The sequence below is a fragment of the Zea mays genome, chromosome 10 (genome assembly GCF_902167145.1).
Source record: "Zea mays cultivar B73 chromosome 10, Zm-B73-REFERENCE-NAM-5.0, whole genome shotgun sequence".
Taxonomy (NCBI): Eukaryota; Viridiplantae; Streptophyta; class Magnoliopsida; order Poales; family Poaceae; genus Zea; species Zea mays.
In genome coordinates, this window is record NC_050105.1 from 150,732,628 (window position 1) to 150,793,575 (window position 60,948).

The following is a 60,948-nucleotide window of genomic DNA, read 5'->3' on the forward strand; positions in this document are numbered from 1 at the left end:
CGACGACACCCCGCAGCTGCACCTCAAGATCATGGACAGCGACCTCACCAACGACGATTTCGTCGGCGAAGCAACGTAACTCATCACTACTCAACAACGACGATTAATTTAGTTGTGAAATGAAATGATCCATATTAATCTTCTTCCGAACTGCATGCGTGCGTTTTCAGCATCCCCCTGGAGGCCGTGTTTCAGGAAGGCAGCCTTCCCCCGGCGGTTCACCCGGTCGTCAAGGAGGAGAAGTACTGCGGAGAGGTCAAGCTCGCGCTCACCTTCACTCCAGCAGCGGTACGTACTCAACATTTCTTGCCAGCTGCAACAGCCAAGCAAGCGTTCCAGTATATGCCACAAATTGAATCTCAGTCACAGTGCATGCATGCGACTCTAATCGATCTGATCTTCTCCAGGAAACTCGCCGCCCTGATGACAACGAGGAGGGGCCGCCTTACAGCAGCTGGAGTTGATCTATCTGCCATGGGATGCATGCATCATATATATCCACCAAGAGAAGAGAGGATAATTAATTAATCTACTCAAGAGAAGAATCAGTGTTGCTGTTATGCGACCCTCTATCTATCTATATATATGTGCTTAATTTGTCATGAACGACTGCCAATATAAAATAAACTATTCAGAGTTGTTTGCACGTAACTCCGACTCGATGGATTTTGCACTAAATTCCTCAGATCAAGGATGCTTAACTCAACAAATAAGTACCAAGTATATATGGCCAACATTTCTCTCAAAGTAATAAGCCAGCAGGCGACGCATTCACGCACATCAACAGCTTACTAGTAACAACACATCTCAGATATACTAACATAATAACATTTACTCCTTTCATTTCGTTTTAGTTGTCACCGCTAGTGCAAAACAAAATGAGTCATAATAGTTGTCGCTCTAGTTGAAGGAAAAAATAAACTACCATTTTTGTCCCTTACGGTAGGTGTTTAATGTTGGATTAATGTGGGCTTGGCCCAAATTAATATTCAATAATAGTCAATGCTAATGGCCCACTTTAATGCTATGGTGTACTAATTATTTAGTACCATATTGGAAGTTCAAAGGACAAATCAATCAACTTAAATAGGTGGATCATTGGTGCATCTATTGAGAAGTTGAGAAAAGGATGAAGTACTGCCACACGCGCGCGCGCGCCGCCGCCGCCGCCGCCGGCCGGGCCCGTGGCCGTGGCTCGTGGTAGATCGGACCTTGGTCCGAATATTCCTTTCAAACGGTCGTCAGTTTCCAGCTCTAATGCGCGACCGTTTCTGTCCTTCTCCCTTCTTCTGACCGCCTATAAGAATGGAGAGGGAGACCGCCTATAAGAATGGAGAGGGAGGGCTCTTCCAGTAACGCGAATCATCTCACGCGAATTGCAAACAACACATTCCCGTCCCATCTTCTGCGAGCACAGAGAGTGGGAGAGTGATCTGTTTGTCCAGCTGCTTCGTTCGACGTCTTCCCGAGTTGACGCGTCCTGCTGCTCTTCTTCCCGGCGACCGGCGACCGTTCGAGGGACTGCACAGCGTACATCTTCCTGCACCGACTTCGTACGGCTACATCGAACAAACACACGAGATGTCTCGTGTGAATGGAGCCACTGGTGCCTTGAGCATCGGTCCCTCCGCTGGGTACACTCTGTTCTTCGTATTTGTGCATGTTTCATTGCTGTTTACTGCTTATGCGAGTAGTTATACACACATGCACATACATGTCATCACATATATCGCACTGATTTTCTGGATTAAATTAAAACTAAAAATGCCTGACTTTCTAACATTCCAAAAATCTGATATTAGGCATTTTTCTGTTAGTGGTTTTGCTGCTGCGTTAAAACCAAGTGAACCTTTTGATGGGACGTTTTACAAAAGATGGCGTAGTAAGATGATACTGTGGTTGACCGCAATGAACTGCTATCACGCCGCACAGGGGAAACCCGAACAGTTCACTCCTGAAGAGGAGAGAATGTTCGACGTTGCCGATAACCTGTTTCGAGGCGCCGTGATTGGCGCTCTTGCCAACAAGTATGTTGATTCTTATCTAACGTGCACATCTGCAAAAGAGTTATGGGATGCATTAGATGAGAAGTTTGGTGTTTCTGATGCTGGTAGCGAGCTGTACATCATGGAGCAGCTATTTGACTATAAGATGGTGGAAAACCGTCCTGTAGTTGAACAGGCTCATGAAATACAGGCACTGGCTAAAGAACTCGAACAATTCCCATGTGTCTTGCCTGACAAGTTCGTGGCCGGTGGTATTATCGCTAAACTGCCACCTTCTTGGACGGACTTTGCTACCACTCTAAAACATAAGAGACAAGAGTTTAGCGTGACTGAGCTTATTGGTTCTCTTGATGTTGAGGAGAGGGCGAGAGCAAAAGACACTCGTGGAAAAGGAGTTGAGACTTCTAGTGCCAATATGGTACAAAAGAAGAACTCCAATGCATCACATAATAATAAAAAGAAGAACAAGCAACAGAATGCCACGAAGCCCAAGCAGGCAGCCTCGTTCAAAAAGAAGAACAAAGGAGCTGGTTGCTTTGTTTGTGGGAGTACTGATCATTGGGCAAGCGCTTGTCCAGACCGCAAATTTAAGCAAGAGAAAAAACCAGCTCAAGAGAAGAAAACAGTAAACATGGTTGTTAGCGAGACTGCAGAAGGAACATCGGGGTATGGTAATCTTTTACCTACTGTTCTTTCAGTGTGTCAATCCCCTGAGTGGTGGGCTGATACCGGTGCTAATATTCATGTGTGTGCTGATATTTCTTTATTTTCTTCTTATCAGTGCAAAGGGACTGGAGCCTTGCTGATGGGGAACGGATCACATGCGCGTGTTCTTGGTGTTGGTACAGTCATTCTGAAGTTTACTTCGGGAAAGACGGTGCTATTGAAGAACGTGCAGCATGTCCCCTCCATCAAAAAGAATCTAGTTAGTGGCTCTCAATTGTGTCGAGATGGCTACAAAATTGTCTTTGAGTCTAATAAATGTATACTGTCTAAGTATGGAACGTTTGTTGGAAAAGGCTATGACAGCGGAGGCTTGTTCCGCTTATCTTTGCATGATGCGTGTAATAAGTCTGTGAACAATGTTGTTTCGAATGAGTCGTATATTTGGCATTCACGACTTTGTCATATCAATTTTGGTTGTGTCTCGCGGTTAGCAGATTTAAATTTAATCCCGAAATTTGATTTAGTCAAAGGTTCTAAGTGCCAGGTGTGCGTGCAATCTAAGCAACCTCGCAAGCCTCACAAGGCTGCAGAGGCGAGGAATTTGGCACCACTAGACTTAATACATTCCGATTTATGTGAGATGAACGGAATATTGACTAAAGGAGGCAAGCGATATTTTATTACTTTTATCGATGACTCTACTAGAATTTGTTATGTGTATCTCTTAAAATCAAAAGATGAAGCTTTGCATTATTTTAAGACCTACAAAGCTGAAGTTGAAAATCAACTCGAGAGGAAAATTAAACGGTTAAGGTCTGATCGTGGTGGAGAATATTTTTCGGGTGATTTTTCTGATTTTTGTGTGGAACATGGTATTATTCATGAGAGGACACCGCCATACTCACCACAATCCAATGGGGTTGCTGAAAGAAAGAACCGTACTCTAACTGATTTGGTTAACGCCATGTTAGAGACTTCAGGGCTATCTAAGGAATGGTGGGGTGAGGCGATCTTGACGGCGTGTCATGTCCTGAATAAAGTTCCCACAAAGAACAAAGAAATCACACCATTCGAGGAATGGGAAAAGAAGAAATTAAATATCTCCTATTTGCGCACCTGGGGTTGTTTGGCTAAAGTGAATGTGCCAATTAACAAGAAGCGCAAATTAGGACCGAAAACTGTTGATTGTGTTTTCCTTGGATATGCTTTCCACAGCATTGGATATAGGTTTTTAATTATAAACTCTGGAGTACCGGACATGTTGGTTGGTACAATTATGGAGTCCAGAGATGCTACGTTTTTTGAGGACGAATTTCCCATGAAAGCTACACATGATACGTCTAATGATGAACCAACGATACCCCATGAGCATTTTATTCCGGTAGAACACACTGAGGAATCCCATATACATAATCATGTGGAAAATGACAATGTATCAACTCGAAAGAGTAAGAGACCAAGGATTGCAAAGTCCTTTGGTGATGATTACATTGTATATCTTGTGGATGACACACCAAGTACCATTGAAGAGGCATATTCCTCTCCTGATGCTGACTTTTGGAAGGAAGCAATAAGGAGTGAGATGGATTCTATTATGTCTAATGCAACTTGGGAGGTAGTTGAGCGTCCTTATGGGTGTAAGCCCATTGGAAGTAAATGGGTGTTCAAGAAAAAACTTAGGCCTGATGGTACTATTGAAAGGTACAAGGCGAGGCTTGTAATTAAAGGCTATTCACAGAAGGAAGGTGAGGATTTCTTTGATACTTATTCACCTGTGGCTCGATTGACCACAATTCGTGTGCTACTTTCTTTGGCTGCCTCTCATGGTCTACTTGTCCATCAAATGGATGTTAAGACAGCATTCCTAAATGGAGAGCTAGATGAGGAAATTTACATGGAGCAGCCAGCTGGGTTTGTAGCAAACGGTCAAGAAGGCATGGTGTGTAAATTATTGAAATCTTTATATGGCCTAAAACAAGCACCTAAGCAATGGCATGAAAAGTTCGATAGAACTTTGACATCTGCCGGTTTTGTTGTGAACGAAGCAGACAAGTGTGTATACTATCGGTATGGTGGGGGCGAGGGAGTAATTTTATGCCTATATGTTGATGACATTATAATCTTGGGGACGAGTCTTGATGTGATTAAAGAGACAAAAGACTTTCTGTCTAATAATTTTGAAATGAAAGATTTGGGAGAAGCTGATGTTATTCTTAACATTAAGCTACTGAGAGAAGGCATTGGTGGGATCACACTTGTGCAATCCCACTATGTGGAAAAGGTTTTGAGTCGCTTTGGTTTTAGCGAATGTGAACCTGCTCCAACGCCTTATGATCCTAGTAAGCTATTAAAGAAAAATCGAAGGATAGCTAGGGATCAATTGAGATATTCCCAAATAATTGGTTCACTCATGTATTTAGCTAGCGCTACGAGGCCTGACATCTCATTTGCTGTGAGCAAACTTAGTCGATTTGTTTCAAATCCGGGATGATCACTGGCGTGCTCTTGAGAGAGTTTTGCGCTATCTAAAGGGTACTATGAGTTTAGGCATCCATTATACCGGGTACCCAACAGTGCTGGAGGGTTATTGTGATGCAAACTGGATATATGATGCTGATGAGATATATGCCACAAGTGGATATGTGTTTTCACTTGGAGGTGGTGCTGTTTCATGGAAGTCTTGCAAGCAGACCATCTTAACGAGGTCGACTATGGAAGCAGAACTCACAGCATTAGATACCGCTTCAGTTGAGGCTGAGTGGCTTCGTGAACTCCTTATGGATTTACCGGTGGTTGAAAAACCTGTGCCGGCTATTTCCATGAACTGTGATAATCAGACTGTGATAATTAAGATAAACAGTTCTAAGGATAATATGAAGTCGACAAGGCACATAAAGAGGCGTTTGAAATCTGTCAGGAAATTGAGAAACTCCGGAGTAATAGCGTTGGATTATGTCCATACGTCTAAAAATCTGGCAGATCAATTTACTAAGGGGCTATCACGTAGTGTGATAGATAGTGCATCAAGTGAGATGGGCATGAGACCCACCTAAAGTTTATCATAGTGGTAACCTGTTCTATGTGATCGGAGATCCCGTGAATTAGAATGGTGAAACAAGCTAGTGGTAGATTGAGAGGAAAGACCCTTAATAAGGCTCATTTCAGATGCATATCTTTCCTTACTGTAAGGTAGGTTGGTGTTTACACCTTAATATGTTCCAAGTGGCTTTGTGAAGCAAAGATGTTGTCCTACAGAACATCTTTAGAGGAACATACCTATATGGGTTAACTGCTAGTCACAGTTTATGAGATCTGGGTGGTTTCTAGATACCCATGAAAGGCTATGGAGTTTGACTTATATGCTCCAACCAGAGGGGATGCGTTCAGCAATCTAGTACTGGTAAAGAGTTTAGATGAAACTCATTCCACGCAAAACTGGCAATTCAAGGCCTAGTCCATTGTGCAGTTTATGGTCAAGTGTAGTCTAAGTTCTAGGTGGATGTTCAACTTAACAGTCTCCATCGAAACACCAGTATATCAAACGTTTGAGATGATGAGAGCTTTTTTGTGTGACTTAGCATTTGGTGGGGATTGTTGGATTAATGTGGGCTTGGCCCAAATTAATATTCAATAATAGTCAATGCTAATGGCCCACTTTAATGCTATAGTGTACTAATTATTTAGTACCATATTGGAAGTTCAAAGGACAAATCAATCAACTTAAATAGGTGGACCATTGGTGCATCTATTGAGAAGTTGAGAAAAGGATGAAGGACTGCCACACGCGCGCGCGCCGCCGCCGCCGCCGGCCGGGCCGTGGCTCGTGGCTCGTCGGACCTTGGTCCGAATATTCCTTTCAAACGGTTGCGCATTTTGCCTGGAGTGATGACCGTCATGATAACCGTCCGTTTCCTGTCTTATGGCTAGTTACTGTCGTCAGTTTCCAGCTCTAATGCGCGACCGTTTCTGTCCGTTGTCCTTCTCCCTTCTTCTGACCGCCTATAAGAATGGAGAGGGAGGGCTCTTCCAGTAACGCGAATCATCTCACGCGAATTGCAAACAACACATTCTCGTCCCATCTTCTGCGAGCACAGAGAGTGGGAGAGCAGGCCTCCGAAATCACCGACCGCAGAGATACACTTGCACGGGTGTGCGGGCGATCAGATTTTTGGGGAGCGTCTTCGCGACTGCTCGCGTGATCTGTTTGTCCAGCTGCTTCGTTCGACGTCTTCCCGAGTTGACGCGTCCTGCTGCTCTTCTTCCCGGCGACCGGCGACCGTTCGAGGGACTGCACAGCGTACATCTTCCTGCACCGACTTCGTACGGCTACATCGAACAAACACACGAGATGTCTCGTGTGAATGGAGCCACTGGTGCCTTGAGCATCGGTCCCTCCGCTGGGTACACTCCGTTCTTCGTATTTGTGCATGTTTCATTACTGTTTACTGCTTATGCGAGTAGTTATACACACATGCACATACATGTCATCACATATATCGCACTGATTTTCTGGATTAAATTAAAACTAAAAATGCCTAACTTTCTAACATTTAACAGCCGGAGCATTATATGCACAAGGTTGAACCAAATGCGGAGGCCTAAGCTGAGGCGTATAGGAGGGCAAAATCGCCTATGTGTCAATTCATAGGTTCCTTAATCTGTACGAAGCTATAAAAAACGTCTTGTAAAACGAAATGGAGGGAATACTTTATTATTAAAGCCGAACGAAAACGAGCCTATCCACGTCACCCTAAAAAATAAAAGTCGTCCCTGTTTCCTCTGTCCTGTTCCCCACACTCTTGTTCTAGAGAAAGGTTTGTTCTCTTTTTTCCCATGTTGCAAACAGATCCAGTTTCTTGTGATGGTCTTATCAGTTCGTCCTCACGAATCGCATGCGCTCATTTTTTTATTCCTTATTCGTGTTCTACAGTGGCGGATCTAGGATTTGACCACTGGGTATGCGATACAAAAAATGTCTTATGCAATTCGATAAAACTACGATAACAAATCTTAATACAAATTGTTCAAATGAAATACTATACCATGTGCATATATATATATACCATGTATATACTATATGTATATATACCATGTGCATGTGACACTGGTTTTGCAGGGTATGCCGATGCATACCTGGCATACCCTGTGGATCCGCCACTGGTGTTCTAGACTTCTTCACCATGTTGCAAAAAAAGTTTGTTCTCTTTCTTCCACTCCATATTTCTAACAGATCCAGTTGTTGCCGCCAATCCGGACGCCAATCACTGCTTTGAGAACCGGTGGCGCTGCTCTCTGTACAGGCGCGGATGTTTCACGGCCAGGGGCCGGACGATCCGCGACCTGACACATGACTCGGGTTTCCTGCCTGACGGGTCGGACGGTCCGCGGTCCACGTATGCGCAGGGGCGACGGAGTTCGCCGACGGCGCCTGAATCTCGCTCCTGGGAGGGACCCCGTCGGGGAAGAGAGATCCTAGGTGTTGTCTAGAGTCGGCAGGTCACTTTAGACACCTCTAATCGATGTAGAGTCGAAGAGAAGCGAAGAATTTGGAGATTGGGAGGCTAAACTAGAACTAAACTAAAACTACTCATAATGCCTAAAATAGAAATGAGAGATAAATTGTTTATTGATTCGATTGATGATCATTAATCGGTCGTATTTCTCTATATTTATAGAGGAGGGGGCTGAATCTGTTACAAACAAATATCTCGGGTTAATTCCGTGAATTTAGCCAACAACTGTAGCAAGAAACTCGAAACCCTAACTGACTCTATGATGTTCCATGAGCCCTAAGAATATGTTTGGTTGGATATACAAGGAGAGATGGAAGGGGATGGCAGAACAATTTTTGGTGGCGATGTAGTCTCAAAAAATCGAGGAGTTTTCATCTCATGCAATTTTGACATCAAACGAAACACATCATGGTTCAAGACAGAATCTCAGTGCTAAAATTGAAAGCAGCCAATACAGGGTTCTAAAGTTGGAAAGAGTAGCTTTTGGTGTCTCATGTTTGTAAATAACTCCTTCCTCCCATCTGATCTGAAACAATGCGCATCCTTTGCCCCCCTTTTGATGAGAAAAATACGAACCCTAAAATCTCAGCTCCACAAGGGTCCCCGTCCACAATGGCCACCGGCGGCGGCGCGAACGAGACGGCCGTCGGCGCCGGGGAGGAGAACGCGAGCGCTTCCAGGATCCCCACCCGCAGGTTCTTCGTGGCGCTGCACGTGGGCGCCGGCTTCCACGCTCCGGCGAACGAGAAGGCGTACCGCAGGGCCATGAAGCGCGCCTGCCTAGCCGCTGCGGCCGTTCTCCGCGAGGTCCGTTCAGGCGGTCACTGAGCGTTTACCATTTTATGGCCCACTATCTCCCTCCTTGTCATGGCTTGGTAAGTTGGTATGGCGTGGCGCTTGGATTTTAGCCGCTGATCGGAATTGTCGAGTGCGTAGGGTACAATTGGGATCGGGAGATTGGGGTACACTGTCCATTTGCGTCAGTGAGACGTGGTGCATTATAAACTGAGCCGACCATGACCTACTTGTTTTCAGTCCTATAAATTTGGGGTTTCTGGGTGACTAATTTTATTACCGTAGCTTCAGGAGATTGTTGCTGTTCAAAGGATAACTTCAGGTTGTGCTGGACCATTCACGTTTGCACCATGAGCACTGGGACAGTACGATGTGTCGATGTGATATTTTGATCATGTGGAAATGCAATCTTCAGATCCGTCCTTGTAGATTCTGTTTTCAGTAGTTGGTTCCTGATGATGTTTTGTACATTTACAGGGCACTGGCACAAGCCTGGACGCCGTTGCTGCTGCCATTCAAGTTTTGGAGGTTAGTGCTATTGCTATATGACCTACTGTAGCTTTACTCTTGTAGTATCTATGTATAAATAATTTTGAAAAACATTGGTATGAAGATATATTTTGTGCAAATAAATGAAACAGGTATGTGATACGTGCTGTTTCATATTTCAAGATGTTTTTCCTAATCTCTGCACGCTATAGTTTAACTACAGTTAAGGTTTAGTGGTATATTATGAGAAAATGTTTGCTTGTTCAAAGCTAAAGGTATCTGAATCTGTGTGTTCTCGGATCTGACTAACTAGGATGATCCCGTCACAAATGCTGGTCGTGGTTCAAATTTGACTGAGAGTGGTCACGTGGAATGCGATGCAAGCATCATGGATGGAAGTACTGGTTCTTTTGGAGCTGTTGGAGCTATTAGAGGTACTTGTAATTTGGAGCATGGAAGTTGATAACTAAGCAGTATGAATGTAAATTAGTACTAAATGCTAATATGTTTGTCCTGTGAACTTTTACTCCTGTTCTGACCATATTTTCTGCTTCTTGTAGATCAGATGTAAAGAATCCAATCCAAGTCGCTTTGCACTTGGCAAAGGAACAAATGGCGGGACCGTCATTGCTTGGTCGGATACCCCCCATGTAATCATGAAAACCGAGCATCTTCTCCATTTTTTGCCTGCTCAAAAATGTTTTTCTCCATGTAAATTCTTGTCCACATAAAACTCTAGAGTGGCACAGGTGAACATTGTTCATCTGTGCCACTCAACTAATTGATAGTGCCATGTTATTCAGTGTTACATGAATTGCATCTCATCTTGTAATGCAAGCTGTTGCTTTTATCCATTGAACCAGTTACATACAAAGTTCCCTTTACAATGTCATCTCAGGCTGTAAACTGATCAATGTGCAATGTACCATTGCCACTCTTTCTCCATGTTCTATGTATGCCGATATAAGCAGCACTCATTTATGTTCATTCTATTAATTTGCTACTATCCTACTCACCATCTTGTCTCTATATCTGAATACCGAATTATTCCTTGTTATAGGTTTCTGGTTGGTGAGGGAGCATATCAATGGGCAAAATCTAAAGGAATGGACCTAGTTGAATCTACATCGGAGGCTAATAGTGTGAGTCCCTTCTTGTTTTTTTGTTCTCTAATGCAATCATTCATTCCTGATTGACTGGAACATTTATCTTCTCAAACAGTGGTTGGTGACTGAGAATGCAAGAGCGCAGTGGGTGAAATACACATCATTGCTTGTTAATACCAAAAAATCACTATATCATAGTACTGGTTCTGGTTCAGAACATCATTCAGTTCAATTGGAAGCACAAGGTTACCTCCATGTTTACTTGCTACTTATCTTATTCAATTCGAGTCACACTTTAAAGTTTTAGTAATCTGTATGGCACTTCCACCTTCTGTAAGTTGAAATATCATCTGGAACTTAACTGAACTTGAATATTTAACTTTATTTCCATAGCATGATGATATTGAATGACTGTTGTCTAGTTTGAGCACTTGGTCCTACACTGTGCTTCTATTTTATTAGTTGCCAGATTGTATTCTGCTAGGTATTTACTTTTGTTCATTATCTTGTAATTTCATTTTCTCTCCAGCAATATTCAAGCTGTTCTTCTTGAAATACAATTTTGATTGGTTTATTGTGAACTAGTCATGCAACATATTGGTTTCCCCCATATAATTCAAAGACTGTTTATGGATGAAGTGGAGTGTTGGAGTAGGGCTGGTGCAAAGCAACTTGAGAGCCTTGGTCTCCCGGCTGCCTTTAATAGGGTCAGGGCTATTTCTAGCGCCTAGTGCTGTGACAGCTGAGGTCGTCCTATTGCAGCATGAGATGAGGATAGAGTTCCCTGTCTGTATTGAGGTTCTGGTCTAGTGTGTTATTTTGCCTTGTTCGGGCATTGTATTGTGGTCCACTTTGGACCTTTCTCTCTCTTATTATAATGATGTGCAGCTCTCCTGCGCGTGCGAGAAAAAAACATATTGGTTTACTGCTTTTCACAAGGTCTCTCAGAAGATCATATATATACAATTGCCATCTTTTTCATGGACACAATCACACAATGTCCAACAGATATCAGCAGTGGTTGGTCTGAGTTCAGTTGGACATTTATTAATTATCCTAACACATTAATTTATTTCAGTACTCAAATTTTTAGTTATTCTGACCAGTCTTAGGAATGTGGTACTGATGTTACATTCTTGCACTTGTTTTGTGCTATGATAGTGATAGTGATTTTTGGACTGTCTTTTCAGCAACTAAAAGGATTCCTGCTCCACCTGTCCACCTAACCTGTGTCCATTTCATTGTAGGAACTGAATCTGAGAATATTGCTGATGCAAAGAACATATTTACAGAGTCATTCATGGGAGACAATACAGATCACATAACGGATACTGTTGGGGTTATTTGTGTAGATAGCTACGGAAATGTAGCATCAGGTGCATCTAGTGGTGGTATTGCCCTGAAGGTCTGTTGGCCACTGTTCTCATAAATTCGTGTTCAATGTCTCTTAGAAATGATTAGTTAATGTTATATTGTTTTGGATGGGTGTGTGTTTCTCATGAACTTTATGTTACTCTAGCAGTAGCATAGACATCCCATTGAACTGTTGGTGCTAAGAAAGCAGGCTGATGTCATAGCACTTGGCAGGTAGATGGCCGGGTTGGGTTAGCAGCTATGTTTGGCTCTGGGTGCTGGGCCTCGTCCAAAGGACCCTTTGGTACACCATTCGTAGTTGCTTGTTGTGCAACTGGAGCTGGAGAACACTTGATTAGAGGATTTGCTGCCCGTGAAAGTTGCATCTCATCGTCGTTGTATGGTCATTTCTTTTTTCCTTTTTCCTTTCCTTTCCTTTTTGGCCTTTTTAAATTTGATCAGTATGTGGGCAGTACTAAACAACTACATTGTTTTTCAGCAAATATCCCCTTATCTAAGTCTGGATATTTGTGTATATATTGTCAGGTCACAATCTGGTCCTGCTTCTGCGTGCACTAAAGTTCTCCGCTCTGTGGTTCAAAGCAGCAGCAAGATGTCTCATGATACAGGCGCTGGGTTGTTGCTAGTTCAGGCTGATGTTGTAAAGGTGGGTATTTGCAATCCCATCTGCTTAGATATTGGATAATAAGCCCCTCCGCTGTGAGCTGAACCATGCATCTTTTGGTAGGGAGGGGATTTGTCTGAACTGGAAGCCGCTGAGCTGGTTGCTGCCTATTCCTCCCCATCGTTTGGTGTTGGTTATTTCGGAAGCAATATGAATAATCCTAAGGTAGTACTAGGTGATTTACGCTCTTTATTGTGTGGAGATTGTTGTTATTTTGTCTATTTGAACCAATGATTCTATGCACCTTTGTGTTTTGCAGGTTGTGGTGCTTAAAGCACCGGAAGGGCCATGCAAAACGACGGTCAACCAGTTCGCTACCTGCGTGAAGTTTGATAGAGAATCATCTGAACAATGAAGACGACTCAGTTCATGCAAAAGCACATGTAATATTTTACATTATGATGAATCCTTGAAATGTTTTTTTGGATTGTTTGAACACATTTGAATTTGTAGAAAATTCGAGAAGAAACAATTATTTTTAGATGAAATCTATGAATTTTTATATAGGTAAAAGAAATAAACATAAATAGATAGAATGATGGAAAATCGATAGCATGCAAATCAGCTAGTAGCACACCTCTGACTATAGTCCAAGTTCAACGTTTTCCTTCTCAAGAGGTCTCGCTTGTTATTATGTTGAAAATACGTGAACGTTAAAATGTACATATATGAGTGTTTTATATGTACTATGATTTAATTCAAAACATAATAAGTAAACAACTGAATAGCTTGTCCGTTTTAGTTCAAAAAAACAAACCGACAAACACTTGATAAGGTATTTAAACCACAAAACTAGTATCTTCAAACTTTTGGAAGTTTTGTGAAAAAAATCTTATAGTAAATTAGGACACTAGAAAACCAACTAATTTTTGGAGCTCATGGAAAATATCTCTAGAAGTTATAAAAGTAGATTTAGTAGTTCTAGAAAAATGAAAAAGGATATAGAAAACTAGAGAAAGAAAATCACGGAACATACATACTAAAACAATTTAGGGTCTATTTGTTTCGAATTATAATCTGCACAGATTATATAATCCAACTTATTTTGAACTAGGTGTTAGTTCAAAATAAGTTGGTGTTAGAGTACCCGCCTAGGGTTTTAGGGTTAGCCCCTTGTAATCACTGTCACACTCTTATATAATGTGTCAGGCCTAATATATATATATATATATATATATATATATATATATATATATATATATATATATATATATATATATATATATATATATATGGCGATGGTAATGGAAGCCCTGGGCTTCCATTAGTACCAGGAAGCTCCATTAGTACCAGGAAGCTCCAGCCAGTTCGCTACCTGCGTGAAGTTTGATAGAGAATCATCTGAACAATGAAGACGACTCAGTTCATGCAAAAGCACATGTAATATTTTACATTATGATGAATCCTTGAAATGTTTTTTTGGATTGTTTGAACACATTTGAATTTGTAGAAAATTCGAGAAGAAACAATTATTTTTAGATGAAATCTATGAATTTTTATATAGGTAAAAGAAATAAACATAAATAGATAGAATGATGGAAAATCGATAGCATGCAAATCAGCTAGTAGCACACCTCTGACTATAGTCCAAGTTCAACGTTTTCCTTCTCAAGAGGTCTCGCTTGTTATTATGTTGAAAATACGTGAACGTTAAAATGTACATATATGAGTGTTTTATATGTACTATGATTTAATTCAAAACATAAGAAGTAAACAACTGAATAGCTTGTCCGTTTTAGTTCAAAAAAACAAACCGACAAACACTTGATAAGGTATTTAAACCACAAAACTAGTATCTTCAAACTTTTGGAAGTTTTGTGAAAAAAATCTTATAGTAAATTAGGACACTAGAAAACCAACTAATTTTTGGAGCTCATGGAAAATATCTCTAGAAGTTATAAAAGTAGATTTAGTAGTTCTAGAAAAATGAAAAAGGATATAGAAAACTAGAGAAAGAAAATCACGGAACATACATACCAAAACAATTTAGGGTCTATTTGTTTCGAATTATAATCTGCACAGATTATATAATCCAACTTATTTTGAACTGGGTGTTAGTTCAAAATAAGTTGGTGTTAGAGTACCCGCCTAGGGTTTTAGGGTTAGCCCCTTGTAATCACTGTCACACTCTTATATAATGTGTCAGGCCCAATATATATATATATATATATGGCGATGGTAATGGAAGCCCTGGGCTTCCATTAGTACCAGGAAGCTCCAGCTAGGTATAGCCACGTTTCGTACCAGCGTGCGTCCCATCGGGCACGGTTTCTAACTTGGACAGATTTTAGCGTAAAACGTGAACAAAAAGAGCGTAAATGATTACGAATTTTAGCGTAAAACGTAGATCTGTTTTGAAACGGCGAATGCGGCCCGAAAATTACGGCGTAAAAATCTCGTGCGTCCCACCATGATCGGGTTCTGACTCGGACATATTTTAGCGTAAAACATGAACCAAAATAGCGTAAATGAGTACGAAATTTAGCGTAAATCGTATATCTGTTTCGTAACCATAAATGGGTCCCGAAATTACGGCGTAATAATCGCGTGCGTCCAATCGTGCGCGGGTTTTGGCTCAAATATATTATAGCGTAAAACGTGAGCTAAAACAGCGTAAATGAGTACATAATTTAGCGTAAATCGTATACCTGTTTCGTAACAGCAAATGAGGCCTGAATTACGGCGTGAAAATCGCGTGCAGCCGATTGAGCGCGGGTTCTGGCTCGAATGGATTTCAGCGTAAATCGTGAACCAAAACAACGTAAATGAGTATAAATTTTAACGTAAACCGTCCATCTGTTTCATAATAACGAATGTAGACCGAATGTATCTCTCAGCGCATGAGGTTGTCATAAAACGCATCAACAAATTTCGTAAATTGGTGTAAGATACAACAAGTGATCTGAGGTAATTGTAGCGTAAAATGCAAGCTAACCATCTACAGGAGAACTGTTTCAGATTTTGCAATAAGATATAAGAGATAATTATTCCTGTACTCAACTATGATAATGTCGTGTTTACATTTTAGCTGTTGGTACATACACACAAAACTCTGTTTCACCATAACACCAAAACACATCAATTGCAGGAGTGTACTGCATGTGAATAAAAACGTGTCAGAATTCGGATAGCTGTAATATAAGGCTTTTGGAACATAATCTTGTCTATACACCTCAGTTTTCAGCACAGGTTACTACAAGAAAATAAAGAATACATAATTGCAGGAGTATACTACAAGAATATTCACTACAAGGGAAATATACAAAATGATGAGTATCAAGGAATGACTTGTTACAAAATACCTGTAGTGAAACAACCTATGACTAACTGAACAGTAGTGTATCCTATCGTTGAGAGCTGTTCGTCAGCAAATCAAATGGAATGGCCGCATGACATGCATCTACAAGTTTATAAAGCTAGGATCTTTCCCCTGGGCCATTACCGACCAACTAAAAATTGACTTTTCACCAAAGACGTAGTCAGCTAATTCAGTAGGAACACACGCGAGGACAAGACTTTTTCTCATTGAGCTAGTCGAATCCCTAACAGCAACAGGCAAAGGGAAACAGGAGGTACAGGTGCAGATCAAGTCTACCTCATTGAAGCCGAGCCGGTGCCCTGGTCAGCTGGTCAGATTATCAAAAACACAAGTGGGCAACTTAGAGAAGATTTCCCCACAGGATCAGTATAACGCGGACGATGCCAGCAAGACGAGAGCACCATACTACTACTACAGATCTGAGCACGAGAGTAAGTTAGGTATTCACAAGCGAATGCAAGCACAAATCAATGAGCATCGGTGAGAGCATTGGACACCAAACAGGTTGCAGGGTATAGAAACAGACGATGTGGACAACTACCAGCCACACCAAACCAACTTTTGAAAGGGAAATGTGCCCTTGGGCCATTTCTAAGTATTTTGGTGATTGAGTGTCAACACAAGTGCTTAAATGTGAATCTATGCTCATGGATGAACAAAGTGCAAATCAAGAGCAAAGGTATGTTTCTAAGTCTTAGTACATTGGTTTTGTGTACTAATATACCTGTCTAAGTATGAGAAACAGGAAGAAGAGGAAAAGAGAAGAGTTGGCTGTGTACAGCCAAGAGGCTGTTTCGGTCTGGGGCACCGGACTGTCCGGTGGTGCACCGGACAGTGTCCGGTGCGCCAGGCTGCCTCGGGCGAACTGGCCGCTCTCGGGAGTTGACTGGCGACGTACGGCTAAAATTCACCGGACTGTCCGGTGTGCATCGGACTGTCCGGTGAGCCAACGGTCGGCCGGGCCAACGGTCGGCCGCGCGATCTGCGCGGGACACGTGGCCGAGCCAACGGTCGGAAGGGGGCACCGGACTGTCCGGTGTGCACCGGACATGTCCGGTGCGCCAACGGCTCCCGCATCTGCAACGGTCGACTGCGCTGTTTAAGGAAGGAAATCGGGCACCGGACAGTGTCCGGTGTGCACCGGACTGTGTCCGGTGTGCACCGGACTGTCCGGTGTGCACCGGACTGTCCGGTGCGCCCGACGACAGAAGGCAAGATCAGCCTTCCATAATTGCTCTCAACGGCTCCTAGCTGCCTTGGGGCTATAAAAGGGATCCCTAGGCGCATGGAGGAGGAAACCAAGCATTCCTACAACATTCCTAAGCACCAAGACATCGATCTCACGCATTCGTTTCATTGTGATAGCATCTAGAGCTCTTGTTGAGTTGCGAACTCTTTGAGTTGTGTTGCGAGCTCTTGTTGCGCCTTGTGTGCGTGTTGTTGCTCTGATCTTTTGAAGTCTTGTGTGCGTTGCTCATTCCCCCTTGCTCTGTGCTTCTTTGTGAACTTCAATTGTAAGGGCGAGAGGCTCCAAGTTGTGGAGATTCCTCGCAAACGGGATTGAGAAAAAGCAAGCAAAACACCGTGGTATTCAAGTGGGTCTTTGGACCGCTTGAGAGGGGTTGATTGCAACCCTCGTCCGTTGGGACGCCACAACGTGGAGTAGGCAAGCGTTGGTCTTGGCCGAACCGCGGGATAAACCACTGTGTCATCTCTGTGATTGATCTCTTGTGGTATTGTGTTTTGTTGAGACTCCTTTCTAGCCACTTGGCAATCATTGTGCTAACACTTAACAAGTTTTTGTGGCTATAAGTTTAAGTTTTTACAGGATCACCTATTCACCCCCCCCCCTCTAGGTGCTCTCAATTGGTATCAGAGCCGTTCTCTTCAAGAAAGGGACTAACCGCCCGAAGAGATGGATCCTAAGGGGAAGGGAATCGTGATCAACGACAAGGAAAAGGAGTCCTTCGTCAACGAGCCAAAAGATGACAAATCCAACGACTCTGGCTCGGGCCACAGACGTAAAGATGGGAAGAAGAAGAAGACAAGACGTATCAAGGAGATCGTCTACTACGACAGCGACGAGTCTACTTCTTCCCACAAGGACGACGACTGCGACAAACAAAAGACGGTTAACTCAAACTTTTCTTTTGATTATTCGCGCATTTCGCACAGCTCAAATGCTCATTTGCTCCCCATTCCACTTGGCAAGCCTCCTCACTTTGATGGAGAGGACTACGGATTTTGGAGTCACAAAATGCGTACACACCTATTTTCTCTCCATCCAAGCATTTGGGAGATTGTGGAAAGTGGAATGAAATTTGATAGCTCGGATAGTCCTTCGTTTATTAATGAACAGATCCATAAAAATGCACAAGCTACTACTGTGTTGCTAGCCTCTTTGTGCAGGGACGAGTATCACAAGGTGAGCGGCTTGGACAATGCCAAGCAGATTTGGGACACCCTCAAGATCTCTCATGAGGGGAATGATGTCACCTTACTCACCAAGATGGAGTTGGTGGAGGGCGAGCTCGGACGATTCGCGATGATAAGGGGCGAGGAGCCGACGCAAACATACAACCGGCTCAAGATCCTTATCAACAAAATAAGGAGCTACGGAAGCACGCGATGGACGGATCACGACGTCGTCCGCCTAATGCTAAGGTCATTTACCGTTCTTGATCCTCATCTCGTGAACAATATTCGTGAGAATCCCAGGTACACGAAGATGACGCCCGAGGAGGTACTCGGAAAATTCGTAGGCGGGAGGATGATGATCAAGGAGGCAAGATACGTGGACGACGCCTTGAATGGACCGATCAACGAGCCTCAACCCCTTGCTCTCAAGGCAACAAGAAGCAAGGAGGCGCTACCTAGTAGGGTGGCACAAATTGAGGCGGCCGGACTTAATGATGAAGAGATGGCCCTCATCATCAAAAGATTCAAGACGGCGCTTAAAGGTCGCAAGGGACAGCCAAGCAAGACCAAAGCCAAGGGGAAGCGTTCGTGCTTCAAATGCGGTAAGCTTGGTCATTTTATTGCTAACTGTCCCGACAATGATAGTGATCAGGACCAAGGGAACAAGAGGGAGAAGAAGAAGAATTATAAGAAGGCAAAGGGTGAGGCTCATCTTGGCAAGGAGTGGGATTCGGACTGCTCCTCGTCTGACTCCGACAATGAGGGACTCGCCGCCACTGCATTCAACAAGTCATCCCTCTTCCCCAACGAGCGTCACACTTGCCTCATGGCAAGAGAGAAGAAGGTAATCACTCGTAATGATACCACTTATGATTCTTCTAGTGACGATGAGTCTAGTGATGATGAAATAGATTACTCTAGTTTGTTCAAGGGATTGGATAGAAATAAAATTGATAAAATCAATGAATTGATTGATGCCTTGAATGAAAAGGATAGGCTTTTAGAAAAGCAAGAGGATTTGTTGTATGATGAACATGATAAGTTTGTAGAGGCACAAAAATCCTATGCTTTAGAAGTTAAAAGAAATGAAGTGCTTTCTAGTGAATTATCTTCTTGTCATGAAAACATTGCTACTTTAAAGAGTGTTAATGATGACTTAAATGCTAAACTAGAAGTAGCTAGTAAAACATCTTGTGTAGAAATTGTTGAAACGTGCACTAGGTGTAAAGATCTTAATGTTGATGCTTGTAGTAAACATCTAGTTTCAATTTCTAAATTGAATGATGAAGTGGCTAGTCTTAATGCTCAACTTAAGGCTAGCAAAAGCGAATTTGATAAGCTAAAATTTGCAAGGGATGCCTACACGATTGGTAGACACCCCTCAATTAAGGATGGACTTGGCTTCAAAAGGGAAGCCAAGAACTTAACAAGCCATAAGGCTCCCATTCCCGCTAAAGAGAAAGGGAAGGCCCCTATGGCTACTAATGCTAAAAAGAACCATGCCTTTTTGTATCATGATAGGAAAAATTCTAGAAATGCTTTTAGAAGTTATGATGCTTTTGATTCACATGCTTATGATTCTTGTGCTATGACTGCTTCTAGTTCTCATGTTATGCATGATAGAAAGGTTGGTAGGAGAAATGTTGTTAATGCTCATAGGAAAGTTCATGGACCTTCTACAATTTATCATGCCCTAAATGCTTCCTTTGCTATTTGTAGAAAGGATAGGAAGATAGTTGCTAGGAAGTTAGGGGCAAAATGCAAGGGAGACAAAACTTGCATTTGGGTCCCTAAGGATATTTGCACTAACCTTGTAGGACCCAACAAGAGTTGGGTACCTAAGTCCCAAGCCTAAATTTACCTTGCAGGTTTATGCATCCGGGGGTTCAAGCTGGATTATTGATAGCGGATGCACAAACCATATGACGGGGGAGAAGAAGATGTTCACCTCCTACGTCAAGAATAAGGATTCCCAAGATTCAATTATATTCGGTGATGGGAATCAAGGCAAGGTAAAAGGGTTAGGTAAAATTGCAATTTCTAATGAGCACTCCATATCTAATGTGTTTTTAGTAGAGTCTCTTGGATATAATTTGCTATCTGTTAGTCAATTATGCAACATGGGGTATAACTGTCTATTTACAAATGTAGATGTGTCTGTCTTTAGAAGTGATGGTTCACTAGCTTTTAAGGGTGTATTAGACGGCAAACTTTATTTAGTTGATTTTGCAAAAGAAGAGGCCGGTCTAGATGCATGCCTAATGGCTAAGACTTGCATGGGCTGGCTGTGGCATCGCCGCTTAGCACATGTGGGGATGAAGAACCTCCACAAGCTTCTAAAGGGAGAACACGTGATAGGTCTAACCAATGTTCATTTCGAAAAAGATAGACCTTGTGCAGCTTGTCAAGCAGGGAAACAGGTGGGAGGCTCTCATCACACCAAAAATGTGATGACAACATCAAGACCCCTGGAGCTGCTACATATGGACCTCTTCGGACCCGTCGCCTATCTGAGCATAGGAGGAAGTAAGTATGGTTTAGTTATTGTTGATGATTTTTCCTGCTTCACTTGGGTATTCTTTTTGCAGGATAAGTCTGAAACCCAAGGGACCCTCAAGCGCTTCCTCAGGAGAGCTCAAAATGAGTTTGAGCTCAAGGTGAAGAAGATAAGGAGCGACAACGGGTCGGAGTTCAAGAATTTTCAAGTGGAGGTGTTCCTTGAGGAGGAAGGGATCAAGCACGAGTTCTCCGCTCCCTACACACCACAGCAAAATGGTGTGGTAGAAAGGAAGAACAGGACGCTAATCGACATGGCGAGGACTATGCTTGGAGAATTCAAGACCCCCGAGCGTTTTTGGTCGGAAGCCGTGAACACGGCTTGCCACGCCATCAACAGGGTCTACCTTCACCGCCTCCTCAAGAAGACGTCATATGAGCTTCTAACCGGTAACAAACCCAATGTATCGTACTTTCGTGTATTTGGGAGCAAGTGCTACATTCTAGTGAAGAAGGGTAGAAATTCTAAATTTGCTCCCAAAGCTGTAGAAGGGTTTTTGTTAGGTTATGACTCAAATACAAAGGCGTATAGAGTCTTCAACAAATCATCGGGTTTGGTTGAAGTCTCTAGCGACGTTGTATTTGATGAGACTAATGGCTCTCCAAGAGAGCAAGTTGTTAATTGTGATGATGTAGATGAAGAAGATGTTCCGTCGGCCGCTATACGAACCATGGCGATCGGAGAAGTGCAGCCACAGGAACAAAATGAACGAGATCAACCTTCTTCCTCAACAATGGTGCATCCCCCAACTCAAGACGATGAACAGGTTCATCAACAGGAGGCGTGTGATCAAGGGGGAGCACAAGATGTTCATGCGATGGAGGAAGAAACGCAACCGGCACCTTCAACCCAAGTTCGAGCGATGATTCAAAGGGATCATCCCGTCGACCAAATTCTGGGTGACATTAGCAAGGGAGTAACTACTCGATCTCGATTAGTTAATTTTTGTGAGCATTACTCCTTTGTCTCTTCTATTGAGCCTTTCAGGGTAGAGGAGGCCCTGCTAGATCCGGACTGGGTGTTGGCCATGCAGGAGGAGCTCAACAACTTCAAGCGCAGTGAAGTTTGGACACTGGTGCCTCGTCCAAAGCAAAATGTTGTGGGAACCAAGTGGGTGTTCCGCAACAAACAGGACGAGCACGGGGTGGTGACGAGGAACAAGGCTCGACTTGTGGCAAAAGGTTATGCCCAAGTCGTAGGTTTGGACTTTGAAGAGACATTTGCTCCTGTGGCTAGGCTAGAATCAATTCGTATCTTGCTAGCATATGCCGCTCACCATTCTTTCAGGTTGTTCCAAATGGATGTGAAGAGCGCTTTCCTCAACGGGCCAATCAAGGAGGAGGTGTACGTGGAGCAACCCCCTGGCTTCGAGGATGAACGGTATCCCGACCACGTGTGTAAGCTCTCTAAGGCGCTCTATGGACTTAAGCAAGCCCCAAGAGCATGGTATGAATGCCTTAGAGACTTTTTACTTGCTAATTCCTTCAAGGTTGGGAAAGCCGATCCAACTCTTTTTACTAAGACATGTGATGGTGATTTGTTTGTGTGCCAAATTTATGTCGATGACATAATATTTGGTTCTACTAACCAAAAGTCTTGTGAAGAGTTTAGCAGGGTGATGACGCAGAAATTCGAAATGTCGATGATGGGCGAGTTGAACTACTTCCTTGGGTTTCAAGTGAAGCAACTCAAGGACGGCACCTTCATCTCCCAAACAAAGTACACGCAAGACTTGCTGAAGCGGTTTGGGATGAAGGACGCCAAGCCCGCAAAGACTCCGATGGGGACCGACGGACACACCGACCTCAACAAAGGAGGTAAGTCCGTTGATCAAAAAGCATACAGGTCAATGATAGGGTCTTTACTTTATTTATGTGCTAGTAGACCGGATATTATGCTTAGCGTATGCATGTGTGCTAGATTTCAATCCGATCCTAAGGAGTGTCACTTAGTGGCGGTGAAGCGAATTCTGAGATATTTAGTTGCTACGCCTTGTTTCGGGCTCTGGTATCCAAAGGGGTCTACCTTTGACTTGGTTGGATACTCAGACTCCGACTATGCTGGGTGTAAGGTCGATAGGAAGAGTACATCAGGGACGTGCCAATTCTTAGGAAGGTCTCTGGTGTCGTGGAACTCTAAGAAACAAACCTCCGTTGCCCTATCCACCGCTGAGGCCGAGTATGTTGCCGCAGGACAGTGTTGCACGCAACTACTTTGGATGAGGCAAACCCTCAGGGACTTTGGCTACAATCTGAGCAAAGTCCCACTCCTATGTGATAATGAGAGTGCTATCCGCATGGCGGAGAATCCTGTTGAGCACAGCCGCACAAAGCACATAGACATCCGGCATCACTTTTTGAGAGACCACCAGCAAAAGGGAGATATCGAAGTGTTTCATGTTAGCACCGAGAACCAGCTAGCCGATATCTTCACTAAGCCTCTAGATGAGAAGACCTTTTGCCGGTTGCGTAGTGAGCTAAATGTCTTAGATTCGCGGAACCTGGATTGATTTATAGCATACATGTGTTTATGCCTTTGATCATGTTCCTTTTTGCATTTTGTTGTTTATTATGGTGCTCAAGTTGTACAAACACTCCCTGGACCTCACAAGTCCGTTGCAAAGTGATGCACATGTTTAGGGGGAGATATGTTACAACTTGACCCTTTGAAGACTAACCATGTGCTTGAGTTTGATGATTTAGTCTCGAAGAGAGGATTGAAAGGGAAAAGGTGGACTTGGACCATGAAAGACTTCCACTGCACTCCGATGAGAGGGTAACTTATTCCAAGTTCATCTCATAAACTCTTATTGCCATTTGATCTTAATTGAAGACTTTGGTGAGGCAATGGGGTTAAAGGGCCAAGATTGATCCCGTTTTGGTGCTTGATGCCAAAGGGGGAGAAAATAAAGGCCAAAGCAATAAATGGATCAGCTACCACTTGAGAAACTTTGAAAACAGTAGGATAGAGTTTTTGGTTTGTCAAAACTCTTGCATTGTCTCTCTTGTCAAAAGTTGGCTTTTTGTGGGGAGAAGTGTTGATTATGGGAAAAAGGGGGAGCTTTTGGATTCTTGAATCAAATTTCTTTGGAAAACCTCTCTTTATATCTCTACAAGTGGAATTGACTTAGAGATAGAATTTTGAGTTTGATTTGCAAAAAAAAAAACAAACCAAGTGGTGGCAAAGGATGATCCATATATACCAAATTGAATCAAAATGAATTTAAGTTTTTATTTGAAGTGATATTGCACTTGTTCTAGTTGCTTTATGTCGTGTTGGCATAAATCACCAAAAAGGGGGAGATTGAAAGGGAAATGTGCCCTTGGGCCATTTCTAAGTATTTTGGTGATTGAGTGCCAACACAAGTGCTTAAATGTGAATCTATGCTCATGGATGAACAAAGTGCAAATCAAGAGCAAAGGTATGTTTCTAAGTCTTAGTACATTGGTTTTGTGTACTAATATACCTGTCTAAGTATGAGAAACAGGAAGAAGAGGAAAAGAGAAGAGTTGGCTGTGTACAGCCAAGAGGCTGTTTCGGTCTGGGGCACCGGACTGTCCGGTGGTGCACCGGACAGTGTCCGGTGCGCCAGGCTGCCTCGGGCGAACTGGCCGCTCTCGGGAGTTGACTGGCGACGTACGGCTAAAATTCACCGGACTGTCCGGTGTGCACCGGACTGTCCGGTGAGCCAACGGTCGGCCGGGCCAACGGTCGGCCGCGCGATCTGCGCGGGACACGTGGCCGAGCCAACGGTCGGAAGGGGGCACCGGACTGTCCGGTGTGCACCGGACATGTCCGGTGCGCCAACGGCTCCCACATCTGCAACGGTCGACTGCGCTGTTTAAGGAAGGAAATCGGGCACCGGACAGTGTCCGGTGTGCACCGGACTGTCCGGTGCGCCCGACGACAGAAGGCAAGATCAGCCTTCCATAATTGCTCTCAACGGCTCCTAGCTGCCTTGGGGCTATAAAAGGGACCCCTAGGCGCATGGAGGAGGAAACCAAGCATTCCTACAACATTCCTAAGCACCAAGACATCGATCTCACGCATTCGTTTCATTGTGATAGCATCTAGAGCTCTTGTTGAGTTGCGAACTCTTTGAGTTGTGTTGCGAGCTCTTGTTGCGCCTTGTGTGCGTGTTGTTGCTCTGATCTTTTGAAGTCTTGTGTGCGTTGCTCATTCCCCCTTGCTCTGTGCTTCTTTGTGAACTTCAATTGTAAGGGCGAGAGGCTCCAAGTTGTGGAGATTCCTCGCAAACGGGATTGAGAAAAAGCAAGCAAAACACCGTGGTATTCAAGTGGGTCTTTGGACCGCTTGAGAGGGGTTGATTGCAACCCTCGTCCGTTGGGACGCCACAACGTGGAGTAGGCAAGCGTTGGTCTTGGCCGAACCACGGGATAAACCATTGTGTCATCTCTGTGATTGATCTCTTGTGGTATTGTGTTTTGTTGAGACTCCTTTCTAGCCACTTGGCAATCATTGTGCTAACACTTAACAAGTTTTTGTGGCTATAAGTTTAAGTTTTTACAGGATCACCTATTCACCCCCCCTCTAGGTGCTCTCAACTTTATATTTGCTTGTGCTAGCTACAAAGACGTGGCTGGATTAGAGCATCACAAGTAATGATTAACCTAATCATCAACTAGTCCTGATAAAACATCCCAACTTTCTCAGTGATTAAAATAACAGTGGTTTGCCTATATTATAATACAATTGCCACGGGCACACGCATATGCGATTGGAAAAACCCTCCACAATATGAAGGAATGAAACAATGCAAATCGCCGCTCCTATTCGATTCAAGGAAGCATAAAAACAATACTGACGCAACGCTAACAGAAATAATTCATGCGCGACTGTGCGGGATGGCATCCAGAAACTCACATCGACAGCAGGAATGAAGGCCATCCTTGGTCGAACCCAATTGATAACAGATCCTTCGTCAGCACTGTATAATATCTAGTTAACAAAACTCACATCAATTAGGAGAATCCGCTACGCTAGCTTCAATGATCGGTAGATGGACCAGAAGTGGGCAGAACTGTTAGACTACCCGTCTAGGGTTTGTGCTATTCCCCGTGTAATGACCGTTATACCCCTATGTAATGGGCCTTGGCCCAGTTACTCTCTCTATTTAATACCACTCCCAACCCCTGATTAGGGTATGGGTTCCTATTCTAACATGGTATCTTCAGTCTAGGTTAGCTCCCTGTTTCCTGCCAGCCGCCAGGGGTCTCCTCTCCCCTGCGCAGCCGCCAGGGGGCCTCCTCCCCCTGCAGCCGCCGGTCTCCCAGGCGCCGGGCCTCCCCCAGCCACCGGCCTCCCCTCTCCCCTCTCCCCTCTCCCACTCCTCTCTCTCTCTCTCCCACCGGCGCCGTTCTCTGCCCCGACCAACCGCGCGGCCGCCGCTGGTAGCGACCCCGCCCTCTACGCCGCCAGGGAGCCGCGCCGCCCAGGCGCCGTCTCCGCCACCCCTGTGCCGCGCCGCCCAGGCGCTGTCCCCGCCGCCCCTCTGCGCCGCCAGGGAGCCGCGCCGCCCGCCGCCAGGGAGCCGCGCCGCCCAGGCGCCGTCCCCGCCGCCCCTCTGCTCCGACCACGCGCTCTGCTCTGCGCCTCCGTCCTCGCCAGGTGCCGCGACCCCGCGCCCGACGCCCGTTCCCCTGCTGCGTTCACGCCCGATGGACGCACCTACTGCCCCCTCGGCCGGACTCCACGTCGGGGACATCACCGTCCCTGGCAACCACCCCCCCATCGCCCCTGCTGCACCCAGCAGCGAGCTCACCCACGGGGCCCCCCCTACATCGCCGGCCTTGGGCTGATCCCCGCCGCCTCCCCGCTGCCCCTGCGTCGCAGCTCCCCACCGGGTTTTCCCGCCTTCGCTCCACCAACCTGGAGTCACCGAGTCGCGCCCTCCACCGACTCCCCGCTCGTCGGCACCCTCGCCACGATCCAGGCCGCTGTGACGGCCTCGCGGGAGCGCGCGCACGCTGCCTCCCTCGCCCTGGAGCGTGAGCGTGCCCTGGACGCCGCTCTGACCACCCAGATGGCCACCACGCAGCGCCTCCTCGGCCGTCCGACTCTCGCCGATGCGGAGCCCCCAGCGGACCCCCCCGCCTCCGACCTCGACGCCGACCTCATCGCCGCTCTCCACGCTCAAGCCGCTGGTCTTCACAACATCCAGGCCCTCGTGTCCGTGGTGTTGGATCCGGCGTCTTCCCACTACCCTCGCTGGCGTGGCCAGGTCCTCCTCACGCTGCGGCGGTTCGTCCTCGACGATCACGTCCTCGTCGACCACGACGCTCCACCACCTCGCTCCTGGTGCCTCATGGACAGCGTTGTCCTCTCGTGGCTCCACGGCACCATCACCGTTGAGCTGCAGGACATCATCTGCGATCAGGCGGACACTGCTCGCCAGGCGTGGCTCGCTCTCGAGGACCAGTTCCTCGGGAATCGGGATGCGCGGGCGCTCCACCTCGACGCCCAGTTCCACCTGTTCTCTCAGGGGGACCTCTCCGTGGGAGAATACTGCCGCCAGATGAAGGGCCTGGCTGACTCTCTCCGCGATCTCGGCGAGCCAGTTGCCGATCGTACCCTGGTGCTGAACCTCCTGCGTGGCCTCAGCCCCCGCTACGGCCACCTGAAGGCCCTCATCAAGAGGAGCGTGCCCTTCCCCACCTTCCACGCCGTGCGGAACGAGCTTCTCCTCGAGGAGCTCACCATGGCGAATGAGGCACCCGCTCCTGCCTCGGCCCTCTACAGCGCTCCTACCAGTGGCCAGCCGCCTTCAGGGGGCCAGGCCACCCGTCCTCCTTCGACTGGGGCTCCCACCCGCCCTCCTCCTGCCGTCCCGGCGGCCCCTCGTCCGACTTCCACGACCGACGGGGGTCGCCGCTCCCGCAAGGGCGGCCGTGGGAGCGGCGGCTCCTCTCGTGGTGGTCCCTCCGGCCGGGGTGGCGGCCATGCGTGGCCGTCATTCTACAACCCCTGGACCGGGACCATCGCCATGTGGCCAGGCCAGGCACCAAGCACCCCCCGTCCTCCGACGCCAGCCCTCCTGACTACACCTCACTACGGCGCACCTCCCTATGGTGCTCCCGTCGTGCCCCAGGCTCCGCCCGCGCTCCTGCCCCCGGGGACCCACACCTCGCCGCCTTGGTCCCCGCCGGCCGGTGGTTGGGACAGCGCCTCCCTCGCTGCTGCATTCAGCACCATGGCGATGACCCCGCCCCCCTCCGACTGGGTGATCGACTCCGGCGCCTCGTACCACACCACTCCCACGGCAGGCACGCTCTCTCGCTCTCATCCCCCCCTCCCCTCTCACCCATCCTCGATCGTCGTTGGAAACGGTTCCACTCTGCCAGTCACCTCAGTAGGTGCCTCGGTTCTCCCTGGGCCGTTTTACCTCAACGATGTTCTCGTAGCTCCCCACATCACTCACAACCTTCTTTCTGTTCGTCGATTCACCACTGACAACTCCTGTTCTATTGAGTTTGACCCCTCTGGTTTTTCTGTGAAGGATCTGGCTACCAGGACCCTTCTCGCCCGCTGTGACAGCTCGGGGCCTCTCTACACGCTCCAGCCCTCTACCGCCGGCGTGTCTCCACCTCCTGCCCTGGTCTCCACCACCTCCTCCACCACATGGCATCGACGTCTCGGCCATCCTGGATCCGACGTCATGACCAAGATTACCAGCAGTCTAGATCTTTCATGTAGTAGGGGACATTTTGAGGGTCTCTGTCATGCTTGTCAGTTAGGCCGACATACTCGTCTCCCATTTACTACCTCTTCTTCTCGGGCTGAGCAGGCTTTTGACCTAGTTCATTGTGATCTTTGGACCTCCCCTGTACTCAGTCTTTCTGGCTATAAATATTATTTGGTGATTTTGGATGATTTTTCCCATTTTCTCTGGACCTTCCCGCTTCGGTTGAAGTCGGACACCCTCACCACCCTCACACACTTCTTCACCTGGGTATCTGAAAGGGAATTAGGCTTACACCTAGTTCCTAAATAATTTTGGTGGTTGAATTGCCCAACACAAATATTGGACTGACTAGTTTGCTCTAGTGTATAAGTTATACAGGTGCAAAAGGTTCACATCTAGCCAATAAAAAGACCAAGTGTTGGATTCAATAAAGGAGCAAAGGGGCAACCGAGGGCACCCCTGGTCTGGCGCACCGGACTGTCCGGTGTGCCACCGGACAGTAAACAGTACCTGTCCGGTGCACCAGGGGACTCAGACTCCAACTCTTCACTCTCGGGAATTCTCGGAAGCCGGCGCGCTATAATTCACCGGACTGTCCGGTGTGCACCGGACATGTCCGGTGCTCCAAGGAAGCTCGGCCTCCTGAACTCGCCAGCCTCGGGTTGGCGCGGCAGCCGCTCCGCTAAAATTCACCGGACTGTCCGGTGTGCACCGGACTGTCCGGTGTGACAGCGGAGCAACGGCTCTCTGCGGCGCCAACGGCTCTCTGCGCAGCATTAAATGCGCGCGCAGCGCGCGCAGACGTCAGGGCTGCCCATACCGATGCACCGGACATCAAACAGTGCATGTCCGGTGCGCACCGGACACCCAGGCGGGCCCACAAGTCAGAAGCTCCAACGGCTAGAATCCAACGGCAGTGATGACGTGGCAGGGGCACCGGACTGTCCGGTGTGCACCGGACTGTCCGGTGCGCCATCGAACAGAAGCCTCCAGCCAACGGTCAAGTTTGGTGGTTGGGGCTATAAATACCCCAACCACCCCACATTCATTGCCATCCAAGTTTTCCACTTCTCAACCACTTACAAGAGCTAGGCATTCAATTCTAGACACACCCAAAGAGATCAAATCCTCTCCAATTCCGCACAAACCCTAAGTGACTAGTGAGAGTGATTTGCCGTGTTCATTTGAGCTCTTGCGCTTGGATCGCATTCTTTCTTTTCTCTTTTGCTCTTGTGATCAACACTCAATTGTAACCGAGGCAAGAGGCACCGATTGTGTGGTAGCCCTTGCGGGGAAGTTTTGTTCCCGGTTGATTGAGAAGAAGGAAAGCTCACTCGGTCCGAGGGACCGTTTGAGAGAGGGAAGGGTTGAAAGAGACCCGGCCTTTGTGGCCTCCTCAATGGGGAGTAGGTTTGCAAGAACCGAACCTCGGTAAAACAAATCCGCGTGTCACTCTCCTTATTTGCTTGCGATTTGTTTTGCCCCCTCTCTCGCGGACTCGTTTATATTTCTAACGCTAACCCGGCTTGTAGTTGTGTTTATATTTGTAAATTTCAGTTTCGCCCTATTCACCCCCCCTCTAGGCGACTATCAATTGGTATCAGAGCCCGGTGCTTCATTAGAGCCTAACCGCTCGAAGTGATGTCGGGAGATCACGCCAAGAAGGAGATGGAGACCGGCGAAAAGCCCACTACAAGCTACGGGAGCACTTCATCGGAAGAGTCCCGCACCAAAAGGAGGGAGAAGAAGAAGAGCTCCTCCAACAAAGGGAAGGAGAAGAAATCTTCTTCTCACCACAAAGAGAAGAAGGAAAAATCTTCTTCCCACAAGCCGCATCGGAAAGGTGACAAGCACAAGAGGATGAGGAAGGTGGTCTACTACGAGACCGACACTTCATCAACATCGACCTCCGACTCCGATGCGCCCTCCGTCACTTCTAAGCGCCAAGAGCGCAAGAAGTATAGTAAGATCCCCCTACGCTACCCTCGCATTTCCAAACATACACCTTTACTTTCCGTCCCATTAGGCAAACCACCAACTTTTGATGGTGAAGATTACGCTAGGTGGAGCGATTTAATGCGATTTCATCTAACCTCGCTCCACAAAAGCATATGGGATGTTGTTGAGTTTGGCGCGCAGGTACCATCCGTAGGGGATGAGGACTATGATGAGGATGAGGTGGCCCAAATCGAGCACTTCAACTCTCAAGCAACAACCATACTCCTCGCCTCTCTAAGTAAAGAGGAGTATAACAAAGTACAAGGGTTGAAGAACGCCAAGGAGATTTGGGATGTACTCAAAACCGCGCACGAGGGAGATGAGCTCACCAAGATCACCAAGCGGGAAACGATCGAGGGGGAGCTCGGTCGGTTCCGGCTCAACAAAGGGGAGGAGCCACAACACATGTACAACCGGCTCAAGACTTTGGTAAACCAAGTGCGCAACCTCAGGAGCAAGAAGTGGGACGACCACGAAGTGGTAAATGTTATTTTAAGATCTCTCATTTTTCTAAATCCCACTCAAGTTCAATTGATTCGTGGTAATCCTAGATATACTAAAATGACCCCCGAGGAAGTTATCGGGCATTTTGTAAGTTTTGAGTGCATGATAGAAGGCTCGAGGAAAATCAACGAGCTTGGCGAGCCATCCGAAGCTCAACCCGTTGCATTCAAGGCGACGGAAGAAAAGAAGGAGGAGTCTACACCAAGCCGACAACCAATAGACGCCTCCAAGCTTGACAATGAGGAGATGGCGCTCGTCATCAAGAGCTTCCGCCAAATCCTCAAACAAAGGAGGGGGAAAGACTACAAGTCCCGCTCCAAGAAGGTTTGCTACAAGTGTGGTAAGCCCGGTCATTTTATTGCTAAATGTCCTATATCTAGTGACAGTGACCGAGGTGACGACAAGAAGGGGAGACGAAAGGAAAAGAAGAGGTATTACAAGAAGAAGGGCGGCGATGCCCATATTTGTCGCGAGTGGGACTCCGACGAGAGCTCAAGCGACTCCTCCGACGACGAGGACGCCGCCAACATCGCCGTCACCAAGGGACTCCTCTTCCCCAACGTCGGCCACAAGTGCCTCATGGCAAAGGACGGCAAAAAGAAGGTTAAATCTAAATCCTCCACTAAATATGAATCCTCTAGTGATGACAATGCTAGTGATGAGGAAGATAACTTGCGTTCCCTTTTTGCCAACCTTAACATAGCTCAAAAAGAAAAATTAAATGAATTGGTTAATGCTATTCATGAAAAGGATGACCTTTTGGATTCCCAAGAGGATTATCTAATTAAAGAAAACAAAAAACATGTTAAGGTTAAAAAGGCTTATGCTCTAGAAGTAGAAAAATGTGAAAAATTATCTAGTGAGCTAAGCACTTGTCGTGAGATGATTGACAACCTTAGAAATGAAAATGCTATTTTAAATGCTAAGGTTGATTCACATGTTTGTAATGTTTCAATTCCCAATCTTAGAGATGATAACGTTGACTTGCTTGCTAAGATTGATGAATTAAATGCATCTCTTGCTAGCCTTAGATTAGAGAATGAAAATTTAATTGCTAAGGCTAAAAATTTTGATGTTTGCAATGCTACTATTTCCGACCTTAGAACTAAGAATGAAATGTTGCATGCTAAGGTTGTAGAACTTAAATCTTGCAAACCCTCTACATCTATTGTTGAGCATGTATCTATTTGTACTAGATGTAGAAATGTTGATATTGATGCTATTCATGATCACATGATTTTAATTAAGCAACAAAATGATCATATAGCTAAACTAGATGCTAAAATTGCCGAGCACAACTTAGAAAATGAAAAATTTAAATTTGCTCGTAGCATGCTTTATAATGGGAGACGCCCTGGCATCAAGGATGGCATTGGCTTTCAAAGGGGAGACAATGTCAAACTTAATGCTCCTCCTAAGAACTTGTCTAACTTTGTTAAGGGCAAAGCTCCCATGCCTCAGGATAACGAGGGTTACATTTTGTACCCTGCCGGCTATCCTGAGAGCAAAATTAGAAAGATTCATTCTAGGAAGTCTCACTCTGGCCCTAATCATGCTTATATGTATAAGGGTGAGACATCTAGCTCTAGGCAACCAACCCATGCTAAGTTGCCTAAGAAGAAAATTCCTAATGCATCAAATGATCATGCCATTTCATTTAAAACTTTTGATGCATCTTATGTGCTTACTAGCAAATCCGGCAAGGTAGTTGCCAAATTTGTTGGGGGCAAACACAAGGGTTCCAAGACTTGTGTTTGGGTACCCAAAGTTCTTGTTTCTAATGCCAAAGGACCCAAAACCGTTTGGGTACCTAAAGTCAAGAACTAAAATTGTTTTGTAGGTTTATGCATCCGGGGGCTCAAGTTGGATACTCGACAGCGGGTGCACAAACCACATGACCGGGGAGAAAAAGATGTTCTCCTCATATGAGAAAAACCAAGATCCCCAACGAGCTATCACATTCGGGGATGGAAATCAAGGGTTGGTCAAAGGTTTGGGTAAAATTGCTATTTCACCTGACCATTCCATTTCCAATGTTTTTCTTGTTGATTCATTAGATTACAACTTGCTTTCTGTTTCCCAATTATGTCAAATGGGCTACAACTGTCTTTTTACTGATATAGGTGTCACTGTCTTTAGAAGAAGTGATGATTCAATAGCATTTAAGGGTGTGTTAGAGGGTCAGCTATACTTAGTGGATTTTAATAGAGCTGAACTCGACACATGCTTAATTGCTAAGACTAACATGGGTTGGCTCTGGCATCGCCGACTAGCCCATGTTGGGATGAAGAATCTTCACAAGCTTCTAAAGGGAGAGCACATTTTAGGATTAACAAATGTTCATTTTGAGAAAGACAGGATTTGTAGCGCATGCCAGGCGGGGAAGCAAGTTGGAGTCCATCACCCACACAAGAACATCATGACGACCGACAGGCCGCTTGAGCTACTCCACATGGATCTATTCGGCCCGATTGCTTACATAAGCATCGGCGGGAGTAAGTATTGTCTTGTTATTGTGGATGATTATTCTCGCTTCACTTGGGTATTCTTTTTACAGGAAAAATCTCAAACCCAAGAGACCTTAAAGGGATTCTTGAGACGAGCTCAAAACGAGTTCGGCTTAAGGATCAAGAAAATAAGAAGCGACAACGGGACGGAGTTCAAGAACTCTCAAATTGAAGGCTTCCTTGAGGAGGAGGGCATCAAGCATGAGTTCTCCTCTCCCTACACGCCACAACAAAATGGTGTAGTGGAGAGGAAGAATCGAACTCTATTGGACATGGCAAGAACCATGCTTGATGAGTACAAGACACCGGACCGGTTTTGGGCCGAAGCGGTCAACACCGCCTGCTACGCCATCAACCGGTTATATCTTCACCGAATCCTCAAGAAGACATCATATGAACTCCTAACCGGTAAAAAGCCCAACATTTCATATTTTAGAGTTTTTGGTAGCAAATGCTTCATTCTTATTAAAAGAGGTAGAAAATCTAAATTTGCTCCTAAAACTGTAGAAGGCTTTTTACTTGGTTATGACTCAAACACAAGGGCATATAGGGTCTTTAACAAGTCCACTGGACTAGTTGAAGTCTCTTGTGACGTTGTGTTTGATGAAACTAACGGCTCTCAAGTAGAGCAAATTGATCTTGATGAGATAGGTGAAGAACAGGCTCCATGCATAGCGCTTAGGAACATGTCCATTGGGGATGTGTGTCCTAAGGAATCCGAAGAGCCTCCAAGTACACAAGATCAACCATCCTCCCCCATGCAAGCATCTCCACCAACTCAAAATGAGGATGAGGCTCAAAATGATGAAGAGCAAAATCAAGAAGACGAGCCACCTCAAGATGATAGCAATGATCAAGGGGGAGATACAAATGATCAAGAAAAGGAGGATGAGGAAGAACCAAGACCGCCACACCCAAGAGTCCACCAAGCAATCCAACGAGATCACCCCGTCGACACCATCCTCGGCGACATTCATAAGGGGGTAACTACTCGATCTCGGGTTGCTCATTTTTGTGAACATTACTCTTTTGTTTCCTCTATTGAGCCACACAGGGTAGAGGAAGCTCTCCAAGATTCGGATTGGGTGGTGGCGATGCAAGAGGAGCTCAACAATTTCACGAGGAATGAGGTCTGGCATTTAGTTCCACGTCCTAACCAAAATGTTGTAGGAACCAAATGGGTCTTCCGCAACAAGCAAGATGAGCATGGTGTGGTGACAAGGAACAAAGCTCGACTCGTGGCCAAAGGGTATTCACAAGTCGAAGGTTTGGATTTTGGTGAAACCTATGCACCCGTAGCTAGGCTTGAGTCAATTCGCATATTATTGGCCTATGCTACTTACCATGGCTTTAAGCTCTATCAAATGGACGTGAAAAGTGCCTTCCTCAATGGACCGATCAAGGAAGAGGTCTATGTTGAGCAACCTCCCGGCTTTGAAGACAGTGAGTATCCTAATCATGTCTATAGGCTCTCTAAGGCGCTTTATGGGCTCAAGCAAGCCCCAAGAGCATGGTATGAATGCCTTAGAGATTTCCTTATTGCTAATGGCTTCAAAGTCGGCAAGGCCGATCCTACACTCTTTACTAAAACTCTTGAAAATGACTTGTTTGTATGCCAAATTTATGTTGATGATATTATATTTGGGTCTACTAACGAGTCTACATGTGAAGAGTTTAGTAGGATCATGACACAGAAATTCGAGATGTCGATGATGGGGGAGTTGAAGTATTTTCTAGGATTCCAAGTCAAGCAACTCCAAGAGGGCACCTTCATTAGCCAAACGAAGTACACTCAAGACATTCTTGCTAAGTTTGGGATGAAGGATGCCAAACCCATCAAGACACCCATGGGAACTAATGGGCATCTCGACCTCGACACGGGAGGTAAGTCCGTGGATCAAAAGGTATACCGGTCGATGATTGGTTCATTGCTTTATTTATGTGCATCTCGACCGGACATTATGCTTTCCGTTTGCATGTGTGCAAGATTCCAATCCGACCCTAAGGAATCCCACCTTACGGCCGTAAAACGAATCTTGAGATATTTGGCTTATACTCCTAAGTTTGGGCTTTGGTACCCTCGGGGATCCACTTTTGATTTGATTGGTTATTCGGATGCCGATTGGGCGGGGTGTAAGATCAATAGGAAGAGCACATCGGGGACTTGCCAGTTCTTGGGAAGATCCTTGGTGTCATGGGCTTCAAAGAAGCAAAATTCGGTCGCTCTTTCCACCGCCGAAGCCGAGTACATTGCCGCAGGACATTGTTGCGCGCAATTGCTTTGGATGAGGCAAACCCTGCGGGACTACGGTTACAAATTAACCAAAGTCCCTTTGCTATGTGATAATGAAAGTGCAATTAAAATGGCCGACAATCCCGTCGAGCATAGCCGCACTAAGCACATAGCCATTCGGTATCATTTTCTTAGGGATCACCAACAAAAGGGGGATATCGAGATTTCTTACATTAACACTAAAGATCAATTAGCCGATATCTTTACCAAGCCACTTGATGAACAATCTTTTACCAGACTTAGGCATGAGCTCAATATTCTTGATTCTAGAAATTTCTTTTGCTAGCTTGCACACATAGCTCATTTAAATACCTTTGATCATATCTCTTCTATATGCTATGACTAATGTGTTTTCAAGTCTATTTCAAACCAAGTCATAGGTATATGGAAAGGGAATTGGAGTCTTCGGCGAAGACAAAGGCTTCCACTCCGTAACTCATACTTCGCCATCACTCCGAGCAACTCTCTATTCTTTGGGGGAGAAATGAGCATCAAAGAAAAGAACTTCATCCCTGGGGAAGAGAGTAAAAGCTCAAAAGCTTCGCTTTTTGGTATAATCTTAACTCATTTATTTTATGACCAAAGGGGAAGATAGCACTTAGAGGGCTCTAATGATTCCGTTTTTGGCGATTCATGCCAAAAAGGGGGAGAAATGAGCCCAAAGCAAAAGGACCGCACCACCACCAATTTCAAAAACTTAGTGTTTTCAAAGAAGTATTTATCAATTGGTATCCTATTGTGTTCAAAAGGGGGAGAAAGTAGTATTTCAAAAATGGTATATCAAAACCCTCTTGAACACTAAGAGGTGGATCTCTTTTAGGGGGAGTTTTGTTTAGTCAAAGGAAAAGCATTTGAAATAGGGGAGACAATTTCAAATCTTGAAAATGCTTTGCAAACTCTTATTCATGTACCTTTGACTATTTGCTAAAGATCTTTGAAATGGATTTACAAAAAGAATTTGCAAAAACAAAAACATGTGGTGCAAACGTGGTCCAAAATGTTATATAAGAAAGAAACATTCCTTGCATATCTTGTAAGTAGTTATATTGGCTCAACTCCAAGTAACCTTTGCACTTACATTATGTAAACTAGTTCAATTATGCACTTTTATATTTGCTTTGGTTTGTGTTGGCATCAATCACCAAAAAGGGGGAGATTGAAAGGGAATTAGGCTTACACCTAGTTCCTAAATAATTTTGGTGGTTGAATTGCCCAACACAAATATTGGACTGACTAGTTTGCTCTAGTGTATAAGTTATACAGGTGCAAAAGGTTCACATCTAGCCAATAAAAAGACCAAGTGTTGGATTCAATAAAGGAGCAAAGGGGCAACCGAGGGCACCCCTGGTCTGGCGCACCGGACTGTCCGGTGTGCCACCGGACAGTAAACAGTACCTGTCCGGTGCACCAGGGGACTCAGACTCCAACTCTTCACTCTCGGGAATTCTCGGAAGCCGGCGCGCTATAATTCACCGGACTGTCCGGTGTGCACCGGACATGTCCGGTGCTCCAAGGAAGCTCGGCCTCCTGAACTCGCCAGCCTCGGGTTGGCGCGGCAGCCGCTCCGCTAAAATTCACCGGACTGTCCGGTGTGCACCGGACTGTCCGGTGTGACAGCGGAGCAACGGCTCTCTGCGGCGCCAACGGCTCTCTGCGCAGCATTAAATGCGCGCGCAGCGCGCGCAGACGTCAGGGCTGCCCATACCGATGCACCGGACATCAAACAGTGCATGTCCGGTGCGCACCGGACACCCAGGCGGGCCCACAAGTCAGAAGCTCCAACGGCTAGAATCCAACGGCAGTGATGACGTGGCAGGGGCACCGGACTGTCCGGTGTGCACCGGACTGTCCGGTGCGCCATCGAACAGAAGCCTCCAGCCAACGGTCAAGTTTGGTGGTTGGGGCTATAAATACCCCAACCACCCCACATTCATTGCCATCCAAGTTTTCCACTTCTCAACCACTTACAAGAGCTAGGCATTCAATTCTAGACACACCCAAAGAGATCAAATCCTCTCCAATTCCGCACAAACCCTAAGTGACTAGTGAGAGTGATTTGCCGTGTTCATTTGAGCTCTTGCGCTTGGATCGCATTCTTTCTTTTCTCTTTTGCTCTTGTGATCAACACTCAATTGTAACCGAGGCAAGAGGCACCGATTGTGTGGTAGCCCTTGCGGGGAAGTTTTGTTCCCGGTTGATTGAGAAGAAGGAAAGCTCACTCGGTCCGAGGGACCGTTTGAGAGAGGGAAGGGTTGAAAGAGACCCGGCCTTTGTGGCCTCCTCAACGGGGAGTAGGTTTGCAAGAACCGAACCTCGGTAAAACAAATCCGCGTGTCACTCTCCTTATTTGCTTGCGATTTGTTTTGCCCCCTCTCTCGCGGACTCGTTTATATTTCTAACGCTAACCCGGCTTGTAGTTGTGTTTATATTTGTAAATTTCAGTTTCGCCCTATTCACCCCCCCTCTAGGCGACTATCAGTATCCACTCACTTTCGCCGCCCGGTCCGTGCTCTGCAGTGTGACAATGGCCGCGAGTTTGATAACCACGCCTCTCGCTCCTTCTTTCTCACTCATGGCGTCCAGTTGCGTCTCTCGTGCCCCTACACTTCTGCTCAGAACGGCCGAGCCGAACGCATGATCCGCACCACCACTAATATGCTCCGCTGCCTCCTCTTCCAGGCGTCTCTCCCTGCCAGCTATTGGGCAGAGGCCCTGCACACTGCCACCCACCTCCTCAACCGTCTTCCCTCGAAGGCGGTTCGCCACCCTACCCCCCACTTCGCCCTATACGGTACAGCCCCTTCCTATGACCACCTTCGCGTGTTCGGCTGTGCCTGCTACCCTAACACTTCCGCTACCGCTCCACATAAGCTTTCTCCTCGCTCCACCCGCTGTCTGTTCCTTGGCTACTCCCCTGACCACAAGGGATACCGGTGTCTGGACCTCACCTCCCACCGCATCATCATCTCTCGTCATGTCATCTTTGACGAAGATGTGTTTCCCCTTGCTGGCTCCACCCCACCCACCGATCTTGACTCCCTCCTCGAGTCCGATCCGATTCCTCCCCCACCTTCAGCTCCCCGTCTTGCGCCGTTACCTGCTCCTCATGCGGCCCCCACGACCTCTTCCGCGCCACGCGCGGCCCCGTCGATCCCGCCTGCGCCACGCGCGGCCCCGTCGACCACGCCTGCGCCATGCGCGGCCCCGTCGGTCCTGCCTGCGCCACGCGCGGCCCCGTCGACCCCGCCTGCGCCACGCGCGGCCCCGTCGACCCCACCTGCGCCACGCGCGGCCCCGTCGACTCCGGCTCACTTCGCCAACCCCGCCCTCGTCTACCATCGCCGCGGCCACGCCACTACCGCGGCGCCCCCCGACTCGGGCCCGTCGACGAGCGCGACCCGATTCGCCGACCCCGCCGTCGTCTATCACCGCCGTGAGCCGGCCCCACCAGCCGCTCCCGACATTCCGGCGGCTCACTCCGAGTCGTCCGTATACCACCCGGTCGCCATCCACCGCGACCCCGGGCACGTCCACCCGATGGTGACTCGGCGCGCTGCTGGCGTTCTCCGCCCCGTTGACCGGCTCATCCTGGCAGCCGCTACGACCAGCGCTCCACCCGACGCTTCCCCGGTACCCTCCTCCGTTCGCACTGCCCTCGCCGACCCACATTGGCGTCGCGCTACGGAGGAGGAGTACGCGGCCCTCTTGGCCAACCACACCTGGGACCTGGTGCCGCGTCCACCAGGCACCAACGTGGTCACCGGCAAGTGGCTATTTCGCCACAAGCTGACCTCGGACGGCTCCCTCGACCGCTACAAGGCCCGTTGGGTCCTTCGGGGCTTCACCCAGCGCCCCGGAGTGGACTACGACGAGACCTTCAGCCCGGTCGTCAAGTTCGCCACTGTTCGCACCGTCCTCTCCCTCGCCCTCTCCCGTGACTGGGCGATCCATCAGCTCGATGTCAAGAATGCCTTCCTCCATGGCACTCTGACGGAGACTGTCTACTGCAGCCAGCCCACCGGCTTCGTCGACACTGACCGTCCGGACCTGGTTTGCCGACTGAACCGGTCCCTGTACGGCCTCAAGCAGGCGCCACGGGCTTGGTACAGTCGCTTCGCTTCCTACCTGGCCTCCGTCGGCTTCGTCGAGGCCAAGTCGGACACGTCCCTATTCATCTACCGGCGCGGCGACGACACCGTCTACCTCCTGCTCTACGTCGACGACATTGTGCTCACGGCATCCACCGCCGACCTCCTTCAGCGCACGATCGTCGCCCTTCAGCGAGAGTTCGCGATGAAGGACCTGGGGCCCCTCCACCACTTCCTCGGCATCACCGCCGAACGTCGGCCCCAGGGTCTCTTCCTCCACCAGCGCCAGTACGCCATCGACATCCTGGAGCGGGCTGGCATGTCTGACTGCAAGCCCTGCTCCACGCCTGTCGACACTCAGGCGAAGCTCTCTGAGGACGACGGGCCTCCGGTCGCCGACGCAACGTCCTACCGGAGCCTCACCGGCGCGCTCCAGTACCTCACGTTCTCCAGGCCCGACATCGCTTACGCCGTCCAGCAGGTGTGCCTGCATATGCACACTCCGCGGGAGCCCCATCTCACTGCGCTCAAGAGGATTCTACGCTACCTCCGCGGCTCCCTCGACTACGGCCTCCTACTCCGCCCATCCCCGACGTCGGAGCTCGTGGTCTACACCGACGCTGATTGGGCCGGCTGTCCCGACACGCGCCGGTCCACCTCCGGCTACGCCGTCTTCCTGGGCGCCAACCTCGTCTCTTGGGCCGCCAAGAGGCAGCCCGTCGTCTCTCGCTCCAGCGCTGAGGCCGAGTACCGTGCCGTGGCCAATGGCGTGGCCGAGGCCTCCTGGCTGCGCCAGCTCCTCCACGAGCTCCACAGTCCCCTCCAGCGCGCCACCCTCGTCTACTGCGACAACGTCAGCGCGGTCTACCTCTCCACCAACCCTGTGCAGCATCAGCGCACGAAGCATGTGGAGATCGACCTGCACTTCGTCCGCGAGCGTGTCGCTGCCGGTGACGTCCGCGTTCTCAGCGTCCCCACCACGCTTCAGTTCGCCGACATCTTCACCAAGGGGTTACCGTCGAGTGTCTTTTTAGACTTCCGATCCAGTCTCAACATCTGTACAGGATAGAGTTGTGACTGCGGGGGGGTGTTAGACTACCCGTCTAGGGTTTGTGCTATTCCCCGTGTAATGACCGTTATACCCCTGTGTAATGGGCCTTGGCCCAGTTACTCTCTCTATTTAATACCACTCCCAACCCCTGATTAGGGTATGGGTTCCTATTCTAACAAGAACTATACCTACAAACAACAATAGAAGCAAGGGGAGACGGTGGAGCCGCTGGAACTTTGTCATTGCTGGTACATGACCTCTTTCTCTTGGAGTCTGCCTCGTCGGTGTTTCTTTCACCAGATCCACAGCCACACACCTCTGTGCAATGATTCGATGGTCAAGCCGCCAAGCCGCCATGGACCCTGTCGCCATCGCCATTGCTAGGAGCTGCGCCAACGCGTGGAAGCGGTTGAGGAGAGCGAGCGTCCGAAGAGCGACACGAGCAGCGGTGCGCGCGAGCCGCAGTGCGCGGCATGGAGGAGACGCTCTTCCGGCGCTGCGCCATGGATCTCGTCTATGGGGACGCTTGTCCGCCGCGGTTGTGCTGGCTTCGCCGCGCTCGCTCATGTCGTGCAACCGCCGCCACTGAAACCCTAGTATCAGCCATCGTGGAAGGCCAGATAGAGCGATTGTTTTTATACGATGGTACATGAGCGTAAACTTGTGTATAACTAAGCGTAAACATTATAGTGGGTGGACCGGATGGTGCGCCTGGTCAACCGGACGGATGGTCGGGGCTTTCTGTAGTTAAATAGAGCCCAGGGCTCTAAATACATATATATATATATATATATATATATATATATATATATATATATATATATATATATATATATATATATATATCAGTCCCTACCCTAGTTAGGGTGAAAGGTTTTCCATTTCAATTTGGTACCAGAGCCAATCTTCTCTTCTCTCCCTCCCTCCCTTCGTCCGGATTTTTTTTTTGCATTTTGGCCCTTTTCGGGAAAAAAATCACGTTTAGACCCTAGAAAATTTTAATCGCATTTTTAGACCCTTTGCTCGATGCCATAGCCTATGGCGCCGAGGTACGTGCTGCGCTGGCACACCCGGACGTCGTGGCGTCGACGTGGCACTGAGCTCGGCGCCATAAATCTTGGCGCCGAGCTCAGTTGTGTTTCAATAGTTTTGTTGGAAAGCTGTAAGCACAAAAATTGTCTAGCTCAGTTGGTAGAGCACAGGCTCTTTACCTTGTGGTTGCGGGTTTGACCCCCACAGTTTGTGTTCAATATTTTTTGTCTTTATCATTGATTTATTTTTTTGTTTATGTCGCTGATGTGTCCATCCAGATTTATTTCTCATCTAGATTTTTTTGTCTTTGTCATCTAGATTTTTTTGTTTATCATTGATTTTTTTTGTCCTTGCTATACGTGAGTAGGGGTGGATATCGAGCCAGCTCGGCTCATTATGACTTGGCTCGTTACTGTAACGAGCCAGCTCGGCTCGGCTCATTATACTAACGAGCTCAACAGCTGGCTCGGCTCGGCTCGTCAGGAAGCTCGAGCCAGCTCGTTAGGCTCGCGAGCCACACAATCAAATACAAAGATCTATATACATAAATATATATATAACCAAAAAATCATATTTTAAGTGTTTAACACTACAAACCTAAAACCTTTATAATAATACTATCATATCATCGTCCTAGCACTTTTAACTTTTAATATTAAATTAAATAACCAGATATGTATTAACCTACGGATTTATAAACCCTTATTATAACAAGATAGCATTATTATAATATTAAATAACCAAATAAGCATCATTATAAAGCAATTCATCATCCATTTCACAAACATGTAATATTATTGCACAACACTAACATCATATGCTGCTAGAAACAAAGTTCACAAAACCATAACCAATAATCAAATATTAAATATGCAATGTAGGTATGTAGCCATGCAATAATGCAAATATTAAGCACATGACACACCCACACATGTCCATATCACAGATCATAACTACGAGAAAACAAGACTATTAGAGATGAGATGACACCAACGACTAGATAAACTTGTGTTGCGGCTTAGCTCGTTTGGCTCGTGAGCTAGCTCACGAGCTAACCCGAGCTGGCTCATTAGAGAACCGAGCTAGAATGCTAGCTTGGCTCGCTACAAAATTAGAACGAGCCAAGTCAAGCCGAGCTACTAACGAGCCGAGTCGAGCGAGTTATCGAGCCACGAGTATTTCGTCCAGCCCTATACGTGAGGTCCGAGTTCGGTGAATTGGTTTCGGGATTGGCTGACAGTGTTAATTAGAATGGTATAGCAAGTTATATTTTTTTCTGATTATAATTATACATATTTACAATATTTGTGGTGCAATGGTTAGAGGAGATGTTTAACAAATATCATGAAACATATTTATTTATTTTAAAAAGATGACTTTTGGTAGTTTAATTATACGACGATCTTATTCCCTGGCAAACCGCTTTGCATCTGTACAAATTGGTTCCCTGTATTTATTGTTGTATGTTCTGAAAAAAAAGATAATGAGCATCGACCATCGTTGCATGCGGCCAGAAGCAAGACGAACATGATTAGCAAAATTTGCATGTGTCATCATAGCAAAATTTACATGTGTTTTAACAGTTTTGTTGGAAAGACTTAAGCTTGTGACAAAGACAAAAAAATCTGGACGGACACAAAAAGTATTGATACGCAAACTGTGGGGCTCAAATCCAGGACAACAAGGTGAAGAGCCTTGTGTTCTACCAACTGAGCTAGACTGATTACAGCTTTCCAACAAAACCGTTGAAACACAACCGAGCTCGGCGCCAAGATCTGTGGCGCCGAGCTCGGTGCCACGTCGGCGCCATGGCGTTCGGGTGTGCCAGCGCAGCACGTACCTCGGCGCCATAGCCGATGTCATTAAAATTTTCTAGGGTCTAAACGTGATTTGTTTCCCGAAAAACGGCTAAAATGCAAAAATTGGGCCCTTTGTCCCACCACTCAGCCGCCCGACCTCCTCTCTCTGTCCGGCCACCGTCGTCCTGTTGGTGGGCTGCACGTGCTCAGTTGTGCGAGCCAGAGCCCTACAACCGCCTCCGGCCGCACCTCCATCGACGGCTGCGGATCCACGCCCACGACGAGGCCGCCGCCGGATATGCCCCACCACCATCGTCGGGTGCTTCCCCGACTGCCTTCCTCGCCGCTTGCTCTCAGGCCACCAACCCTTCTCCCCTGCTCAGCAGGCGCCGGTGCCGCAGTGTGCGAGCCTGCGCCCGGCCGCCCCCTTCCCCTCCACCTCCGGCTAGTACGGCCAGTTTGGCCCGCCTCCTGTGTGTCGCTGCCAATTCGGCTCGGCCTAAGGCGCGTCTTCCCGGTCGGATTTGCCATAGCTGCGGCGGCACCCCTCGCCCGCACGCGCTGCGGCTTGTGGCGGCGGCAGCCACAACCCTTCACCACGCCCCTCGACGCCCCCTCCTCTGCGTCGTTCGGTATCCTCCCTACCCCAGCCATGTTCGACCTCACCACCCCTACCCTGACCCCCTATCCCGCTGCTCTTAACCCTATGTAGTTGCTCCTGGCACTTCCTACGGTATTCCACCACCCTTGGTGCCTCCGGCTCTGCCCAGTTCCGGCGCTGTCGTTGTGCGCGTCCTCCTCCACGATGGCCAGCTTATCCGGGGCACCTTCGTGGCCTTCGATCGCGCCATGAGCTCTGTCCTTCGTGACTACGTCGAGCTCCACCCCTAGACCGCCGGTCGTCACATGGATGGACCCCTTGTCTTCCCTCGTGCAGTGATCGTCTCCTTGGCAATCGAGCCCTCATTGTCCCCCTCCCCTCCTAGTAGCCATGTCGGAGCACCTCCTCTGGCTCTTTCCACGCACCCTGCGACTTTCCTAAGATCTCCCTTCCCATTGATTGGGTGGTCGATTCTGGAGCCTCCTTCCACACTACTTCCACCACTAGCTCATTATTCCACTCTCATCCACCACACCCCTCACATCCTCTCTCGATCGTTGTGGATAACGGTTCCACCCTCTCGGTCACCTCAGTAGGTGTGTCTTTCTACCTCAACGACGTCCTTGTTGCTCCCGGTTTAACTCATCCCCTTCTCTCGGTTCGTCGCTTCACTAGTGACAACCATTGTTCTACGGATCCCTGGGGGCTCACCATACGCCACCTTCCCACTCGTGTCGTGCTTGCTCGCTGTGACAGCTCCGGTCCCCTCTACTCTCTTCACTTGCCATCCACTTCCCCCACCACCATAGCCCCCTTGCTCTTGCTACTACCACCACCTCCGTCGTTTGGCATCGTCGTCTCGAACACCCTAGACCTGACGTGATGTCCCAGCTTTCCAGCCGCTCAGATATCGCCTATACCCGAGGCCCATCTTAGCGCTTCTGTCATGCTTCTCAGCTCGGGCGTCACACTCGTCTTCCTGTTTCCACTTCCACGTCCCAGGCTGCTCACACCTTGTGTAATGAGGCAGGCCCAACATCTATCAATAAATTTATATCAGTCTCTACCCTAGTTAGGGTGACGGGTTTCTCATTCCAACTGTTGGATTATCTGATCTGAATAGACTGTAATTTAAAACAAATAGGCAGTTCCACACCAAACAAGTCCTTACCCGTCTGTAAATATTGTGACCTTATTCTCACTCATTTTCAATTTCGGTGAAGCTTCGGGCCCAGCAATGCGCATGGTGCCCCCATCTAGCCTCATGCAGTCGTACCACGGAGAGGCAGCCTTGCTGATTGCTGCCTCATAGGGGGCTCTTTTGATAAATATTTTTTCTGAGTTTTTTAATTGTGGATTTTTGTATAATCTAGCCGTCACATGAATTTAGATATTATGAAACATACGTGCGGAGAAAGATAGTGTATGTAGTCACAGGAATCTAGATATAGTGAAACTTAGGTGTGGAAAAAAAATGAAGAGGTATGTAGAGTTTATAAAGCGTAGATGCCTCCAATGGCAACAATTCGATAGTTTTTTTTTTATATAAATTTACGTTAATTTAGACAATTTTTATAAAACAATTCTTAAAAAAAGACTAAAAAACAAAATATTTAGTAGCCAGAAGCTGATTTTGATGGCCAAAATTTAGATAGAAGCCAAAACAAACATGCCATAGTAACGAGCTCGGTACCGCCATATTTGTTTGGGCTTTTTTCGGTTTCTGGCCATCAAAAACTGCTGTGGACTGACAAACACCTCATCTTTTCAGTCTGTTTTTATAAAAAACGCTTTAATAAAAACTGTCCAAAATCAACATGAACACATAATCGATAAATCATCACGATAGTAAGAATTCATCGCTTTCTAGATCTTGAACCCTTTTGAACCACTTCATCCTCCTGCGTACGTTCAATATGATACTTAGATTCTTTTCATAGACGTGTGGTGAGGGCAGTAGCCCACGCTTCTATCCCACCATGAATTAAACTAGCCTTATGTTGATTTTTCCAATCATACATGAAGACACAATAAAAGGTTGGACACAGAGAAAGAACCACGATGAATTTCAACTCGGACTCCTTGACATATTAAAGGACGACTGTTTAGTTTTATACCTAAGACGTCACAATATGTCTAACCATAATCACTGAATTGAACTAATCTTAGACAAAAAAAGCTAGTCATCCTATAACACCTTACACAACAAACCAAACAGTCTAGCCCCTAAAGGCTCGTTTGGGACCAAATGTAACGGAGGTTTTTAGAATCGATTAGGAGTAGATTGAGAAGAATTAGAGAGAAATTCACCTAAAACCGAACAAGCCCCAGTCTATAAGGATTGAAAGAGTTTCAATCTCTAGTGCATCAAATCTCCCCAATCTATACCAATCTCTTCCAATACATATGAATTGAAAATAACAGAACAAGCCCTAAAGGCCCGTTTGTTTCGTTGGAATTGAATTCCATTTTAATAATTATAATTTAGACAAAACTAATTAAGTTCATATATTTATATATGTAATATATTTGTATATTATCTTAAATCATATAAAAGAGATAATTATATACTACATTCATGTTATAACAAAGCAAGTAGAAGAGTGTGTTATAATTTGTACATCGGAAAAATAGCATGTAAATCTATAGAATCAAATTACATATCTCATCCTATGAATAATTTGAGATAGGCTTATATGATAACTTTGGAAAGTGGTGGAATGTCACATTTTAAAAAAATAGCCTATTCCAATAGTAAGATTCCAATTCCTCAAAATAAAAGGAAACAAACGGGGCCTAAAGGATTTTGGCCCTCTCAGTCCCTTCCATTACTCTCAAACAAGCACTAAGTGTCTAACATACAAAAATGGACGCCAACTTTTATGACAGCTCTTATATGAATAATTATTCCACCCTCCTTCCACATGAAACAGGATTATCTACTGAACAATGCAACCAATCTAGCGCTAGCAAGGGGATCCCATTTTATCTCATCAGCATCAGATTGCTAGTGTGCCATCCACTGTTTGGTTTTCGTCGTCGGAGGTGAAAGACTTCGATTTGGACGTAGCTCTGGAAAATCCATAGCCAAGAGAACTTCCTGACGTAGCACACAACTGTAAAGGGAATAACAAAAGGCCGTTGGATAGTTACAAAAATCTGATGGTATTGCTCAATATTATATACAGATTGTATGAACCTGAAAGAAAAATAATTTTACCGCCCCGCATGGTGTGACACTACATGGACTTCAGAAAGCCACAAAACTCAAGACCATGAAAAGAAATAATCTAAGACCTACTACATTTTTTTTAAAAAAAATGGATGCCTATTACACTACATGTTTATTAGAAACGAACTGCACCCATTTGTTCCTTTTGTATTACGATAAGTCTACATACTAATTTGATTTTTGGGCTTTAGCTTCAATGAGCTAAAAGGGATCATTATATTGTATACCATCACCGTTCCAGTTAGCAAATGGCTAGTGTTCAATCATGTAACTAGTTACTAACACATGACTGCCATCACAAGCTTAATTCAACACACTTACAGATTCTACACCAGCTATCTTTGAATTACTACCATTAAGAAATCTGGTTTGCCATGTTTCGCTGCATATCCTTTTGTTTGCCAGAAGCTTTCTGTTGTAAATATCATGAGTAAGTTTAGCAGATCACTGAATGATGACGTAATTACACACCTCTGTAAGCTCTGACAGATGACGATTCCGGAACTCGTTGATGGTTTCCTGAATCTCTGACATTGGGAGTTTTGCCTGAAATGAAGCCTATGCATCAAATTCCATACATTACTAATAAGCACAGTGGATGATAATCAAACAAGAGCTTACTTGTGCAAGGACAGCAGCAGCTAGCTGAAGACTTGGCTCCAAGGTCTCAGGGACAACCTTTAAATTGTTCATACAATTCCATTAGAAGATATGCATCTAATGTACTACATGCGGAATGAAGTATCTGATAAGGGAAACTACCAATAGCTCATAATAACAGCAACCAAAGTTACACAGTACATTAGATGCATGCTCGGTCCCATTGTGATAAAAGTAATAAAACTCTCTCTTTGCAAATAAAAATTGCAAGTGTATATGACCAGTAAAAGTTGCATCAGTAGCTCATTATCGTCAAGAATGATATGTAGCATCCACGTACCGCCGTTGCACCAGCTTTCTCCAAATTAACACCATGATCAACATCATGTGCTCTAACAAATGTCTTCACATTTGGGAAATATTTGTTCAACGCCCAGACAGCTCTGTAGTTTGCACCAGGAGTATCCAAAGTAATTGCAGCAGCACAAGCTCTTTCAGCTCCAATTTTGTGCAGTACCTATTAAAATTCAATTAGAACAGTACTCTCCACAAGCTATACGTGATATTAGATTATAACTGAACTCTCCCTACCTCTCTGCTTCCAGAATCACCAAAATACACTGGAAGATCAAGTGCACGCCCAGCTGCAACCCGATCACTGATAAAAGAAAATATGCATCAGAAAAAAGAAAATTGGGATGGCCTGGCGCCCTGGCCACTAATGCCTACTTTCGAAGAAGGGGAAGCAAAACCCAGGGATGCAAAAACCCCTATAAAGACTAAAATGTCATCCCCATGGATTACCCACCCAGGGAAAATTCCAGGATTCCAGATGGATGTGAGTATCCAAATTAGGCCGAAGGCGGATAATTGAACATGGATGATTTGGTTCCAAATGAAGATTAAGACGAACATCATCGGACTGTCTCCAGTGGGTAATGTAAAATAGGGGACGCGGAACTGTAGATAACACTGTTTGTAAAGTGAAGTTTTAAATAGAAGATAAAATAGGGATGCGATAGGGGATCTGCTGGAGAGAGCCTCATATTGCTGGTCATGCCAGCATTTTCCTGAATTCCTGGAAGAGTCTGCCCGAAAGTTTGTTTTATTTTGTGGATTTAATACATTCCAACTGCAGTCCCTAATTAGCTTAAAATCAACCATCTTAACTGTACACAGTAATTTACAGAATTAAGTCTGCATAGGTTCATGCAGCCATACTCATGGTTAAATATTAATTCAGAACAGATGCTAAGGTTCTGAACTGCTGCTATCTGTAGTTTCTTTAGAATTCAATTTATTATAAGATGCACCATACCTTCCAGCATCAAGTGCAACAAAAGGAATTAACCGCTCTGACAGGAGTTGTGCAATGATCTAGTAAGGGGGAAAAAGTTTTATTAGGATTCAGACATGGAAAAATAGTGTGTGAGGATAGCAATACAACCTGCCCAACACGTCCAAAGCCTAATATAATGATATGGTCTTGCAAATCGTCAGTCTACACACATAGACAGAAAAACAGAAGACAACAACATTAGGTGAAAAATCGACATGTTAAAGGAATAAAGGATATTAAAGAGCTGGCATACTATTTGACAGGAAACTTGACAGATTATAATAACAAGCAATACTACCCCACCACCATCTGGCATAAACTCTTTGGTTAATTGCACATCTAAAATGGCTACTGCACTAGATGATACCTCACCTGATTGGAATTTAGTTTTTTGTCTCATCTCTGGTCAAGTGGTCATGTTAGATCTCCGTTGATAGATGGATCAATCTCTATTAGGCAAGGATCTCCATTGATTGGTATTAGAATCCTGCCTGTATGGCTAGGATAGATAGACCGGTCTCTATTAGGCAAGGATCTCCGTTGATAGATAGATTGATCTCTATTAGGCAAGGATCTCCTTTGATTGGTTCTGTTTCTATAAACCCTCGACTATCCTTGCCTATATATGTGTAACACCGTATCTCCTATAATACATCGATAGGCTTTCTATCAGGAGACGTTAATGATCTCGTGGCCATTATGATCCATGTCGCCGACGTCGTCAACCCCTAGTGAGGCCGAGCCCGCCGCTGCTCGTGCCCAAGAGTAGGCTGCACAACGTGCCAAGGAAGATGTTGCCACCACTTAGAAGGGGAGGGACGACCTGGTCGCCAAAGTCGTCGCCGACAAGGGTCGCCGCCAATGCACGTGTCCTCACCATAGCTGAAGCATGGAGAAGGAACAAGCAGATGTCGCTGGCCTGCAGTGTGCGTTTGTTGCCGCTCTCAAGCTGGCGTAGCCCCCCATCGGATCCTTCTCTAACGCTGAGGCCATTGTGATCCATGAGGCCTCCACCGTCGCCAACCTCCACATGCAGGTTGCCAGCGTCCAGAACATCTGACCTCCCTCCCCGGTCGCCAAAGTCGTCGCCGACAAGGGTCGCCGCCAATGCACGTGTCCTCACCATAGCTGAAGCATGGAGAAGGAACAAGCAGATGTCGCTAGCCTGCAGTGTGCGTTTGTTGCCGCTCTCAAGCTGGCGTAGCCCCCCATCGGATCCTTCTCTAACGCTGAGGCCATTGTGATCCATGAGGCCTCCACCGTCGCCAACCTCCACATGCAGGTTGCTAGCGTCCAGAACATCTGACCGCTTGTCTCGTTAGTCATGGACCCCCTCTCCACCAACTACACCTGGTGGCGCAATCTCATCCTCCTCACCCCTCGAGTGCTACACCAGTAACAACCGTGTCCTCTCCGACATCGATAATGCTTCCGCCCCTATAGGGTAGAGCATGGACAATGTTGTACTGTCTTGGCTCTTTGGTACCATCACCGTTGAGTTGCAAGATATGGTTCGTGTCCATGGCGGCACGACATGGGATGTCTGGCTTGCCATCGAGGACCACTTCCTAGGCAACCAGGAGACTCGCGCCCTCCACCTCGATTTTGCTTTCCACACCTTTGTCCAAGGCAATCTCTCCATCAACGACTACTGACGCAAGATGAAGGGCATGACTGATGCCCTAGGGGACCTTGGCCAAGTCGTGTCCGATCGCACACTTGCCCTCAACCTCCTTTGCCTCAACAAGCGGTTTGAGCACATAAAGACCTTCATCAGGCGCACCACGCCGTTGCTGCCATTTCAGACTATCCGCAACGACCTTCTACTCGAGGAGCTCACCATGGCTGTGGAATCCTCTATCTCAGCTTCTATTGCCTTCCTTGCCACCTCGATGCTAGCGCATCAGCAGCAGTCTGATGCCACCTTCGCCCCTGTCATGTAGCAGTCGTTGTGTTGCCGCAACAACAATGACAACAATGGCAATTGTGATGATGGCTAGAGGCGCACCCTGCTCGTCAATCTACAACCCCTAGACCGGATAGGTCATGTGGCCTAGGATAGCCCAGGTGCCCAACAGTAGCAGCAACGCGGCCAGCGGCAACAACATCCTTATTCGGAGCAAGCGTTGTTGGCTACCGCTGCTGCCCCATACATCTGCCTCCTAGCTTCACCTGTACGCGTTCATCACCCTAGTGCCGACCATGCAACAGCTCAACCACCCTCCACAGCAGGTCACACTGTTGCCTGGTTGGTCGCCCTAGACCAGTTCTTGGGATCAATAGTCTCTGGCTAACTCGTTTAGCGCAGTGGCTCTCAACCGTCCCGCCGTCATCGACTAGGTGGACTCTAGCGCTTCCAACCACATGACACCTGATGCGGCTAATGTCTCCCTGATTTGACCTCATGATTGCACGTCTCCTTCCTCCATCATTGTTGGCAATGGATCCATTCTCCCTATCATGTTTGTTGGCCATACATTTCTTCTTGCACCGTTTTATATTAATAATATATTCTTATTGCTCCTGATATTATTAGGAATCTCCTTTCCGTTTACCAGTTTACCACTAACAACAATTGTTTCGTTGAATTTGACCCATTTGGTATCTCTATGAAGGATCGTCACTCTTGGAACATGATCATCAGGTCCATGTCACCTTCATCATGTGCCTTGGTCGCTACCGATGCACCTTCCATCTGGCATCCTTGCCTCGGTGGTCAAGCCGAGCACCGTGTGCACCGTCCGCTCCTCAACTCTCTCTAAGGACTGGCGAGTTCATCAATTGGATGTCAAAAATGCCTTCTTGCATGACACACTCACTAAGACAGTCTACTGCTCCCAGCCAACTAGATTTGTGGATTCTACTCATCCTGACATGGATTGCTGCCTGAACAAGTTCCTGTATGGACTCAAGTAGGCGTCTTGTGCCTGGTACAACCATATCACCACATACTTGCTCCCCCTTGGGTTCACTGAAGCAAAATCAGATACTTAATTATTCATCTTCCACCATGGTTTGTACGTGGATGACATCATTCTCACGGTGTCCTCCATGGAGCTCCTACGTCGCACCATTTCAACCTTGCAACAAGAGTTCTCAATGAAGGAACTTAATCCTCTATTTCATAAAAAGGATCTTAGTCCTCTTCATCACTTTCTAAACACTTGGTCAGGGAGGGAATGACCGCCCTCGTGGTATTATATTAAGAAGAGACTGAAATAATGGTCCCAACTGAGAAAATCCCCGAACCCTGGCCCCCCATCACTAACGGGTCGGCGTCAACCGTCCACTCTGCAACGGCCCAACCGGAGGGTGGCACACAGTACATCGTAAACCGAGAGCGGATGGGGCACAACGAGGGGATTTTTTTAACCAAGCCAGAAAATTCGACCCCGAGGGGAATCGAACCCGGGACTTGGAGGTGCTACTCGAAAGCATTTAACCACTAGGCTAGAGGCCCTTTCGCCTCTTCATCACTTTCTGGAAGTCTCAATTCTAGCATGTTCCTCACCAGCGTCAGTGCACGCTTGACGTACTTGAGCGTGTCGAGATGACTGATTGTAAATCGTGCTCAACTCATGTGAACACTCAAGCGAAACTCTCAGCAGCTTAGGGCTGGCCAATCAGCACATACGGAAATAATTTTAGGGCTTAGGGCTGGCCACAAGAAACTACTATCATGTATCATCCAAAGTACTTTTTTCTCGAACACGTAGGAGAGTTGCGCATCATTTTATAAAAGAGGGAAAAAAACAGGGGAAAAGAATCCCTTACAAGAAACCCACTTCAATCCCCAACCTTGGGAGAAAGGAGTTGAGAAAACAAAGACGAATCCGCGCCTGAGACAAACAGGATCGACCTCTAGAAAGGAGAGAGTTAAACCATCCCTCCTTCACGACCAAAAACCACCCACCCCACTCACTAAAGCCTAGAGCTTAGCAGCTCCCGCCAAACACCACAATCTAACTTCTTCTCTGCTGAAGTTCTAGGCCACCGAAAGAGAAGGAGAGGCACACTCAAAAGAAGTAAACAAGGCTACTAAATTGTTTGATTTCTTAATTGTCAGACCACTCAATCACACAAATATCAAATGGCAAATGAGTCTAGCTACATTTCACACAGGGAACACACTTGGCTACACAAACAGACATTCAATTGAAACTTGTATTCTACATGGAAGGTTAGACAAAGTGAGATATGGCAAACTGCTTTTGGATGCATGTCGCCAAAATTACATACAATGCAACATCGTAACCGAAGCAAGAAGCAAAAGTGGGAACAAACAAATACCTCACTTTCCACGGGCAATAAACTCCTCACATCATGCTGCTCAAATTTTGATGCCAGAAACTGCCCTCCAGCAGCTAACCATGGTGTCAGAGCCATTGAAATGCCAACGACTAAAAATAGCAACGATGTTAATTGAGGTGATAGAAGACCCTGTAAAATAGTGTGTTCATTAGTTTCCCCTCTGCTCTATAACATCTATCCATAGCACAACAATCATATGATTCGTGACATACAACAATTATAGATGTTCCTATGATCAACTATTGTGTACATGAGAAGTAGGTCTAGGGTACTAGATACCTATAACATAGAAAGAGTTCTAGCTGTTGTTTCTGAAGAATGTATATTGTGGTGTTGGGCTGGAACTAAGGCTCTGCAATAGCTCTTAGGCGCTGGCAGTGTTAATTTTACTGGTGTGTGGAGCTAGGAGTCCTGTACTTGGTTAATTGGCGGGAGCAAGCTTTGCTGCTCCTACGTTGTTTTATTCCCTTCTTAATGAAATGACACGCAGCTCTCCTGCGTCATTCGACGAAAAGAAAAGAAAACAACGTATGTTACCTGGTTGACAGCTTCTCCAAAGGCAACAAAAGCAAACTCACCACCAGGTGCAAGCAAGAGGCCAACACGAATGGCAGCTATAGCAGAAACCCCAAACACCCTGCCGACAAATGTAACTAACAATGTCTTTCCAATTATCAAGAGACTCAATATCACAGAGATCGCTGGGAAGTTTGACAGAAGCAGCTTTGGGTCAATAGACATTCCAACCTGGAAAACCAAACCTCAATGTAAGAACTAATCAAGGAATTCTCATCGTCCTAAAGAAAGTGGTAAAAATACCTAGATGTTGGAAAAGATAAATGGATAGATAAATAAGCGCTTAAGCATTGATTTTTGGCACACGTTTGATTCTACCGAACAGATGATAATGTACACAAAAAATGCATTTATTTGACAAGTTGATGAAAGAGGGTACTAGAAGATACTTTATTGGGAACATATCGATATGGTAGAAAATACATGTTTTTGGCTAGACTGTAATGTATGATGCCACACTGATGACATCTACTGGCATGATTGTTCCAACAAGATAAATATTTGTAGTCTGAGGAACTCATGATCGTGAAAATGGTTCCATCTTCAGTTCTCAACTGAAACAATGGTAAATTATGTACTGAGAATTTAATATGAAGTTAGATGTAGTAACTAATAGAGTAGCGAGTCCGTGGTAACTTAATTTGATGCCCATGATGATGGTATAAGGTTAGGAACACTTGAAACATAACATTAGCAGTATATCAGTGTTAAAGAAATAATTCTTAATGCAATTATATTCACAGTACTCACCGTCATAAAGAAAAGTCCTAACAGAAGACCACGATAGGGAGCTATATCTGACTCAACCTGCAATGAGAACTCTGTTTCTGCTAGTAACAGACCAGCTAAAAAAGCTCCAAGTGCCATCGATAACCCAGCCTGTGAATAGACCATAAAATCAATAGTAGTTTTAAGCAATGTAAAGGCTAGAAAATAAACATATAGAAAACGAACCCGGGCTGTAAGAAGACTTGTGCCAAAAATAACAAGGAGTGTATTTGCTGAAAATATCTCAGCATTCTGATTTTCAGCAATTTGTTTGTAAATAGGCCGGAGCAACTGTTTGATACAAAACGAAAATTGCACATTAAATAGTTGTAGATAATTGAGATACATGCAGCTGCAAGGGGAAAAAAACTGAAACATGCATGTATGCAAGGAACCAAACCTATGTCCAGCTGGGCCCAGAGTCTACGTATGGCATACAAAAAGTACCAGAAAGGATAAGCAAAATAATGTAAATGAACAGTCAACTCACCAGACGACCTCCAGCAATTATGGCAGTTATAGCAGCTACTGCTTTGACTGCAGCCATTCCCATGGCTTCTGCTATTGCTTGGAAACCAACCTATAAAAAACCAGATATTGAACGAAGGCCTCAAGGACCAAACAGTTAAGGAGGTGTAAACTGGGAATGGTTTTTGAGGCGTTGCGGCATCCTATGGCAATGGGTGTATGCCTGGACGGCGGACGCCTAGGCGATATGGCATAACTAAAACCTTGTGGTATCCTGTGGTGCCTGCCTGCCTGGGATACACCTCAACGCCTAGGTGACACCTCATAAAACCATGAAACTATGAAAGGAACTGACTGTGTCACTCACACATGGCCCCAGGCGGCCAGGCCCCATATACCATCCTCAAGTTGGATGCTATTTCCAAAATTTATATATCGTAAGACTGCTGAACAATTTTTCTTAATAACACACACAAGCATAATCCTGCTGATCAGTCACTAATGCTACAAATTTGCATTTCACTTATGCCATCTGAAGTGCTAAAATCAAACTCTAACCATTGAACATGGGTTTTGAAGTGCTCCTAGTCACAATCATACTAGCATTGGTCTCCACAGACTAGTTTATAGTGCTACAGTACACTCATAATCTCATTTGGGCTATCAAGCACATAAACTATGTGTACCAATAAGCAAAAGGTCCTAGGACAAACAAGGAAAAGAGCATAAAGACAAAATGGTTACCCCTCCTTTTGAAGAATTAGGTGATATGAGAGGTATTAATATCAACAGAACCACCACAGCCAAATCCTGGGGGCAACACAAGAAAATATATATTAAAAAGGCAAGCTAGATTAACATTACTAAAGGGTCGAATGCTCTCGGTGCTTCAGAATGAGTATGTCATGCAAGTCCATACTAGCACATATGCATCACAGATGTAAACAACAAAAGATGCATAAAGATATGCAATTGTGACATGTGATCTAGGCGTTGTGAACAGAAGTGATGTGATGAAATACATTAGCAAGAAACGAACAGATAAAAAGCTGAAGCATAAGCTGTGTTATTTCAAAAACAGGGAACATATCTGAGCACAGTGAGGTTATACCTGGAACAATAACACAGAAAATGTAGCACGTCCATGACGTGACGTACTTTCACCACGCTCTTGCAATACCTAGAAAAGCAGAACACTAAATGCTTAAAGGCCAAACAACAAATGATCATCACAAAACTTGGAAAATACAGATAAACATATAATCCCCAGTCATGAGAACATGATGAATAAGGCATGGTTCCAGTCAAACGTTTGAATTGGAAACATAAAAACCATGGGTTGGAACCACTTTCATAATATATCAATTTGATTCAATTACAAATAGTAAATAGTGATCAAAGTGACAGAACAGAGACCTTGCCTTTTGCCCAAAATGTCAAAGTGTCTTTGACCGGAGGAAGTAGAATTTTGTACTTCCTAAATGAAACCTACTTTGTGCCTAAACATGGCATTTTGAAGTGTGACAAGAAAACAAATTTCACTAGTAGCTTATTAAATACTAAATGGCAACTCATATTAGATATGTTTCTGCTCGTATGTTCGATCGGTAACAAAGAAACAAGAGTTTGATAAACAAGTGTGGTTTCAAGGAAGTACTTGCAAGACAACAGCTGTGGATGACAGAGCCAAGCCACTCCCAACAACAATTGCTGCTGGTCCTGGTAGTGCGGCAAAACAATGAGCTATCACACCAACAGCAGCAGTAGTAGCCAGCACCTGCCAATTGTTCAAATTTACCAGGGAGTAATTGAGTAATGATAGCTGTTTGATGGCTGCACTAGCATGAACAGAACCTGAGCAGATCCCAAGCCAAAGACATACTTCTTCATCGAGCTTAGTCTTTCCACAGAAAGCTGCAGGTGCAGGATATTAAGCCAGTATTTGCTGAAAGAAGAAACAGTATCCAAAGGCACTTAGCTGTGTACCTCAAGTCCAATGTTAAATAGTAAGAACACAACTCCAAATTCCGCAATTGCCTTTGTCTCATGCACATTACGGATGATGGACAGCCCATATGGACCAATGAGGACACCAGCAGCAAGATATCCAAGAACAGGACTGCCTAAGGTATCAAGGTAAAACTTATTTGCAGAAGGTCACAGAACTTCCATGAAAACTGATGGTCTTAATCACAAATGTTTCTCAACTTTTGTATGCATCCTAACTCCTAACTTCAGAAGTTCAGGCATTTCAACTCAGGAAAAGCATGGTGCCCAGTTGTGAATAAAACAGTAAATGTTTATGAGACCAGAAGGGGAGTCGTTTCGTTCAATTGCAAACTTCCTTGGGTAACCGAAATAATGCAAAAAACTACTGATTCTGCTGAACCATTCCGTGCACAAATAATATTAGAATATATATCTCACCTCCAGGGATTTTCTGAAATAATGGTACAAAAATAACACTGGCCAGAAGCAAGTATAGTATGTCGAAAAGTGAAGCTTCTTCCTCATTTACCTGAATAGGGAATGAAGAGCATAAGGAACTTACATGTGAGCTATGTTCCATCATAACAGTTGAATATCATAGACGAACACAAAATGAAATCAGAAATTAGTAGTTCAAATGAGGAAATTGTACCTCTTGATGAGGTAAGAGCTCTATTAGCTTCTTTACTCTCTGTGGAATTCGCCGTATCTCAAGAACTATGGGCTTTGTTGTGGAGGTTACCTTTCCAATACTTGTGGCAATGCCTTGCTGCTGAAATAGTTGACTCTTCTCAGCCCTATTTAAGAAGAATGCCCTACAGGACCCATAAAAAAACTTTAAGGTATCAGCTAACTGACATGAATGAAAGTGATGCCCACAAGTTATAATAAGGAAAACACTTCCATCCAATTTCTGATTTTCAGTGCAAAGAAGAGGTGACTATACAGAATACAGTATACTTATCTGTACAGAAATAACAACCAACAAGGTAAATTGGTGGAGTGCGGTTATCTGAAATCAAATCCTTACTGCAAAATGCAAAACCAAAAAACACACACAGCACTTGTCATGTGACTCACCCTGCACCGAGAAGCAATATCCCAACAACAAGCTTCGGAGCTTGTTTTTGCACTGATTTCATTAACCCTCGGAAGACAGATGTAGGTGTAAACTCTCCATCAACTTTGGAGGAGAAGAAAGATGCCGAGAAGAAACGGGATGATCTCTTCACCAGTGCTTTTGGAGCACTCAGTGGTTCCTTGGTGTGCTCCTTTCGTTCCATTTCTTGCTTCTTCCCTTGTTTCGACTTATCTGAATCAGACTCAGCTTCTTTCTGAGGCTCAACAGACATCTTATTACTGCTTTCTTCATCATATATTTCACGGGATGGTTCAAGCTGCTCAAAGCCCTGAACAGTCAAGTCACCGACCATTAGGCGCTCGATACTTGACACCTCATCCCTTACATAAACATCATCAGTGACATCGCTGCTATACTCGTACCCTTCAGAAACGCTGTCTTCTTCAGTGCTTCTCTGCTCTTCAGCAGGTGACGGTAGCTCCACCACGGTATCAATCGAGGCTATGGCCTTCTCCGCTTTCAGCAGCACCATTTCCGCATCGTTGACACGCTGTGAGGCTTCCATCTCAAGAGCCACCGCCTGCTCAGCCAGCACCATTATATTGGCAACATCTTCTTCGGCGTTGGACGCATCCATCTGGGCCTTCCCAGCGAGATCCGTCAGCCTATCAACCTCCTTCTGCAGCTCCATTTTCTTGTCCTGGACACGACTCAGCTCCTCCGCGCACCGCGACAGGGCTGCCCGACAATCCTTAATCTCTTCCTGTGCAGACAGGAGGGCCTCCTGCTCCATGCCTTCGATGCTAACCTCCGTCGGGCCTACCGAGCCCCGGTTGGCCTCCAGCGCCTCCGCGGCCAGCTGCAGCCTCGCCTCGGCCATGGACAGCGCCATGGTAGCCTTCTGGACGGCCTCCTTGGCGTCCGCCTCCTTGCTGATGATCTCCTGCACGGTGGCTACGGCCGCGCACACATCCCTCTGGGCGCCGTCGGCGCGGTCCTTGAACGCGATGGCCGACTCGGATATCCGCTGCGCCTTCTCCTCGAACATGGTGCTGTTGACCCTGGCCACCTCCAGCTCGTTCCTGGACCTCTGCAGCATCTCCCTGAGGCCGTCGACGTCGGCGAGGCCCCTGTCGTCGTCGGACCCCGAGCTGGTGGGCACGTTGTCGTCGACCTCGCCGGAGCCCTTAGCGGTCTCCAAGGGGCCGTCGACGTAGGCCAATGAGTCGTTGCCCTGGCAGCGCGGCCGCCATCTGGCGCGGAGACTGAGATGACTCCCGCGCGTGGGAAGCAGGTAGAAGAGCCGGAGACTGGGATGACTCCGGCGCGTGGGAGCCAGGTAGAAGAGCCCGCCGCGGCCGCGGAGGGTGGACGCGGCGGCCGTGAGGTTCCCGTTCCCGCCGCCGCGGTGCCGTGCTCGCCGCAGGGAGCAGGCCCGGAAGCCATTCTCGGCGGCGCCGATCTGCAGGCCCGCCCGCGGGGCCACGCGGCTGGGCCCGACGCCGGAGGCGAACCTGGACAAATCCATCCTCCCCTATCCTGTACCGTGCGGATCAAACCCGCAGAAAAGGGGAGGTTGGGACGAGAGAAACAAAAGCGGAGACAGGGAGTGGAGTGCTCACGGACTGGAGAATGGAGGCTTGTCACGGGAGAAGCGCCGAGGAGGAAGGAGGGAGGGGCCCCGGCCTCATCCCATTCCTACGATAGGACTGCGCGAGGGGGGAATGGGAGGCGCGAGGGAGGCGAGCTCACCTTCTCACTCGCTGCCACCTGCCACTAGCGCTCGTGTTTCCTTGTGGTCTTGGGGTTTTGTTTTGCGTGTCTTCTCGGCAGCTGCGGCGGTGGAGCAGGCAAAGCCCGCCCGAAAACAAGCCGAGCGGAGCCATGTGAGCGGTGGTGAGGCTGCCCCGTGCCCGGTCCCGGTGCCGTGCGTGTGCGTGCGACCTGACCTGAATAATCTCTCTCGACTGGGTTTTATTCCGCAGAAAAAAGTGTTTGAATTTCTGCTCCTCGGATAATGGTATATTCCTCACTATTGGCACTTGTAGCCCCAGCGATTCAGCGACGGGGCCGCCACGTCACTAGAAGCATATAAACCGGTA

The 60,948-nt window shown here is 46.5% G+C and overlaps 4 protein-coding genes across 10 annotated transcripts in view; 3 read left to right on the forward strand and 1 right to left on the reverse strand.

Annotated features, from left to right (window-relative positions):
* The window catches only part of LOC542763 (uncharacterized), a 1,347-nt gene extending 698 nt beyond the window's left edge, over nucleotides 1-649 (forward strand). The window contains 3 exon segments of the mRNA NM_001112271.1: nucleotides 1-75; nucleotides 171-288; nucleotides 408-649. The exon segment at nucleotides 1-75 is cut by the window's left edge and continues 49 nt beyond it. Of these exon segments, the coding sequence (NP_001105741.1) occupies nucleotides 1-75; nucleotides 171-288; nucleotides 408-464 (250 nt within the window). The 3' untranslated portion in view covers nucleotides 465-649.
* A 7,900-nt stretch (nucleotides 650-8,549) lies between these two features.
* On the forward strand, nucleotides 8,550-13,117 carry LOC103642205 (putative threonine aspartase). 3 transcript variants are annotated; one of them, XR_002265501.2, is made up of 11 exons: nucleotides 8,550-8,992; nucleotides 9,458-9,508; nucleotides 9,783-9,903; nucleotides 10,035-10,119; nucleotides 10,530-10,611; nucleotides 10,691-10,820; nucleotides 11,823-11,980; nucleotides 12,163-12,331; nucleotides 12,475-12,595; nucleotides 12,677-12,778; nucleotides 12,873-13,117. XR_002265501.2 is itself a non-coding variant. In NM_001146910.1 (11 exons), exons 1-11 carry the CDS (start codon nucleotides 8,798-8,800, stop codon nucleotides 12,966-12,968), a joined length of 1,305 nt encoding a protein of 434 aa, NP_001140382.1. In that variant the 5' UTR covers nucleotides 8,739-8,797; the 3' UTR covers nucleotides 12,969-13,098. The 3 variants fall into 3 exon arrangements, 2 of the variants coding, with proteins under 2 accessions (NP_001140382.1, XP_020400826.1); NM_001146910.1 differs by having other exon boundaries at nucleotides 8,739-8,992; nucleotides 12,163-12,326; nucleotides 12,873-13,098; XM_020545237.1 differs by lacking the exon at nucleotides 8,550-8,992 and adding an exon at nucleotides 9,013-9,060 and having other exon boundaries at nucleotides 12,163-12,326.
* Nucleotides 13,118-44,103: 30,986 nt separating this feature from the next.
* Nucleotides 44,104-45,880, forward strand: LOC100382845 (uncharacterized). The gene has a single exon (NM_001175542.1). It carries the CDS (start codon nucleotides 44,180-44,182, stop codon nucleotides 44,591-44,593), a length of 414 nt encoding a protein of 137 aa, NP_001169013.1. The 5' UTR covers nucleotides 44,104-44,179; the 3' UTR covers nucleotides 44,594-45,880.
* Nucleotides 45,881-47,130: 1,250 nt separating this feature from the next.
* Nucleotides 47,131-60,678, reverse strand: LOC100217150 (uncharacterized). 5 transcript variants are annotated; one of them, XM_020544913.2, is made up of 21 exons: nucleotides 60,469-60,677; nucleotides 58,846-60,385; nucleotides 58,418-58,580; nucleotides 58,204-58,294; nucleotides 57,763-57,899; nucleotides 57,631-57,690; nucleotides 57,434-57,553; nucleotides 56,888-56,956; nucleotides 56,521-56,586; nucleotides 55,799-55,888; nucleotides 55,495-55,599; nucleotides 55,291-55,419; nucleotides 54,502-54,711; nucleotides 53,944-54,093; nucleotides 49,762-49,815; nucleotides 49,633-49,691; nucleotides 48,906-48,972; nucleotides 48,655-48,831; nucleotides 48,336-48,392; nucleotides 48,186-48,260; nucleotides 47,131-47,598 (listed from the first exon to the last, which is right to left on the reverse strand). In XM_020544913.2, the coding sequence occupies exons 2-21, from the start codon at nucleotides 60,372-60,374 to the stop codon at nucleotides 47,482-47,484; spliced, it is 3,525 nt and encodes a 1,174-aa protein (XP_020400502.1). In that variant the 5' UTR covers nucleotides 60,375-60,385; nucleotides 60,469-60,677; the 3' UTR covers nucleotides 47,131-47,481. The 5 variants fall into 5 exon arrangements, 3 of the variants coding, with proteins under 3 accessions (XP_020400502.1, XP_020400501.1, NP_001343982.1); XM_020544912.1 differs by having other exon boundaries at nucleotides 60,473-60,658; XR_004852974.1 differs by having other exon boundaries at nucleotides 48,036-48,260; nucleotides 58,846-60,678.
* Nucleotides 60,679-60,948: the final 270 nt, after the last annotated feature.

Excerpts from the sequence above, each read along its gene's own strand:
- LOC103642205 (NM_001146910.1), top strand. The coding sequence starts at position 8,798 with ATGGCCACCGGCGGCGGCGCGAACGAGACGGCCGTCGGCGCCGGGGAG. Across the intron at positions 9,904-10,034 it reads AGCTGTTGGAGCTATTAGAG|ATGTAAAGAATCCAATCCAA; the intron begins GTACTTGTAATT and ends CTTGTAGATCAG. Across the intron at positions 11,981-12,162 it reads GTGGTGGTATTGCCCTGAAG|GTAGATGGCCGGGTTGGGTT; the intron begins GTCTGTTGGCCA and ends AGCACTTGGCAG.
- LOC100382845 (NM_001175542.1), top strand. The coding sequence starts at position 44,180 with ATGCCCCACCACCATCGTCGGGTGCTTCCCCGACTGCCTTCCTCGCCG.
- LOC100217150 (XM_020544913.2), bottom strand. The coding sequence starts at position 60,374 with ATGGATTTGTCCAGGTTCGCCTCCGGCGTCGGGCCCAGCCGCGTGGCC. Across the intron at positions 57,554-57,630 it reads TTGGCTTGGGATCTGCTCAG|GTGCTGGCTACTACTGCTGC; the intron begins GTTCTGTTCATG and ends AACAATTGGCAG. Across the intron at positions 47,599-48,185 it reads ATCTGTCAGAGCTTACAGAG|TTGTGTGCTACGTCAGGAAG; the intron begins GTGTGTAATTAC and ends TTCCCTTTACAG.